Below are 72,089 nucleotides of genomic sequence, written 5' to 3'. Positions count from 1 at the left end.
GTAGGAGAATACTGAGTATCGACGGGAGGGGGTATGATTACCGCGGATGTTCCAAGACATTAGGTTAGTGTGTGCCATGAGTCAGTTCTATGAGCGCACGCGCCGGGGGGAGGGAGCTCCAAGGGGGGCTCTGGGGACCCCAACGCGGGCATGAAGAACAAAGTGCTGCATTAAAAAACATGTGAACGGTTATTAACAATATAACAGGAAGGGCGAGTCCCCAGTGGAACGTACGTCCAAACAGTGTCAAAAACCACCTCACCATAGTGAGATTATCTCAGCGTGGTCGCTGCTTGGGTTCGTGCGGCGCCAACAATCTCAGTTCGCTGCACCCCTAACACTTATCGCCTGAGGTCTCGGGAGGTGCCCCCATGCACTGAACACCCCCATCTACTCTGCAGTGGCATGTGTCTCTCCTAAAGAAGCCCCCTACGCTAGGTAGCTGGCAGCTTGCACCGGTCTCAGTCCAGTGGTCGCACCCCGCTGCCTCACAGCCCAACAAGCATTTGCGGCCATATGAGCACACTCTAGGGGAGGCATTCATATCTCAGCAGCTACTCTTCCTCTCACACAGCAACAGTAGGAGGCAAGACAGTGTCACCAATAGTCAGGAAGCTCGCAGCAAGTTCCCTTCATCCCAAGGACCCCAGGAGATATCACATGAGTAGGTCCGCCGTCTGTGACGTCACTACTGGCATGGCCGCATCATCAGAGAGCACCGTTGAAGGTGAGGATGGGTCGCTGTTGCCTGAGTCACTCCGTGTCTGTGAGTTCCGCCTGCTCTCGCCATGTATCGCTCCCAGGTTCATGACAGCTTTAAGGGCCTCCTGCCGCTCGAGGCGCTTTTCTTCCAGACTGGAAGCCGCTGGGCTGATGTTCGGGCCACGGCAGGCATAACGGTTTCTACGCCGTCTCAACTTCTGCACCTGCCGTTCTGCGTGCTCAGGTCGCGTGCCCTTCCACTGCCCAGTTTCCTCCAGCCAGTCCTAAACGTCGGATGGCGCATCAAAGAAACGGGCCCCATCCTTGGTGATCACTCTGGGTCGGGAGGGGAACAGCAAAGAGTACGGAAGACCTATCTCCCGCAACTGCTTCTTCACAGCCAGATAGGTGTTTCATCTTGTCTGCACTGTCACCTTGTAGTCTGGGAAGAACATCACGTGACTGCTCCCGACTGTGAGTTTGTCCAGCTTCCTCGTTTCTCTCAGCACCATGTCCCGGTCCCGATAATTAAGCAGATTAAAGAGGAACGGGTGAGGTCTGGCTCCCAGGTGAGGCTTCTGCGACGGCACCCTGTGCGCTCGCTCCACCACAAAGTGCGGAGACAACACCTCCGTGGGCAGAAGGTCCCTCAGCCATGACTCGGTGAAACCCTCCGGATCTTTCCCTTCTTCGCCTTCCGGCAGCCCGACCACGCGGATATTGTTGCGGAGGGAGCGGCCTTCCGCATCTTCCATATGATCCTCCAGTACGTGTACTCTGTCGAGGATGTCCTGAAGTGCCGAGGTATGTTGCTGTACCACCGGCTGCAGTCCCTGAAGTGCTTGGCGTTGGTCCGTGACTGTGTCCACCAGTTTACGATGGTCTGCGCGGAGTAAGGTGAAATCCGACGTTACCTTATCAATTTGGTTCTCAAGGGATGTCTTTGTCAGCTCCAGTGTGGTGCCAATGCGCTCCACCGCCACCAGTACGGAGTCCATCTTGGCTGCACGGGCCTCTGCCAGACCCAGACCGCCACCCTGTGAGCCATGCGGCTGACTTGGTCCATCCTCAGCCTGCTGCCTCTGCTGGGTTCTATCTCTGAGCTTACCCATTACAAGTTGCTGCGCAGACGGCATCCACTCACACCGGCAGCTGCCCAGTCCATTGATCCAGGTCCCCACAGAGGGTTCCACGAGGTAAGCACTTCCCTAGTCCAATGCCAGTAGGCGCTGCCCAAGGAGTCTCCGAGTCAAACCCAGCCGACCCCCCAGGTAAGGTGCAGGCACCCCGGAGCCCACACTAGCCAGTCTTGCGGGGGCCCCCGCTCCAGGAAATCTGTGCCAAGAAGTCGCTGTTACCTCCCTTCCACAGCTACCAGAACCCCAGTGAGCAGGGCCTCAGCCGCAAGGCCCAGAGGATATCACACAAGTCTCGGAGTCCAGGATTTTCCCCCGAGGCACGCCACCCCGCATGGGCCAGAGAGGCGATTGTCCCGACAGCCGTACCAAACAAGGGAGGACCAGCAACTCCCAAGCAGAGGGCAACTCCGTCAGTTAGTGGCGCCCATTGCCCGGTCTCAGCAGCCGCAGCCCAGGGGCAGCAGAGGTAGTCGCTAAGTCGGACCCGGGTAGCACCCAATGCGATTATCTGCTCTAGCACTTCTGCCCAGGCTAGGGGGCAATCTCCAGCTTGGTGCGGCCACAGTAGCCGTCCAGTCTCGGTCCCTGCCAGCCGATGCCAGTCCCACATATGCCACAGCAGCAATCTACCAAGTCCCCCAGCTCACCGCAGTGGCTCACCAATACAGACCCAGGTGGCCCCCGCTCAATCGCAGACGGACAGGCACCAGCAGCAAAGCATCAGCAGTCTCCACCTCGCAGTTAGGGCAGGCAGTACATTCCACCGTTGCTAGCATCCTCGCCACATGACCCACAGGCGAGTCAAGATGGCGCCCACAGCTCCACTAAGATGGCGCCGGCAGTTCGGAATGGCGGCCTGAGAGAGTGCTAAACCCAGGTGGGGATATCTTCCTGAGCATTGTGAGACACAAGCAGCCAGCCTCACACAATCGCCATCAAGGTCAGGCCTCCTCGCAGTGTGGGTGCACCCAAGCCTCTGCGCACTTCAAGCCCCAGGGAAACCAGTGTCGTTCTCCGCAGCAGTTTTGACCCCAGACAGGAATAGTTCGATTCTCAGGGGTAGCCCTGCCCCACCCGACAGTCACGGTCCTCAGGAGGCCCTCCCAGGCCGCCGACGCCGGTCCCCCACCTCACCGCCAAGACAGAGGCCGCGCTGGTTGCAGGACGCACCTTCGCGGGGCAGCCGCTCTCCCGGGCTCCGTGGTCGTGTAACTCCTGCACCCGGGCCGCCCAGATCCTTGCCCAAACTCCTCACTGCTGTGAGGCTTCTCTCGCCATGCCCCGGGTCTTTCGCTCCCTCGGTGCCAGGGCCCTGCCGGGTGCTGCCACAGTCTCGCCGGCGTGGGTGCACCCTAATGGAGTTGTCACCGGCCCGGCCCGGCGGCAGTAGCAGATCACCAGGCGGCACCAGTCCGGAGTCCATAGTGAGCTCCGGCGTCTCCGCCCACCGCTGCCTGTCAGGACAGCTCCGCATTCAGCCGCTCCAAGCAGCCACTCCTTCCACGGCACCTGGCAATTCCAGCACCTCTGCAAGCGCTGCGGCTCCCGGGCAGCCCGATGTCGCTTTCAGCGGTCCGGCGCCTCTTCCCGCCGATGTATCGGCCGCCTGTCACTGCACACGGCCCTCCACCACAGGTCGATGCGCCGCTATGTACCGGCCCAGGTGATTGTCGGCCGCCTCAAAAGGTCTCCCCCACGTCCCTACACAATCACCGTGTGGCACAGGCTCTGGGGGCACCTCCGGTAGTGCTATCTCAAAGCGGAGCTCTATGCTATTGCATCCACCATGCTAGTTACTAATAGCGATGTTAGTACTATCGATGACACTAATATCGTTTTTTTTTTTATTTTATATCTACATTATTATGTACTTATTATGTATTTAATTTTTATTTATGTAATTTAAGTAACTTTTGTATTTTAGTACTCTAGCGGGTTCTGGGTTTATAGGGGAATAGGGTGGGAAGTAACTTAATTATGGTAAATGAATTAACAATTATTAGGAATTATAAATTAATTTTAATTAATTGGTAATTATTTTTAATAATAGGCAATTAATTTTAATTAATTATTTAATTGATATTTTGTTCTGTAGCGGGTTATGGGTTTATAGGGTAATAGGGTGGTAAGTAATTTAATTATACTAAATTAATTATTAATTTTTAGGAAATATACATTTATTTTAATTAATTGATATTTAATTTTTATTAATTGTTAATTAATTTGAATTAATTGATTAATTGATAATTATGTTCTTAAGTGGGTTATGGGTTTATAGGGGGATAGGGTGGGAAGTAATTTAAATGTAATTAAGTAATATTTTATTTTAATTAATTGTTTTGGTAATTATATTATTGTTAATTAATTATTAATTTGTAATTTATTGTTATTAATTGGGATTTATTATTAACTTATTTTTACTTAATTATTTATTGCTAATCATGTTAATAGTTATGTATTGTTATTTGTAAATAGTTTATATTTCTTTAATAATTAATTTTTGTATTATTTTAAATTATTAATTTATTTATAAGTATGTTATTTTTACCTTCTACGCTATCCAATACTTTCCCTATTGTTGCACTCTCTGGAGTTGGAATAGTAATTTTTACCCCTACGCTATCCAACACTTTCCCTACTGTTGCACTCTCTGGAGTGGGAATTGTGATTTTTACCCTTACGCTATCCAACACATTCCCTACTGTTGCACTCTCTGGAGTGCGAATAGTAATTTTTACTCTTACGCTATCCAACACTTTCCCTACTGTTGCACTCTCTGGAGTGGGAATAGTAATTTTTACTCCTACGCTATCCAACACTTTCCCTACGGTTGCACTCTCTGGAGTGGGAATAGTAATTTTTACCCCTAAGCTATCCAACACTTTCCCTACTGATGCACGCTCTGGAATGGGAATAGTAATTTTTACCTCTACGCTATCCAACACTTTCCCTACTGTTGCACTCTTTGGAGTGGGAATAGTAATTTTTACCCCTACGCTGTCCAACACTTTCCCTACTGTTGCTCTCTCTGGAGTGAGAATAGTAAGTTTTACCCCTACGCAGTCCAACATTTCCTTACTGTTGCACTCTCTGGAGTGCGAATAGTAATTTTTATCCCTTTGCTGTCCAAAACTTTCCCTACTATTGCACTCGCTGGAGTGGGAATAGTAATTTTTACCCCCACGCTGTCCAACACTTCCCCTACTGTTGCACTCTCTGGAGTGGGAATAGTAATTTTTACCCCTACGCTATCCAACACTTTCCCTAATGTTGCATTCTCAGAAGTGGGAATAGTAATTTTTACCCCTATGCTATCCAACACTTTCCCTACTGTTGCACTCTCTGGAGTGGGAATAGTAATGTTTACCCCCACGCTGTCCAACACTTTCCCTACTGTTGCACTCCCTGGAGTGGGAATAGTAATTTTTACCCCTACGCTATCCAAAACCTTTCCTACTGCTGCACTCTCTGGAGTAGGAATAGTAATTTTTACCCCTACGCTATCCAACACTTTCCCTAATGTTGCATTCTCAGGAGTGGGAATAGTAATTTTTACCCCTACGCTATCCAACACTTTCCCTACTGTTGCACTCTCTGGAGTGGGAATAGTAATGTTTACCCCTACGCTGTCCAACACTTTCCCTACTGTTGCACTCTCTGGAGTGGGAATAGTAATTTTTACCCCTACGCTATCCAAAACCTTTCCTACTGCTGCACTCTCTGGAGTAGGAATAGTAATTTTTACCCCTACGCTATCCAACACTTTCCCTAATGTTGCATTCTCAGGAGTGGGAATAGTAATTTTTACCCCTATGCTATCCAACACTTTCCCTACTGTTGCACTCTCTGGAGTGGGAATAGTAATGTTTACCCCTACGCTGTCCAACACTTTCCCTACTGTTGCACTCTCTGGAGTGGGAATAGTAATTTTTACCCCTACGCTATTCAAAACTTTTCCTACTGTTGAACTCTCTGGAGGGGGAATAGTAATTTTTAGCCCTACGCTATCCAACACTTTCCCTACTGTTGCATTCTCTGGAGTGGGAATAGTAATTTTTACCCGTACGCTATCCAACACTTTCCCTACTGTTGCACTCTCTGGAGTGGGAATAGTAAGTTTTTACTCCGACGCTGTCCAACACTTTCCCTACTGTTGCACTCTCTGGAGTGGGAATAGTAATTTTTACCCCTACTCTTTCCAACACTTTCCCTACTGTTGCACTCTCTGGAGTTGGAATAGTCATTTTTACCCCTATGCTATCCAACGCTTTCCCTACTGTTGCACTCTCTGGAGTGGGAATTGTAATTTTTACCCTTACGCTATCCAGCATATTCCCTACTGTTGCACTCTCTGGAGTAGGAATAGTAATTTTTACTCTTACACTATCCAACACTTTCCCTACTATTGCACTCTCTGGAATGGGAATAGTAATTTTTACTCCTACGCTATCCAACACTTTCCCTACGGTTGCACTCTCTGGAGTGGGAATAGGAATTTGTACCCCTACTCTATCAAACACTTTCCCTACTGTTGCACTCTCAGGAGTGGGAATAGTAATGTTTACCTCTATGCTATACAACACTTTCCCTACTGTTGCACTCTATGGAGTCGAAATAGTAATTTTTACCCCAAGGCTGTCCAACACTTTCCCTACTGTTGCTCTCTCTGGAGTGGGAATAGTAATTTTTACCCCTACTCTATCCAACACTTTCCCTACTGTTGCACTCTCTGTATTGGGAATAGTAATTTTTACTCCTACGCTATCCAACAATTTCCCTACTGTTGTACTCTCTGGAGTGGGAATTGTAATTTTTACCCCTACACTATCCAACACTTTCCCTACTGTTGCATTCTCTGGAGTGGGAATAGTCATTTTTACCCCTACTCTATTCAACACTTTCCATACTGTTGCACTCTCTGGAGTGGGAATAGTAATTTTTACCCCTACTCTTTCCAACACTTTCCCTACTGTTGCACTCTCTGGAGGTGGAATAGTCATTTTTACCCCTATGCTATCCAACGCTTTCCCTACTGTTGCACTCTCTGGAGTGGGAATAGTAATTTTTACCCTCACGCTATTCAACACTTTCCCTGCTGTTGCACTCTCTGGAGTGGGAATAGTAATTTTTACCCCTACGCTATCCAACAGTTTCCCTAATGTTGCATTCTCAGGAGTGGGAATAGTAATTTTTACCCCTACGCTGTCCAACAATTTCCCTACTGTTGCACTCTCTGGAGTGGGAATAGTAATTTTTACTCCTAAGCTATCCAACACTTTCCCTACTGTTGCATTCTCTGGAGTGGGAATAGTAATTTTTACCCCTACGCTATCCAACACTTTCCCTACTGTTGCACTCTCTGGAGTGGGAATAGTAAGCTTTTACTCCCATGCTGTCCAACACTTTCCCTACTGTTGCACTCTCTGGAGTGGGAATAGTAATTTTTACCCCTACTCTTTCCAACACTTTCCCTACTGTTGCACTCTCTGGAGTTGGAATAGTCATTTTTACCCCTATGCTATCCAACGCTTTCCCTACTGTTGCACTCTCTGGAGTGGGAGTAGTAATTTTTACCCGTACGCTATCCAACACTTTCCCTACTGTTGCACTCTCTGGAGTGGGAATAGTAATTTTTACCCCTACGCTATCCAACATTTACTTACTTTTTTAATTTGTTTTACATTGTTATTAATTTTTATTTGTATGAATATTTTATGTGTATACATTTAATTGTTATTTATAATATTTTTGTTTATTTATAAGTCATTAAAATTATTTTTAAAAGTTAGTATCAAGGAAGTATATACTATGTATTATATTTATATGAATATTTTTTTTAAATTAAATTATGTAATATTAATAATTTGAAACATTATAACATAGTTCATGGTTTTCAATCCCCCGAGGCACACCCGCCCGAAACCTGTCTTGAATGGCACCCCACTTGAGCAGGTGAAATCCTTTGTTTACCTCGGTGTCACTCTAACTGAAGATTTTGACTGGGGTCACCATGTGTCTAGATCCGCCCTGAGACTATCACAGATTACAGGGGGTGTTGGGAAATTTCACAAAACATCACAGTTTAAACCAGTTGCCCCGGTTCTTGAAACCTATAGATCTCAGACCAGGTCAGCAGCTATGTACCGTGCAGAACTTTGGGGACACAAGAACGCACTGAGTCTTCTAAAGGTTGAGGAGGCTTTTATGAGATATATCGACGGCCTACCTCAAAGCACCCCTCTCACACCGTTGTGGCTAGATATGGGCCTTGAGTCCATTAAAGATCTGATAGCCGCACAACCCCTGCTCTACTAAAGAAGGCTCTGGACTGTACCTGAGCTTGTTGATTACAGAGCGGAATTCTCTGCAGTCTGGGGGCAGGTCAAGAACAAAAATATACCCTGGCTATCCCACATCAAGGTTCTCTTCTACCAAATTGGCTAGCCTCAATTGGGGGAGTCCCCGGAGGAGAGCTGCCCAAGGTTACAGAGGTCTGAGCTGTTGGATATTTTGAGAAACCATAGCCTTAACATGCTACACTGCTCGACAACTCTGGGTAGGCTATCAACTGAATTTTTGCAGGTGAAAATTGCACCCAAGAGGGAGGAATTTCTAGATCTAGTGCAGCCTCTTCTTGCGAGAAAACTATATACCCAATTGAGACATGGCTGCTTACCCATTAGGGTGCTGACCTCTAAATGGACTATCTCAAATGAGGGAACCTGCCCAGCCTGCAATAATAGCACAGAAGATATTGTGCATGTCCTGTTCTTCTGCCCGGCGTATAGCAAAATATGGAAGTGCTGGTTGTCTCCACTGTGCAGAAACTTGGGACTCAAACAATGCGCACAGGCTTGTAGAGTTTTAACGTATGATACCTCCCCCCTATTGTTTTTTTCAGTTTCCCGCTTCCTATATGGTATGTGGCGCAGAAGGACCACCTTTCTGACAAGGATCAAACTGGGGTAATTCTCCTTTTTTTGATAACTTGCTGTTTAATAACTTTTTAACTGCTTGTATTTATGGATTTTATTATTGTGCTTGTATGTATTTTATCTGCACTTTTATGGTCACGGACCGAAATAAAGTTGTCAAATGAATATAATATATTTTTAACTATGTTTAATACATATTTTTTTAATTTAAAAAAAAGATATTTTTTTATTAACGATATTTTTGACATGGATATTTTTTTTAATATATTTTTGTACTTACCTTGTTAGAGATAGTATGTCGATATTTTTGTAATCAATATTTTGTCAGAGATTCACCAAAGTGTTCCACGACCTTAACAGGAGTGTGAAGTGCCATATAAGTGCTGAAACACAACAATTTGCTGTCAAATAAATCTAGCCTACAGTAACATACTTGCCTTAAATAAAATATTGTAGTCTTTTTTTTTAATTTTATTAAAGAAAAAGGCATGATAGATACATAGCAAATTTGCGGTCAGGTCGGCACATAGTGGAGAATTGCAGCATTGGCCCATATACGTGTGACAATAATCAGACAACCCATTTGTTTAAGCAACAACAAGATCTTCTGTGACATTGTCTCTAGTGCACAGATCCCCCCTCTATAGGTGTTCCACAGGCCGCAGACATGTGTCCACTTGTTCGGGCATCCCCTGGCATCGTAGATAGATTTCTCAGTTACCATGCACCAGTCCATGTCATAGGACCAGTCCACGATTGTCGGCGAATTTGGAGCCCTCCAAAGCTGTACGATGTTCCATTTTTCAATCATGAACCCAAGTGTTACCCAAATTCACTCCCTAGGTCTGTCGGGTTCCAGATGTTTAACAACGCCAACTTGATGTTGCAGTGAAACCCCTGCCCCTGTCTCTCTTCCATGCAGCCCACCACCCATTCCCAGTACCCCTGGATGACTGCACATTCCCAGATAACATGTATGAAAGTGCATCTTGCCCACAATTTCTCGCACAGCAATCATCCTGGATATATCCCATATGAACCAACACAGGCCCCGACAGATAGGATCTATGAAGCAGCTTAAGTTGAACCAGTCTGAGCTGGGAGTAGATGGCCAGGTCATGCGGAGAGGCCACCACCGCCTGCCACTCCTCGTCGTCCAAACCAGTGACATCATGGTCCCATCTAACCCTCAGGCTGATCAGGGGGTCAACCATATTGTTAATAAGCTTCTTATAGATAAGGGAGATGGCCTTTTCCGACAGTTCACCATCAAGTATTCTGTCCTCAAGCGGGGAGGAATAAGGGAGGTCAGAGCCTCTGGGAAGAGCCACGAGCAAAACATGTCAAATTTGAAGATACCAAAAGTATTCAGCCTTGGCAAGTTCTTACTCCCGTTGCAACCAGGCGAAGGGCACCACATTCCCAGAGGTCGCCAATCCGTGATATGCCAATGGTGTCAAATTTGTCAAAACCTTTAGACTGGATCAACCTGCCGAGTTGTTCACTGTGCCATAGTGACATAGCTTGCGTGAGCCTACCCTCCCACCCCAGACTCCTGTTGGCCGCCTTCCAGATAGCCACTGCATGCCCCGTTGGGCCGCTAGGGACAGGTCGTAAGGGCCGAGCATAGAGTGCACCCTCTAAGCCGCCCGCCGGGAGGAGCCATTGGTCAATCTGATAAGCGGAGTCATTAGGCTACTGATATGTACCCTGATTGATAGCCCGTAAGTGGGCCGTCCAGTAATATTTCTTAACATCAGGGAGTTCTAGGCCCACATCGAACCAGCAGAGTGTAAGTTTATGGGTGGCAATACTTGGTGGTCTGCCCTCCCACAGGAGATCCTGAAGTACACCATTGAGGTCTTGGAAATAGGCTACAGGGATTGAGAGAGGACCATTTTGCAGTGTGATAAAAAAATGTACAGGGACATCATTTTGAATAGGGCAGCACGCCCCCGGAGCGTCAGCAGGATCATCTTCCAATGCAAAATGTCAGCCCTAAAGCTTGCCAGTGGCGGTAAAACATTATTTTCATAGCACCGGGAGAGGTCCCTTGAAACCCAGATGCCCAGATATTTGAAGCCAGCAGCCACTTCCGTCAGCTGACAGCCCTGGGGAAGCCTGGGCCGGTCACCAGAAAGGACATAGAGCACCGACTTGGGCCAATTAATGCAATACCCTGAGAACCTGCCAAAGGCACAGATTATAATCAAGACTACATTGAGGGAGACCGCAGGGGAGGCTAGGTAGAGCTGGATATCAGGCGTGGGAGGACCTTGAGTAAACGGGTGGTGAGGAGCTTTGCTAGGACTTTAGTTTTGCAGTTGAGCAATGAGATGGGTCTGTACGATGAGCATTTATGAGCGGGTTTGCCTGCTTTGGGAATGACGACTACGTTTGCGAGCCTCTGGTCCTCAGACAGAATGCCCCTGTCCTTACTGTCCTGAAACATGGCTACAAGGTAAGGCGTACACTTGTTCGCCGTGATCTTAAAAGTTCTATTGGTATACCTTAGGACCCGATGCCCTCCCACCCCGCAAGTCATGGATGGCCTTCTCAACCTCCTCCACAGTAATTACAAGGTCCAAGTCCGTGCGCTCCTCCTCAGTGAGGAGTGGCATTGAGATATCGCAGAGAAGCGAAGCGGCATCGTCTTCAGAGTGTGCATACGAGATGCATAAATGTACTGGTAATATTGGTCAAATGCATCCGTTATGTCCTGGGGCGTGGTGGGAAGGGATGGGATGTCAGTCTTCAGTTCCACCACCACTCACTGGACCCTATCCCTACGGTCCAACCAAGCCAGCAATTTGCCCGCCTTGTCACACACAACATATATCCTACTGAGTGTGGCCCGATGGTGCGCTTTAGCAGCATCCGAGGCCAGATCGGAAAACTCTGATTTTTACACGGAGCTTCTTGCGTACCTCTACTGAGTTGTTTGACTGCACCTTACCTTCCAGGTCGAGGATCTCCCTCTCACGGCAAGCCATAGCGGTCCCACTTTCTTTTCTTCGCCCCTCAATATGGGCCAGGACTACCGCCCAAATTACAACCCTGTAGGTCTTCCAAAGTAGAGTCGATGTGTGAACCAATCCATTGTTTTCCTGAAAATAGAGATCTGTCTCGGACAGAATTTTATCTCTAGCAGAAAGACCCGTAAGATACCAGGAGTTGATCGGGGCCACTCGGCCCACTGTTGGCTCCCCAACTTCCAGAAGACAGAAGATGGGCAAATGGTCAGAGATTCCCCGGGCAAGATGTTGAATATCTGTGACCATATATAACTGACGGGCAAGCGTCAATACATAATCGATCTGGGACATGCTACAATGCGGCCCCAACAGAAACATGTATTGGAGATCGGTAGGGTGTAAGCCAGCCACACATCAACAAGGCATTGCTGCTAGGAAGCTATGGATCCGCTTACGGGAGGGCCCAGATCTCTCTGAGGCCATTTGTCAAGTGAGTCAGAAACAATAGAATTAAAATCGCCCGCAATCAATAATCTGCCGTCCGGGAAGCCCAAGGTCAATAAAGTTAAACCCGATAGAGCCACCCAATTATCCCATGAGGACTGGGTATGATTAATAACAGAAATACAGAAGCGTCCCCCAATTTTCCTCCCTTAATAGTAGGAAATCTTCTCAAGCGTCTTAATTCCTTAGATTCAGCAAAGACCGGCGTTAATATCCACCTGGCTCCTACTTGGAAATAGGTCTGTGAATACAGTAGTATTGTTGTTGCATTTTTTTAACTGACCACAATAAATAATGGTACAATACAATAATTCCCTGCATTGACTAACGTTGGATCAATGTTTGTGACTCATTGGAAGTTGAAAAATAAGTATAAAATAATTCCTAGGGGGACGCTTCTGTATTTCTGTTATCAAAGTCAATAAAGGCTTGGGAGTGAAGGCCAGGAGGCATATAAACTGAAACAAGGTTGAGCGTGCACCCCTCCCACATCCCTGAGATGGCTACAAATCTGCCCAGAGCCTCGTTATGGACCGAGGCCACAGTCAGGGGGAACGATTTGCGGACCAGGATGCCCTCCCCCCGAGAGCCAGAGCTGAAGGCCGAGTGGGCCACCAAAAGGAAACCCCAGCGAGAAAGGGCTTTGCACGCATTGCCTAACAAGTCGGTCTCGTGCAGTAACACCACATCCGGGGAATGGTGCTTCAAAAACGGGAGAACCACACCCCTTTTAATTATGTCGCCCAACCCGTTGACATTCCATGTCAGTAACTTAAGCTTCTGTCTAGTCGCCGTACCCATTGATCCTCACTAAAGGAAGACATAAGACCGGAGAGAACCACCAGGAGCAACCCTCGTAGGGAGAGCACCCCGAAGGCCACACATCAGTCATGGAATTATTCCTTAAAGACGAAAACCCTGTCACCGCCCACGCGTGAGACCAGTCGATCATGTCATGCCTGTAAAACAAAGAAAGAACAACATACAATAAAACATGTCCCCCACCCCAAAAACCAGCTCCAAAACCCCCCACCCTGCCTCCCTGCTTGGCGGTGTCAAAACCTCCCACCCCCCCAAACTAGTGCCTATCGCCCACCCTCACCAAACTTGTGGGTGTGTGTGTCAACCGAGCACCCATCCTGACAACTAGCAACTGGTACACATACTGCAACAAAGTGAGATTAATTAGGAGCAGCTGGCAAACCCCCCAGAGAACTATATGAGACACTATAAAGGGCCCAAGGATCTGTGAGAAGTCACATGAAGTCCGCTGCGGCAAAGTCCCCAAAGTGGCCCCGCCCCAGCCTAAATCACGGCCCACATCACAAAAATGGGGAGGGGGAAAGGGCAATGTTATGTTAAGTCTCCTGATAAAGGAGAACCCCCACCATGTCTATGGAGCCATATACAGACCAGTCACTCTAGTCCTCCGGCCGCAGCATTGTGATCCTCAGGTGGGGCACCTCTGCCGGAAGGGATCAAGCCTCCTCCATTATCGCTCTCCGAACACGATCACACTTCAGGCCAGCCATACGCCAGCCATTGAGCAAGTCCCAGACCTTCTCAGCGGTCGTGAAAAACCAAGCCCTCCCCTCCGATTCCACCCTCAGCTTGGCAGGGAAGAGCATGGCATATTTCAGTTCTTTCTCACGTAGCGCCTTCTTCACATCAAAAAAGCTGCGCCATTGACGTTGCACCTTGAGGGTGAAATCGGGGAAGAAAGTGATGCGGCTGTTCTGGAAGGCCACAGGAGCCGCTGACCGGGCACATTGCAAGATAGCGTTGCGGTCCCAGAAGTTGAAAATCCTGGCCAGCAACGTCTGAGGGGAAGGCCGCCCGGCACTCGATGAGCCCTCCATATTGCCCTACAAATCAGATGTTTCCTCGATCAGAAAAATCGTCTTCACATCTTTAAGCCTTGTGTTCATCGAACGCATGTCTGCCCTTGTGAGGGACAACTCAGAGGACACAGCACCAATGAGTGAATCCAATGACGTATGCACCGTCGTAATGGCCTCCATAATGTCCTGCAGCATCAACTCCAGCGTTTTACCACCGGCCAGTGGTTTCACAGGTAGGTCAGGTCCCTCCTTCTGTCTCGTGCCAGGGCCACCTTCTGCTGTAAATTTAGTCAACTTGGCCTGCACCGCCGCCTTTGAGCTGCGTCCCCCGCCATCTTCGAAAAGTATAGAAATGAGGGGTGGAGGATTGAATGTAGGCTGTGCACAATCAAGAACACCAAATGAGCTGCAGCCAGCCAGGTCCGGTGAGACAATGTGGATCAGTGGCACCAGGACAGACAGCCACTGTCCACACCCTCAGGCACCCCTTGTGAGGTATCGTGCCCCGCTGCGTCCCAAAGTGAATCTCATTCCAGGGCTCGGGCCCAAAAGGTCCATGCGGCCCCCGATTAGGCGGAGGCCCAGCACCCTCAGCAGGACCCAGAGACCCGAGCAGGCTGCAGCACAGTGTGGCCCTACCCCGATCACACTGGGGTAATCAGGACAGTTTCAGGTGTATCCGGCGGTCGCAGCAAACCAGTGCACCGGTGTCAGTCAGAGCAATACCCTAGCCGAGGCACAGGCAGTGCAGCACTGGGGAGGCGGTAGAGGGGGGCAGCACCAGAAAAGAAATCCCCCCACACCAGGGGGGCGCCAGGCCTCAAACTGTCCAGGTTTTGGCTGCCCCTACCCCGAAACAGCATGGATGGCACTCAGGCACAACCCCCAGCGTGGCAGGTGACCAGAGAGCCACCACTCAACAGGACTGCCAATGGAGGCAGGTGTAGTCCCCAGCAACCGGCGACGAACAGGCAGTCCTGCCGGTGCAGGAAAGACGCGCATCCGCAGCTGAGGTCCAGCGCCACTTCTGAATATGCCGGGGCACACAAATCTCCAAGCCCCAGCCGCTAGGATCGTCCGCCAGTCGTCGGAGCCCCACAGGAGTGCCAGGGCCAGGCCGCAAGTCGTCGAGCTATGCGGGCCAAGTCTGCTGAAGGGCAGCACCTCCCCCAGCGATCAGCGCCAGCTCAACGAATCCGGGACAGAGGGCCACCGGAGTCACAGTATCAGATCCCCATCACTGCACCAGCTGCCGGATTGATTAATTATGGATATTTACAAAGAACGGGCTCGCTCAGACGAAGCCACCTCAAGAAGCAGCCATTTCCCCCAACAGTTGGCCACGCCCCCCAAAATATTGAAATTGGCTTGCATTTATATAAAATATTAGCAAATCAATTGTTCACATTGATGGTTAAATATTAGTGAGAGTCTTTATTGTGCACACTTGGTGCTGCAGGAAAACCTGGGGAGGCACTAAGGCGACTCAGAGAGCCACATTCATGTGCAGATTCAGAGCTGCTTGAATGCAGATTGAAGTACAGCAGCAGAACAAGCCCAGAGAAAGAGTTATAGGAGAGACCATGGGGAGCCAGGCGCAAACAAGAGGTAAAGGAGTGACCATGGGGAGCCAGGCACAGATGGGAGGTAAAGGAATGACCACGGGGAGCCAGTTGGAGGCTGGAGGTAAAGGAGGGACACTGGGGAGCCAGGCGTAGACAGGAGGTAAAGGAGTGATCATGGGGAGCCAGACGCAGCCAAGAGGTAAAGGAGTGACCATGGGGAGCCAGGCGCAGATGGGAGGTAAAGGAGTGACCCCAGGGAGCCAGGCGCAGACAGGAGGTAAAGGAGTGATCCTGGGGAGCCAGAAGTAGACAGGAGTTAAAAGGATGATAATGAGGATCCAGGTGCACATGGGAAGTAAAGGGTGTGGAGGGCTGTAAGTGACCCAGAGGCTGTACAGCCGGAAGAACGAATCAAGAGTCACAGAGCTGGGAAAGAGAACACAGACCACCAAGGCAGGAGGGGTTGTTTAAGAGCAGCAAATAGCTGAACAGACACAGGTAATGGCGAGGGAAAGGATGAGCATAGAAAGGGAATGAATTAACAGCACATAGCGTTGCCTATTCCAATACAGCTACTGGTACGAGACAGAGCAAAGGATTAGAGGTGGTAAGAAGTTACACTAACAGAGGCCGCGAGTAACCATAGACAGCCTGGGCAAAGACAAAGGAGGATCATGGGGGCAAGAAGATAAGCCACCCTACCATGCACCATGAGGCAGAGTCACGAGTTGCACAGAGTATAAACATTAGAGTGCGCATGTAGAGAGGACAGATCATGTAGTGTACAACACCCTTATCACTGCTCAGGCTCCACGGAGAAGGCATGGCCATTGCTTTCAGTAAAATCCTGCATAACAGCGCCCAGGACCAGCGTGGAGCTTCTCAGAGACTCACTGAAGCCTTTGTATGACTAAGACCCTGTGCTGCGGGGGACGTGAGGGTGCGCTGTTACCGCAAAAAATGTATGTTTGGCATTCCTTCCGGACACCAGATAAATGCCAGAAATAGGTTCTCAGTATTCTTTAACGATATTATTTAAATGTCATGATAAACATGACTGCGTACACATTTAAAAAATATATATATCATTATGGCACTGTGTTTAATAAACACTGACATTCTGTTAATTGAAAGAATATACAGCAATATCTCAACCGGATTCAATTATAAATAGATACACTTGTATGTACAAGACATTACAGAAAGAGAACAGAAAAAGGGAGTCTATGAATCAATCTTTAAATGTGTCAAAGACATCATATATTTTAGAAGACTGGATAATACACAACAGTTGTCACAGCACTGTTAGGCAAAAATGCATAAGTAACCCTAGAGGACTTAGTGCACATTGTGCTCGTTACTGGATGTGACGGCGCAAGTGACACAGTGAAAAACACAGCGATAGGCACAAGGTGAAATGTAATAAACACTATATACAAAATGGTTGGTTCAATACAATGTTTTATTTTGGAGCACTGCTAGCAACGGCTAAAGAATTCACTAATAATGAAAATTAGAAAAAAGAAGGAAAAAAATGGGCATGGCATGCAGCACATAATATAATTAAATGAAAATGCTTTGGTAATGTAAATATGGTGATGGCGTGCTGCCGCCTTTAAATTGAAAGCGCACAAGCTACTTTTTTATTGTAAATACAGGGAGGGCGCGCTGCCGCCATTTAATTTAAAGTATGGCATGGGGGCTCTCTAACAAAACAAACAAAACAAGCCCATGGTGCTAAAAAACAAGGATGCACTGCAGCTGCCACCCTGCGCATAGCTTCTTGCTCCCGAGGCAAAACACCGTGGGAGTGAACTATTCAAAAGATGTGGGACATGCACCCACCTTTAGACATTTGTGTGCTTTCATTATAGAAAGGCACACGCAAAAGCCAATCCAATGTGTGGGAGGAGTAGATACAAGAAGCCTCACAGAGCAGCACATGGGTGCTGCTAGGCTCGACCTGAAAACGTGTCTCACAGACAGCCGTTGGAAGGTCCCATTGCGTTGACGTGCCGAGAACATCATCCCTGCGCAGGAGGAAGCTCAACTTCATGTTCGCTGGACCAGCCCGCTTTAGGATAACTGACAATTGGAGGACAATGCTCTTTGACGACCCGGAAGAATTAAGAAGATACCTACAAGGACCACCAACAGAGGAGATGGAAACAAAAGGCGCCGGAGCACCAAAGAGAAGTGCATCACCGGATGAAGCGGGGAAACTGGAATAAAAGACACATGCAAGCTACTACCTCACAAAAATCTACCTCAAAGGCGCGTCCGATGCACTCCCGATTAAGGAACTCTAAATCTATGATCTATGCAAAGGGGAGACCAGGGCGCACCACACCGATCTACCTCAGAGACAACAAGCACCCCAACATTCTACCTCAGAGACAACGAACACTCCTTTTAACAAAAAGCGAACTACGCACATCACCACACCTCGAACACCTAAGCGACGAGCCACTCAAGCTGGATAAAGTTGAATGTCTGAGTACGTCACCTCAGGGACTATGCGGAGCAAAGGAACTTTGTCGTCGCACACCCACTCAGCAAGTAAGGGGGGGAGGGGGGAGGGGAGGGAGGGGTCACGGGGGAAGGAGGGTGGTGTGAGGAACACGTACATGGCTTGCTTCAGTTTCTCTATCTATCTCTATCTTTCTATCTCTTATCTTTTCCCATCCGATGGAACTCTAAGCACAGAAGAAGGAGTAGGCAGCTTACGACATGCAGGGACAGACGGAGATGCAGCAGGGCAAACTACAATGCCACAAACAAGATAGAACCAGAGAGGCCGCCAGTTAAACACCACACAGAATGACACCCAATCAACACAATCACATCACAGCTGACATCAAGGTAGTGTCACTGAACGTCAAGGGGCTCAACCACCCAGTGAAGAGAAGAAAAATCCTAGACCACCTGGCGAAACTCAAAGGCGACATATATGTACTACAAGAAACTAGACTTGAAGTGGAAGACACAAGCCGCCTAAAGGCTAGCTGGATAAGCGAAGTCATAGGATCACCTGCACCAAATAAAAAGAACGGTGTCATAACAATAGTAAGCAAGAAATCAAAGCTAGTACTAAAAAACTTGCAAGCAGACACAGAGGGTAGAATCCTATTGACCAGTCTAGTAAGAGGAGACTAACCCATACATGTAGCTAACATCTACGGTCCTAATAATGATGACAAGTCCTTCTGGGACAAGGTTGGAGAGCAGCTAGACACCATACCACTGGGAGAACTCCTCATGGTAGCTGGTGACATGATTCAGGTATTAGACCCAGCCATAGACAGACACCCGCAGAGACTGAGCCAGACATCACATAGAGGGAACATTCTGAGGAACCGCTGCACAAAACTCAGACTCAAAGACCCATGGCGACTTCAGAACCCGGACGGCAGGAAGTACACTTTCTACTCAACCCCACACAATTCCTACAGCAGAATAGGCTATATCCTAATATCAGACACACACACTCGCCTCATCAACCAAACAGAAATAGGGACTTGAGCCATCTCAGATCACTCACACATCAGCCTAGTGCTGACAGGCAAACACAATGAAAGGCAAACCCGTAGATGGAGATTGCACGATGACCTGCTCAAAAACGTAACAGCCAAGGCAGAAATAGAGACGGCAATAAAAGAATACCTAGCAATTAACGACAACCCGGAAATAGACAGGAACACCCTGTGGGATGCCCTAAAGGCCACGATTAGAGGCGTAATACACAACATTAAGGCCAGGCTAAATAGAGAGCGGAACAAAAAGATTTCAGACCTAGAGAAGGAGATAAGAAACCTAGAAATGGAACACATAGCCAACCTAGAAGACAGGAACACACTAACAACACTAACAAAAAAGAAATACGAATTAAACAGAATTCTTAGCGAGAGGGCAGGAACCTGGATAAACAAGTACAAAGCCATAAACCTATGCACCGCCAATAGAGCAGGGAAGGCACTAGCGTCCTACCTCAAGGGAAAACAGAAACAGCACTCAATAGCAGCAGCCGGGGATAGCAATAACAAATCCCAAACAGCTAACAAGGAAATACTCAACGCATTTAGAGACTTCTATGAGCAACTCTACAAAAGAGACACCACCCTAGGCGGCGACGGGGGCAAGGAACTCCTAGACCGCATCACTACGCCGGCACTAACTGTCACCCATCACAGGCGAGGAGATAGAAAGGGCTGTAGCCAGCTCCAAAGACAACAAAGCCCCTGGTCCGGACGGTTTCACAGCTAGGTTCTACAAACAATTCCTATTGATACTCAAACCGACGCTAACAAACGTACTCACAAACTGCGTCAACAACGGTATCATGACACCAACAATGGCAGAAGCAAACATTATAGTCATACCCAAGGAAGGCAAAGATACACAGCATCCCAAAAATTACAGACCAATCTCACTCATAAACGTAGATTGCAAGATCTATGCGAAAATCCTAGCAAACAGACTAAACGCGTACTTGCCTACACTCATAGACTGCTCGCAGGTAGGCTACCTTAAGAAAAGAATGTCCCATGACAACACTAGACTGCTCTGTCATATAATAAACCACACCAGCAAAAGTAACAATGCTGCTTTAATGATAGCCTTGGGTGCAGAAAAGGCATTTGACAGAGTTTCCTGGCCATTCCTAGACCAGTGCATGCAGAAATTCGGATTGAGACCCAACTACAGGAAGATGGTCCTGGCCCTATACAACGAGCCCAGAGCACGCGTAGTAGTTAACGGGGGTACATCCGAAATACTCTGCTTAGAACGCGGCACAAGACAGGGATGCCCACTATCAACGGCCTTCTTTCTCCTAGCGATAGAGCCACTGCTCAATATGATAAGGACAAACACCAACATTGCGGGGATATCAATAGAAGGGGAAACTTTGAAACTAGCTGCCTACGCGGATGATGTTCTAATAATAACTGAAAACCCGGAGAAGTCAACAAAAGCCCTTATGGACACCATAGAGCAGTATGTACATGTGTCATGATACAAGCTAAACAGGGAAAAATCAGAATGCAAACCCCTAAATATCCACACAACGAAGACAGTACTAGGCGCATCAGGACTGACGTGGCAAAAAAAGTCCATTAAGTACCTGGGCCTCCTTTTCGAGAGAGACCTCAGGTCCACCTTAGACCAGAACGAACAAGCAATAATACGGAAAATCAAGGAAAGGATAGAGGGGTGGTCACCCGAATTCACCACATGGTGGGGGAGGGTGGAGACGGCCAAGATGATGCTCACACCGATAGTAAACTACCTGCTTAACATGCTCCCACTGATCAACACAGCGGACTTCCATAAAAAACTGGACAAACTATTCAATACCTTCCTATGAAAGGGGAAGAAACCCAGACTCAGCTTACAAAAGCTTAGACTACCCAAAGAACTGGGAGGCCTCAACATAACAAACTTTAAAACATTCCAAACCGCATGCAAAGCGAAACAGGGACTGCACTGGCTCACCCCTAAACAAGACTACACCCCAGCTTGGCTTTTGCTAGAGAAAAGACTATTAAAAGGCATGGAGCCCATCGCCCTACTCACTGCAGCCAAACACCCAGCAATCAGGAACAACCCCATACTAAGAAACACTAGGAAGGCCCTCCTTAAGGTAGACAAACTACTAGAGACGAGCGTGAAGAAGTCCCAGCTGGAGTCCATATGGCACAACCCCAGAATCAAATACAAAGACAGAACACTGGACATGCACTCTTGGTACACACATGGCATCTCCACAGTAAGCCATCTACAACAGCAGGGCTCACAAACCACATTCGACACACTCAAAGAACAACACAAACTTGACAATATCGAACTATACAACTTTCTGAAGATCAAAGTGGCAATCAGCAAGGCAGACCTCAGCAAACACACACCCTCAATCCTGCACTACGCGATCAACCTAAACAAACTGGGACACCAGGTAGCTCACCTCTATAAGGCCCTCATCCCGAAGTCCACCAAACTTAACAACAAGGTCATGGGATGATGGGAAACACTCAGAGGTAGGGAGCTTAGCGAAGAAGAAAAAACCAACCTCTGGACATCAACGTCAAGAAAGAAAGTAACGACTACCCTAGACCAAACCAAATTCTGGCTGATACACAAAGCATACTGGACCCCGGCCCGCCTAGCCTCCATGGGAATCTGAGAAAGCGATTCCTGCTGGAACTGTAACAAGCAAACAGGTGATCTAGCGCACCTCCTATTCCACTGCACCAATGTCAAGAAGTTCTGGAAAACAATAGGCACACTGATAAACGACATAACAGGCACCTCATTTCGACTTGAGTTCCAAAGCCTGGCCACAGGGTTTATGGACCCCTCAATCAAAACCAAAGAGGACAGGGACCTGATAGACCTACTACTGACGGCAGCAGTCAAGACAGTACTGAACAATTGGAAGGACACAGCAAAAGCCACAGTCAAGGCATGGTTCAACTGGGTCACAATCCTAAGGGGGGCAGACACCATAACAGCCAAACATACACCGCTGACACACAAGAAGTGCAAAATGTGGCTTTCGCTAGACAACTACATGTCCTCACACAAGCCGCCATAGCAGTAGCAACAAGCAACGCAACCAAAGGAACCATATGTGCCCCAACTCTGTCACAGAATACCAACAAGACAGGGCACCTGAACAGCACATCTCCTACTCCCCCCACCCTGTGCTTCTCTACTCTCTCTCTCTCTCTCATTCTTAGCCAGTGCGGGAGCTGGGAGCCGACAACCGTGTGAGAGACAATCGAACATTGATCGGGGGGACGGCCATAACTGAAAAGCCGAAGTCAGAACTATTAAATGCCAAAATGAGGGACCTATATTACTTTGAACCCCCCCACCTCTCCTCCCCGGGCATTTTCTTTTTCTCTCTTTTCCCTCCTGTCTGTTACTCAAGTTACTCGCCATGTATATGTCTCACACCATGTAAATATAATTTTCAATAAAAATTACTGAAATCAAAAGAAAACTGTGCATCACTAACCTGGAAGGTTGTAAACATTTTGAAACAAAGAGTACTTAATTCTAAATATTGTACAACATCGCTGTATTTCCACCACGAACCAGAAACAATCCAAGCCATCTGTAATAACTTTCAATACTCCTCAGGCTTTTACCTTCCACATATAAATTTGGGAGAAGTTATGTGCCACAATTTTGTCCAGAGACTGTTGTAAACATGGGCCATTCTACATTAAATGTAAACTAATATTTATCAAAAACTATAAGAATATTAAAAATGACATTTGATCTTTTCCCTGCCTCCACTGATATGAGCTAATGAGGCTTGAGGAGGGGGGTCATGTGGCACCCTCCCTTTAAAAATAAATACTGCATGGGGGATGGAGTTCCCAGGACCTACTGAGGATTGGGGATGGGGCCATGCAGCTCCCTTCCCCTTTAAAAATAAATACAGCCCCCAGGAATGGGGTGACTACCGTTAATGATACTCGGGGGAAAAGGGGGCACATGGCCTCCCTCCCCTTTAAGAACACAATATGTTCCTGGCAGTAAAATAAATGTGTTCCTGGTGGAGGGGGTGCCCAGAGTCTAATAAGGACGCGTAGCCCACCTCCTCTTTAATGAAAAGCCACAGCCCTGTGGATGGAGTCCCAGTGGTGGCAGGCCAGATACTGTAGTCAACCCCTGCACATTAAAAAACCCTAGCAACTCAATGAAAAAACCAAAGGTTAAAGTAACGTTATAGTTAGGCATGATAAAAAGATCTGTTATTGTTAAAAAAAAACTTATAAATTCACTGAAAAATCACAAAGGTTAAAGTAACATAATAGATAGGTTAATGTGTCAGTGAAAACATTAAAGTTTTAAACCAAACACATACACAAACACAGCACACATATATATTACGTTGTGGTTGGTTAGGACTGTGTTTCCATAGGATATTCATTTTTTAGTTTGCTTATATCTTTGGCACCATTTGCTGAATCCTCACAAAACTTCCCAAAAAGAACATTGTTTCACCTCTGCTCCTTCCTGGAAAGTGGGTGCTGAGAAAAAGAGGGAGTTTCAAAACATGTTTTCTCTTTTTATTTTTCCTTCTTAACTTAGGATTCACACCAAAATTATTGGAAAGCTAGATCTTGGTCCAGAAAAAAAAGTGTGAATAAATTCAGTAGTGTATCAATAATTAACGCTCAAATAGTTTGTATATTTCAAACCACAGAGGATAAGTGGTTGGTCTGCAATAGATTCGCAGATCTGCATGTTCAATCATGCGTTTTTATTGTCTGCCTCAACCTGAATGGTGGGTGCCATCTTATGACTCGGGGATTCAGACCAGAGTCCTAATTAAATACAAGACCAAGCCTTGCTGACAACCCCCACATTGCACATGACTGGAGGCCGTGCATGGCAGGGGGTTGCTTTTTCAATGGGGTATTGACACATTATTATAGACCTTTTACACAATACAAGTTCCTCATCAGACAAGTTCCTCATCAGTCTCGTGTAGCGCAATCGTGGCCAGGAAGCATCTGCCTCTGATTGCATTATTTACACTGCCTCATGCTTCCATGCCCAGATGGTGTTGTCACGGAGCACAGCCGTTGGTCGTGACATGCTGAGTTACTAACAGTGGACAGGATGTGGCTAAGTCTCTGGCACAGGTACACAGGCAGCTTCTCGGAATTGGCTCAACCACAAGGAGCGAGGAGGGTTGAGCAAGTTCCAACAGGGACATGGAAAGCAATCCTTCACCAGGTTGCCAAGAGCATGACAACACAAAATGGAGTCTTAGCGGCCATTTTAAGCACAGTTCAACACCTATTACATCAATCATGACATGATCTACAATGTCACTGCTAACAGTATGGCAACATCTGGAATTTTATCATTGATGAAAACATTGTGCAAATTGAGCAGAGACACCACAGAAATGAATGAATGGAATTACACCAAATTTAGCAGAAAGCTAGATATCGGTCTAGAACGTGGGTTTTTTGTGATTTAGTGTAAATCTGTTCAGTTGTTGAGAAACTAAGGCTCAACATGTATGTATATTTCACACTGCAAGTCCACTGCGGAGTTTCAACATATCCTGCCATGTTGTGATTTGTTGACCGCGCCTACCCACAGTGTTTCCATGGATCCACAACTTCGACCGCACATTCTGATTGGCTGGATGCAACTGAAGGAAATGTTGTGGCCACCATATTGCAGCTAGGGAATTTGGTCCCTGAGTCTTTCAAAACAAAATTAAATAGAATATATAGGGTAGGGGTGTCGAGGTACCCTAACCCCCTCATCCTTGTTTTAACCCCTTCGATGCTGATGACGAGCTCAGCTCGTCATCAGCCACGGGTGACGTGTGCGGATGACGAGCTGAGCTCGTCATGTAACGCGGTTATTAGAAAACAGCCACACAGCACAAAAATAACCGCAGCAGCGATGCAATTAACTGACATTTTCATCTAACTATAACCTTGAACCTTTGTTTTTTTTCCAGTAACTCCCTATAACTATATCTATATGTAGATATGTATTGCGATTTTACACCATGAGTCTATTCAAATAAACGTACAGTGTGAAATCGCAGTGGAGTGCCGTGTTTATTGGATTTAATGGATTGTTATTCAATATACATATATTGAAATAATTGAATGATTTTGAAATTATTTCCTTTGATGGTGTTATATTAAGTCCTTTCCACCATTATTTACCAACGGAGTGTGTTACAGGACAGTACCTGAGCGGCCTTGTGTGGTGCTAAATTTACCCCAAGACTGGACTGGAGTACAGCAACTATTGTAGTGTCACCTTTAGGGCAGTAGTAACTAGAAGTGAAGTCTGTAAATAGAAACATTACAACTGTTTTGTGGGTGTTTTTTGTTGTGTTATTATGCCATTCTCAATACTCCTTCTTACCCATCCCTAAACCTCTTCTTAGCCCTCCCTAAACTCTCTAAATTAGTAGGTAATATTTACCATTTCATCATCAATCCCTGTAGTCCCTCCGACATTTACTACCAAGTTATCATCATCATCATCATTATCAATTTTGAAAGTCAGAGACTGTCATAAAATTATACAAATATAACCAACAATTAAAATGCACGCAACTATGAATTAATACATTTATGATAAAACACAGCTCACTTTAAAAAAGCCCCCATTCTAAGAAGCACCCTCGTTAGGTCACTTTTGTAAAAAGCATAGGGCAACTATGCATTGCTTAAATTTATATGTATCCTTAACAACAGTAACAACAAATTTGATCTAGAAAACGTTACTTAATAATGTAAAATGCAATAGAAATTGTCACCATCACTGGTACATATTTTCCTCTAAATTACCAAAATACTCCAAAGGAAAACTAAGATGGTAACATAGCATATACAAGCTCTAAATCTCGATAGCAGAGCCCTCTCCCAATTATTAGTTACAGAAGTCAAATAGGGCTCCAAACTGGCATACATTTTAGAACAGCACATTGCCGAACTAGGAGCTGATATAGTCCTGTTGAAAGCAGGTTCTGACTATCAAAAAGGAGAATAGTGAAGATTGTCAATCAGAAACAGTCTAAGTTTAATTAAACAATAATGGCCCGGAATAAAAGCCACATCTATTACAGTATCATGCTGGAATTCAACTTGCAATTGATACATGTCATGCTTTATATTGTACAGTGGGTGCAATAAAGAGAAGCTCACCCCCTTCTGGGTAGGAAAAACTGGTACAGTGGACGATAAATTACTATCTCTGGGTGGGTAACTCTGCTCCGCCAGCGGAGTTTTCAGAGATTCTCCTACTCTGTGCTCTGTTGCGAACACGAGGTAGGCAAATTTCCGCCTCTGTGGTGGAACGAAGTAAGTCGCTCCCTCCCCCCTCCTAACTTATTTAAAAGCTAAGTGCCTTCTTTTTTCATTTTTAAATAATTTTGGAGGGGGAGGGAGCAGAGCGGAGCAAAACAGAGCTCCACAGAGATTTTACAAACTCCAGGGGGCCAAAGCGAGTGGCTTCTATGCGACTTCACATGCCTCTTGTGTGTAAAAATGGTCTGAGACCGATCAGAGCAGCAGATGAGGAGAAAGAAGCTCCTGGACACAGGAACTGCATGGGATTGCACTCTTGAAAGTGAAGGTTGCAAAGGCTTCAATCCAGCATCACAGCTAATTTTCGACGGTAGATATAGGGGGAGGGCACACCTGCCCAGCGCCAGGGTCCCTTGAGTGAGCTGTCCCTCATAGTGGGTCAGGGCGGGAAAACGGTAGGCAGTACTCCAGTACTCCAGCTTCGCCCACCCTTATAAATGACATCTTAGATGCCTGATCCCAACCTGATGGAAGAGCCCATAAATACCAACTGGAGGTTACATTCTGAGGGGGTCCAGGTGGCCCACTGTGACCTGTGTGTGTAACCTAGGTTGACACATACTACTAGGCATTGTTTGGGCTTTACCTGAGTAATGCAACTGGCCAGGTGCTCTGATAATATGTCCTTGGGCCAAATGCAGGCCGTATGTGATTTACTGCTGCAATATTCCAAGTGTGTCTGATGCTTTTCCCTATTTTATTTAATGCGATTTTCTATAACACAAACTTTACCCGAAGGTGTAAGAGCTCTTAACATAAGAACCAGTTGCGATACATAAGGACTTAGGATTACATGCGTTATATAAAAGATACAAACAGGAAAAAAAGTTGCAAAAGTATACATTGTAAAGTCACACAAGGAAGAGATACGAACAGAAAAAAATTACAAATGTACAAGTAGTAAAGTCACTCAAGGAGGAGATACAAATGGATAAACTCTAAGCATCACATAGGAATGGTAGAGAGTTCAAGCGTCTACTACATATACTAGTGATTAGAGCTATCTCTATATACATAAATATACAAATAGTAGATTGGGAGGGAGTAGGGAGGGTTGGAGGGATACAAGGGTATGGAGAAAAGGCAAAGCAGAAAAGGGAAGAAGCATTTGAGGATCATCAAGGGGGAAACGAGGGAAAAGGGTAAAGAACGAGGGAACAGACAAGATGGCAGGCCAAGGTCAAGAGAAAAAACGGCAGAGAGCAGCAGCAAAATGGCGGCCAGGCCAAAAGAAGTGAGTATGACCCAAAGTGCCAGAGGAAGTCCAGGGGGGGGGGGGTGCAAAATTAAAAAATCAAAGTCTGGAAGGGAGAGGAGGCATGTGGGCTCGGGTCCACTGGAGCAACGCCGAAAGACCATCCTCTCGCGCATACCTGGGGAAGGTTCACTGGGGTCCCCTACGTCGATAATGGGGCAAGGCAAAATCCAGGAATATAGACTGCATGGGGAGGCAGCGGGTGGCACGTCAGCAAAAACGTCTCGCTGCCACGGGAGTAGAAGAGAACACGCCACAAAGCAATTAAGTATGGGCGAATTTTACGGATCTGCGATCCACAAATTCACGCAAAATCAGCAGAAAAATCTGTGAGTTCGCGGGAAAATCCTTGAACTCGTGGATTTTTAGAGTAGAGTACTTTCTGGCTAATCAGTAAGTGCTACCTCGTTGGGTAAATGTATAGTGCTTTTCCTAACACTACAGCTGCGTAAAGTGGCAGAAGAGTTGTCTCCAGTGACCATGTGTGTGTTACTATGCCAACGCGCCGAAGGGTGCAGGGGTCCCTTGAGCGAGCTGTCCATCATAGTGGGTAATTGGCGGGAAGACGTTGACACCGCGAGTGTGTGGGCAGGCCAAACGGGCGGGCCTTCTATTCGAGTTCACATGCCTCTTGTGAGTATAAAAGGTCAGAAACCGATCATAGCAGCAAATGAGGAGAAAGAAGCTCCTAGTCACAGGAACTGCACGGGGATTGCAGTCGTGAAAGTCAAGGATGCAAAGGCCTCTATCCAGCATCACAGCTAATTTTTGACGGGAGATATGGGGAGAAAGCACACCTGGCCAGCGCCGGGGTCCCTTGAGTGAGCTGTCCATCATAGTGGGTCAAGGCGGGAAAACGGTGCACACCACTAGTGTGTGGGCGGGGCCGAAGAGCGGGGCTTCTATGCAACTTCACATGCCTCTTGTGTGTAAAAAAGGTCAGAGACCAATCAGAGCAGCAGATGAGGAGAAAGAAGCTCCTAGTCACAGGAACTGCACGGGGATTGCAGTCGTGAAAGTCAAGGATGCAGAGGCCTCTATCCAACATCACAGCTAATTTTTGACGGTAGATATGGGGAGAAAGCACACCTGCCCTGCCTTGACAAAGCTCACAATTGTTTTTGGGCTGATGAATGCGTACTGACCTTGAGCTTCAACTCGGGCACCTGCTGTAAGTGCTTCCTGTTGAGGTTTAATTTTTGTGACAGGAGCATTGTGCCAGAATGAACCCTGCCCTTCATATTTATCCAAGAAGACGCCACCGTTTTGTGCGATACCTCTACTCACCTAAAGTACTTTCTACTGGCTAATCAGTAAGTGCTACCTCGTTGGGTAAATGTATAGTGCTTTTCCTACACTACAGCTGCGTAAAGTGCCAGAAGAGTTGTCTCCAGTGACCATGTGAGTGTTACTATGCCATCGCGCCGAAGGATGCAGGGGTCCCTTGGGTGAGCAGTCCATCATAGTGGGTAAATGGCGGGAAGACGGTGACACCACGAGTGTGTGTGTGGGGCCAAAAAGGGCAGGTCTTTTATGCGAGTTCACATGCCTCATGTGAGTATAAAAGGTCAGAGACTGATCATAGCAGCAAATGAGGAGAAAGAAGCTCCTAGTCACATTAACTTCACGGGGATTGCGCTTGTGAGAGTGAAGAATGCAAAGGCCTCTATCGTGCATCACATCTAATTTTCGACGGTAGATATGGGGCGAAAGCACACCTGCCCAGCCTCAACAAAGCACATGATTGTTTTTGGGCTGATGAATGCATTACTGAATTTGAGCTTCAACTCGGGCACCTGCTTAGTTATAACTATTCTCTGACCCTGCCTCGGGCACCCGGCTGTTTAGGGTTAGGACAGGGTCAGAGAATAGTTGCAAGTAAGCAACTTAAACTCTTGCAGCTTGCCGGCTCCATTTGTAACTATTCTCTGACCCTGCCTCGGGCACCCGGACCACCTGCTAATAGGCAGTGCCCCTCATCCACCTCCATCATCTCTAATTGGTGCCCAAGTCGACTCTCTCCCAGCACTCGTGTATGGCCACTACCGACCTGCATAGATAACCCCCCAACACATCCTATTCTGCCACCCGAGCTCCCCCAGGTCTCTGCCCCTCAGACAACACCACGCTTCGAGCCGCAACGAGCCCTACAGCTGCCTGCTTAGATCCCTCCACCCCTGCACCTCGCCGCCCAGGGTCAACCCCCCACTAGCGCCTTGCCTGAACCCCACCGTCCCGCGCAAGCAGACGAAGTACACCAGCAGCTCCCCCTATCCTTCGAAGCCCCCTTGTGTCGTTGATAGCTGATATTGCGGGGAGTGACTAACAAACCTTCATTTCTCCTCCGCCGTAGCGACGCTTAGCGCTTGCTATTCCACCCACTCTTTTAACATTTGCTGTGGCATGTACTTGCATTGCCCACTCTGCGCGTGTCCGTTCCTCTAATTGTTCATTTGAATCGTCGCCGAGCAGCACCTATGCTGATCTAGAGGACAATCCCCCCCTCTCATTGTGCCACACCCTCCACACTCTCGGACCCTAGAAACGCCCATCCGCTCGCTGCCCCGTGCCTCTCCTCCACCCGCTCTCTCCTTTATCCACTTCCTGCAGCCCACCCAAGACCCACACCCCCAATCCCACCTCACCTCCCACTCTGTAGCTGCCTCTCTTCTCACAGGAAGCGCTAGGGGTGGTCAGAGGGCAGCTGTGTTATGCTGATCAGCTAAAGGGTGACTGAAACTGCAACAAATGTTTTATTTTAGCATTTAAGTAGCGCAGGCAACTGTTGCTTTGTGGTGTGATGGACTCCTAAAAGCACACCCCTTGTTATCAGTTGCTCCAATGCTAACAGTGCCAATCTTTCCCTTAGTATACTACACTGTTCCAAAAACATTTGACAGACAAGTTATCGCCTACCAAGGAGTAAAGCTACATGTGTGGAGATCTTCCCACAGAAAATACAGGAGAAGTAAAAGTGGATATTTCCACCTGTAGATTTGGGAATTGTAGTACATTAAAAATGAAAAAACAATGATGAAGAGGAAAGAGAGGAGGCGTGAGGCATGCAAATGGAGGAGAAAAAGGGCATGAATGTCTAACATAGATTGCATAGGAATGTGGTGTGAAGGGAAGATCAAGAGTGTTTAAGACACCCTGAAGACCACTACTTCGTCCACAGATCACAGTAATATTTAATTCACAGTCTCACAATTTCAACATTGAAACGGTTTCCATAATATACATAGCAAAATTGATGTTACTCATTTATGTTATAGAGATAAGAACCATTGAAAAAGTCAATTGTCCAGGGTGAATGTCATTTAATGTGTTACATATCTGAATGCATTGACAGAAAGCACAGAGAAGCAGCAAAATATCTGTCTGGTGGAACACTGTGGGAAGCACAGATTTTTAGTTTACATGTTTAAGTCACGCCCTTAACTACATATCCCACACCTCATTCAGAGACCCCACCCCCAGTTTTTTCATCCTAGTTAAAGCTGTGGATAAGGATACCAATTTTGAAGCTACTCCTGCTTTACTAGTCAAGTATTGAAGTAACTTTAGCAGTATCTCCTAGAGGCCAGTGCAGAAAGCATGCAACATGTTCGGGCCTGCCAACAGCTTTGTTTCCTTAACTCGTCTCATATATGCTGAAACCAAAGTACATTTCTCCATTAACAGAAACTTTTTGAAGTCCATCTTCTGCAGGAAACGTTTCACAAAATCACTTTTAATGCCCTTTTAGCTCAAGCCTAGAGGCTGGGTGCATATGCAGCTAGCTTTGTGAGGTATGCTGTATTGGAGTATGCAATGGAGCGCCGCCCACTCTCCGCCCATATTTATCATTGGCTTGTGTCATTCTCCTTCGTAAATGCTGGCTTCTGATTCTTAAATAGCCTTGTTAGTCCCTCCTTGGTTCCGTCTTGTCTGCATTTGTTACCTCCCATAACGACTGGACCTTTTACTTGGCTTGTTGCACGGTTTGTGTTCTAAGTGGGTGAGCACTATTTTGTTCCTTGGCTAATGGTGACAATGATGGCTGCTTTTTAGGTTTCGCCTGCGAAGAGATGCGCTCTGCGCATCTTTTCGGCGCAGGCGAAATCCTGTTGAGATCTGTAGTGTGGCTTGGTTCGGCCCTCGTCCTTGATTGGCTGGCTCCGTAAACGGAGCCTTGCCATTGGACGAGGGGCCTGTCCGTCAATGCCGGACCAGACACGGGGGCGTTCCCGACATTCTTTGGCTTTTGCCGACGTCACGCGACGCCGGGAACGCCCCCGTGTCTGGTCCGGCCGTCCGTGTTTGCTGCCGCCCCCCTCGTCCTCTCCCGCCCGCCTCGTCCTCTCCCGCCCCCCTCGTCCTCTCCCGCCCGCCTCGTCCTCTCCGAGGTGTCTTCAGCCGGCCGGCCGGCCAATCCTAGCGCGGCCGGCCGGAAGTGCCCGCCCCCCCGCCGCCCAGGGGAAGAAGGAAGACGGCGGCCCACAGGAAGTATGGCGGCCCACGCGGGGCTCCCGTGGCCTGCCTGGAGGGAGCCCCGGAAGAAGCGGAGGACGTTGCCGGGCAAGTGTTGCCGAGTAGGACAGCTGCAGCCCCGCGCCTCCGCCCACGGTGAGTGCTGTGTTGCTCGGGTGTTGCGTGGCTCCGCACGCAGGGTGCACACGCCTGGAAAAAATCAGGATTCGCAGATGATACAACAGTGCACCAACCTATTTCGCTGGCTTTTTAATTGAATGTTGATTTTAAAGTCAAGAAAGGACCGCATGCAGGCGTATGCGCAGGCTCACAGCTGCTGTCTCGCTGGGGATGTTGAATCTAAAGAGGTGAAACCAAAATCCTCCCACAGTCGCCTGGACCGTCCTGGGCGCTGGGAAAATGAAACCAACTGCGGTTCCTCTCCACCCTGGGTCCCGTGCCTCTGCACGTGCTTCAAGATTGATAACGACACCCTGACATGAAATGCAGAATAAGGCACTTAAGTAAGTCGGTTGACTTGCATAGGCAGCACGCTCCCCCTGAACATTGTTTCAGCAGCACTGCTGGTACAGAGCAGCCTCTTCAATGGCTGGAGCTCTGGTCTCCCGAGCAGCAGGCCGCAGGCCTCTAGTGAGAGTGAACTCTGAGTACCCCACCCCCACCCCCGCCCTCAGGCCCAGTGCGGGGCAGCAAGCCCCTAAGGTAAACTATAAACCTGCCCCTCAGGGGCAGCAGGCCCTGTGACACCCTGCGCAGCAGCTGCCTGTCCCTAGCGACCTGCGGCTCTGGAGAAAGAAGCATGTCCCCAGGGACCCCCCCCCCCCTCCTCCTTGCCCCACCCTAGTCACGAAGCTGCCTGCCCCGGTGACCTGGAGGGGCTCGGTGTCTGCAGCGTGTGTCTGGTGTCTGCAGCATCAGCCCCCTCGTGGCGGTGAACGGTGCTCTCCAGAGGCAGGAGCAGCGGGCTAGTGACGGGGACCTCACCGAAGCCCCTATCCCGCCACTGCCTGCCCCCTGGAGGAGCAGCAGGCCTCTAGCTTGAGAGAACGCTGCCAACCCCTCTCCAACTACAGCCGTGCCGAAGCAGCTGTCCCCTAGCGACAGGGACCTCTGCCACCCTACCCTCGCCACCATCAGCATGCCCACTAGTGACAGGGACCTCTGCCACCCTACCCTCGCCACCATCACCACCTCGTGCAAGAGCACCATGCCCCCTAGTGACAGGAACCTCTGCCACCCTACCCTCGCCACCATCACCACCCCGTGCAGGATCAGCATGCCCCCTAGTGACAGGGACCTCTGCCAACCAACCCTCGCCACCATCAGCATGCCCCCTAGTGACAGGGACCTCTGCCAACCAACCCTCGCCACCATCAGCATGCCCACTAGTGACAGGGACCTCTGCCACCCTACCCTCGCCACCCCGTGCAGGAGCAGCATGCCCCCTAGTGACAGGAACCTCTGCCACCTTACCCTCGCCACCATCACCACCCCGTGCAGGAGCAGCATGCCCCCTAGTGACAGGGACCTCTGCCAACCAACCCTCGCCACCATCAGCATGCCCCCTAGTGACAGGGACCTCTGCCAACCAACCCTCGCCACCATCAGCATGCCCACTAGTGACAGGGACCTCTGCCACCCTACCCTCGCCACCATCACCACCCCGTGCAGGAGCAGCATGCCCCCTAGTGACAGGAACCTCTGCCAACCTACCCTCGCCACCACCCCCCCCCCCCTTGCAGGAGCAGCTGCCCCCTAGCGACAGGGACCTCTGCCACCCTACCCTCGCCACCATCACCACCCCGTTCAGGAGCAACATGCCCCCTAGTGACAGGAACCTGTGCCAACCTACCCTCGCCACCACCACCCTAATTTTCTACGACATGTCAGTGCAGAGTACGACAGGAGCTGTGGGTTCTTAGAAATTGGTTTGAATTGAGAAAAATAGGCACATAGGTGATGGTAAGTTCTATCACGAAGTAAGTTTGAATTGTGATGTACAGGTATGAGTAATGTCAATTTTTCACTTTTTTGCACTTTCTGCTACAGGGTGACGTTTCCCTAGTGCTGAAAGTAGTTCTTACTGTTAGCCAGTTGTGGTAATTTGTGACTTGGGAATGATGAAAATCACCTGTTGTCTACTGAGATTCAAACTTGTGTACGACAGATTGATGCATCAGAGGCTTAAATCCACTGAACTGTACTATTTGTCTAAAAGAGGAACAATTAGCTGGGTTATTTATCTGTATGTAGCGCGTTATCCTTTTTCTGTACTCTTCCTGGAATAGTTAAACCTGTTTTACAAAAAATGAAAGATTTAATACATTTTTTTCTTCCAGACACTATAGGGAATAGTCTTTTTCTTTATGTTGCTGTTTAAAGGCATAATTTTGTAGTCGCGTAGATGGATTTTTATATGAAAGTTCAGTCGAATAATTAAATTCCTCTGTTTCAATACACAAAATACGTGTCTCTAGAAATCCAAATTTGTAATCATTTTGAGTGGCACTTTGCCGGAGATTTATCCCCTGTAGCCTCGAATTCTGAATCTGAATAGTTGTCAATTTACCTCCTTCTCCTGTTTCTCCTACCTTCGCATTGGGTTCCCTCAACTTGCAACTTTTACTATCCCCTCACCCCTTCCTGTAAAATCTTCGGTAGTGGTGGTTAGTTGGTCTCCTTCATTTCATGCCGTCAGCCTGAATTTTCTGTGTATTGTGGTAATATGGATACCTTTTCTGCTGCTCAGAGCTTTGTGCTAGTTCCTTCAACAATTTCTTCCCAACTCCTGTCAACTTCCAGCGGGGGGTTGTATCACCCAACCAGTATTTTGGTTTTTGCTGTGCTTTCTGTTCTTGCATCCAGCTATATAAACCAACAGCTGACATGTGGGCCCCTGTTGCCTGCTTGTGCCTCCGTGTGCCCCTGTTGCCTGCTTGTGCCTCCGTGTGCCCCTGTCGCCTGCTTGTGCCTCAGTTTTCGTGCCCCTGTTGCCTGCTTGTGCGCCCCTGTTGCCTGCTTGTGCCTCCGTGTGCCCCTGTTGCCTGCTTGTGCCTCCGTGTGCCCTTGTTGCCTGCTTGTGCCCCTGTTGCCTGCTTGTGCCTCCGTGTGCCCCTGTTGCCTGCTTGTGCCTCCGTGTGCCCCTGTTGCCTGCTTGTGCCTCAGTGTGCCCCTGTTGCCTGCTTGTGCGTCCGTGTGCCCCTGTTGCCTGCTTGTGCCTCAGTGTGCCCCTGTTGCCTGCTTGTGCCATGTGGGTGTGTGTGGAGGGCTCTGTGTGGCTGTGTGTGTGGGGAGCTTTGTGTGGCTGTGTGTGTGGGGAGCTTTGTGTGGCTGTGTGTGTGGGGAGCTTTGTGCGGCTGTGTGTGTGGGGAGCTTTGTGCGGCTGTGTGTGTGGGGAGCTTTGTGTGGCTGTGTGTGTGGGGGGGGCTCTGTGTGTGTCATTTGCGAGAGATAAAGCTAGTGGCATTGTAAATGACAATGCCATTTATTTATGTTAAAAAATACATAAATAAAAATAATGTCAAGAGCAATGCCAATAGCTCTAACTTTAACAAAGGCGAAACCATTGCATTGTAAATGCTTGTTGTATTTGCAGCTCGCACACAAAGGACAATGGCACACGCTTTTCTTACGGAGAGCTAACCAGCTCTAATTTTAAAAGTGGCAGCCCCCAGAGCACTCACGGTACAATGGTGATACTTTTTAAAAAATTACTTTTAAGAAGAATGCAGCGACCGCTTCAGGGACAATGTGCCTTCTATCACCTTTCATATTTTTTTTTATAAACTTGCATGCTGAGTGCGGTGCCTGCTTTAGGAACACCATGCTCTGTTTCTTTTTGTTTTTTTAAAACTTTAATATTGAGCGTGGTGCTTGCTTCAAAGACTATCTCTGTTTCTTTTTTAATTTAATTTTTATTTGTGAGTGAGGTGCCTGCTGCACAGACACTGCGCAGTGCAATTCAATAGGTCTTGCTTTTGCCGATGTTTGGTGGTGTAAATGACAACGCCTTTTAATATTATAAAAGGCATTGCCATTTACATTGCCAATAGCTCAAATTCTCGCAATTGCGAAGCCTATTGTATTGTAAATGCTTGTTTTATCTCTCAGCTGGATTTTTGCAGCTACATCTATACTAAAATACTGCAAAATTATCTCTCCAAGTTCCAAAGTAGCTAGAGCAATATCAACCAACTCAGTTTTGCCTTAAAATCACAAGACCACTTCCTCCCTACCTTGAAGTATTCACAAGATGGATAGTAATTCACAAAAAAACTAAAATGAGTAAGTACATACATCCATTTAAATACATCTACGTTTAATAATTTGAATACCCCCAAAAATGTAAGGAACTTGTGAAAGTATCTACCAAAATGCTATTTCTTTATTCTTTGATCCATCCCTGTTTGCATCTCTGCTTTAACCTGCATCTCCCTACATGTCTATATCCTATTTTGCATAAGTTCAGTCCACTGGATATTGCTTTGTTGCCTAGCTTTATTTCTTACCACAGTTTAGGTCTGTTTTTCTTTAGTTACCTGCAACCCTTCTCTTTGCCTGTCTAAGTTTAAAGGTACCCCCAACAAGTGCTCCTCCCTCCCTTTCGATTCCTTTTAACCCTTCTGTCCAGGATGACCTCATTCTTTTCAAAGGCATGCCGCATGTTCCCATATATATTTACACATCAAAATGTGGCACAATGGGCTGGTTGCCACCTGGCTGGTTTTATTCTGGCAGGACGTTATTTTTTTCTTCCATGGTGGTACAACATTTAGGAAAATCACCTGAAGCCGGTATTTACCCTCTTATCAGCACGTACTTTAAAAGTAAATGTAAGAAGAAAACACTTTAAAATGTGCTCTATGGCTGCCTTAATAATGCCTGACAGATAGTTAAAGTAAAGAAGGACATAAAGGCCGTGTTAAAAGTGAATACAGGCAAATTCATATAAAGTTCTATTTAGGTATCATGTCCTGGCCTTTGCAGAGTCTTCAACCGTGAACAGAAGGTAGCTGTGGCAACCCTAGCTGGCCCCTCCCAACGCCACGCTGAAATGACCCTTGTACAGAATGTGTGGATCCCTGCTTTGCTTATGATAAAGAGCTTTTTGAAGAAAAGCAGTTGTTTGATCCCAGCAGGGGAGACATAACTTAGTTGCCAGAACCTCTTGTAGTGTTGCAAGATAAAGGGGCAGGGATGAGACTAGCCGTTCAATAGCCCCTGTTAGTCCTTGAGCTTTTCAAAGGTTCTTTGTCCTGAAACAAGATGCCATATCCTCGATTTAGCCAGTAAAGGTGCTGCTCTTCATTTAGAGCAATGTGGCAAACATGTAATAGGAACAGAAAAGCTTTTTCCAAAGGCCTTTCACATGTGGCGATTTTTAGTTTTACTGTGGCCTAAAAATGTACTCAATTTTTGAGTTGAGGAAATGTTGCCCTTTTCTAATGTGATATAGTTTTGAGCCATCAAACATTTTATCTATAAGATGTTTTTACGAGTTTTGCAAGCACCAGAAAAGAAGTCCATTCACAGCATAGAGATAAAGATAAAATGAGAAAGTGTTAATTTCACCCTTGAAGAAGCGATTCCAAAACCATAAGGGGTTAAATCTTTCTGAGTCTGCACTAAGGAACTCTAAGGTATAAAAACATGGACCTACGTCCTTGCAAGCCTTCCAATCGAAACTGTAAAATCAAGGCATAAGATAGTCGCTTGTAATCCATACATCGGGCTAACAAGTGAAGTAGAAAAACTAAGAAGGGGTTTAAAAAGAACAGCTAGGAAATTATACAAAAATGCCAGCACATATGTCTCATGGGAAACATTCAGGGAACAGAGAAAACTCTTCAAAAAGAAGCTTTGGGAAAACAAAAGAGCAAGTGCGGACACTTTTTGACTAAACTTAATATACAATGCGAGACAACACCCTGCAAGTACATTTTGGCTATCAATAAATACGCTGAATCGGCCTAAGTACATTCTAACATCAAACATTAAGGAACTGGACTGGGACGCTTACACAGCTCAGAAATTTATGATACAGTACCACACTCATGAGCAGGCCCTGACTAACCAGGTCCTTTCAAGCCCTCGGCAAAAACAAGGCGCCGGGGTTCCATGCACCACTGTTAACGCTATGCGCGACAATTCAAAGTGCCTAATTGCTGACAGCCCAAACTACTCTCCATACACAGGTGACACAATAAAAAACCTAATAAACAAAAGCAAAAAGGACGGTGCTCCTGGACCCAATGGTGTCCCTCAAGCCGTTTTTAAACACGACCCAGCTTTTTGGAGCTCCCAGCTAGAAACTCTTTTGCTGAAGTTGAACTGTTAAACAAAACTCCAGACTGCTGGCAAGGTTCAATTTTTCCACCAATTTATGAAGAGGGTGACAGATGAAATCCATCGAATTATAGACTGATTGCATTGCTTGATGTCGAAGCAAAATACTAAGCCTCCTTGATCCTGGAAGATTTGGTTGCCTGGTCCAAAGACCTAAATCTGATCCTCACAAACCAGACGGGATTTAGAAAAGAGATTGGGACAATCTCAAATATCCTTTCTATCACCCTATTAGCAGAGAAATGCAAAATAAGCAAACTGAGCTTACATCTCTGCTTCATTGAGCTTTTGATAGCGTGGATCGTAAATTATTATGAACGAAATTAAGGTCATCGAACATTCCAGAAAGAATTTTAAAAGGTCTACTGCTATTTTAAACGTATACATGGGTTCGAGTAAAACTCGGTGATGGATCAACAGTCTCAAGAAAATGGAACATAAATAAGGGCCAGAAGCAGGGTTGTGTGCTTGCCCCCCATTTATTTAATTTGTTTGTAGTGGATTTATCTGATAAACTTGGTATAATCAACTCTCATTCCCCGCATTTGGGACCATTACCCCTTTCGCACCTCGCCTATGCCAACAACATAGATCTAATCAGTTTGATTAAAATCGGACTCACAAGGCTAATAACAGCCATCATATAATTTCTAACAATAAATAAGCTAGAAACCAAAGTAGCAAAAACCAAAACAATGCTTATTAGCAACTGGCCAGCCCTTCCGCACAACATCTGTCGTAAAGGCAAAGACTTGGAGAACGTCGTAAGCTATAAATATTTGTGATTCTACCTCAAAAACAAATTAAGCCAGCAAGAACAGAAAAATTCCATGGTTCAATGGGCAACTGCATAAACTTTGCCGTCCAACGTCAAGGTGGGCGTGTGCGGAGGCCGGCCAGGGGCCGTCCGTTCCACGCACTGAGGAAATATAAATTTTATGGTCAAGTAATGTTCCCTAACGTGTACCCCACCGTCTCCATGTACCAGCTTAAAGTGCATGTAACTTCCCTCCTGTGCCAGCTATGAAGACGCAAATACATTTGCGTCCAACGTTAACATGTCCTCTTTCAGATCCACCCTGAATGGGTTGAATATTCCGTTTCTAAGTATGCTATGCCAACGTCTTTTTGTGGTGTACTTTACACGTTTTTCAGCTCTGGCGAAGTAGGCCCTGAATTCCGCCATCGAGCCTTTTTCCTGCTTTCTGACTCCGAAAGCCTCAGCCCAGGCTGTCTCTGTACCCGTGACCTCTGCCTTACTCCCTGTGCGGCTCACGGCGCTTAGCTCAGCCTGCTGCCTGCCAAGACTGTATTCAACCTTCGAATTATCTGTTCCGCTCCTCGAAAATGCATTCCTGCCTACTAGTTTAAGTAAACATTCCCCCAGCTGCAGAGCAAAGGGCCCGGCCTCACTGTCTCCGTGCAAGTAATTCATAGCCTCTGTTACCATGGTAGGTTCTGCTTTGTGCCACCCACTTGTGACACCTACCTGTGACGTTTCTAGCACACACCTCTATGTTCACGCCTAGTTCACGCCTTCTAATTACGTATCACTACCACGTGTGTGTTTTATCTTGTTTCTCTCAGCTGTTACGCCTACTGTATTGGTTTCTATAATGTGACTTAAGTATATAAGCTATGTATTGTCAATAAAATATTGCTCTATCCCTTCCTACACCCCAGTGGTGGTAGGAACATGATATCCGGTCTGACCATTCCTTTTTAAGGAATAAAAACCCCTAAGAACTCTAACACCACGGACTCTGCCTCTTTCTTTCCGATTGAGTTATTATTGATTAAGTACTTACCTGCATAGAAATTAGGACGGTAAATCAAATATTTACCACATTATTCTGGCGCCCGAATAGGGACCCCCACCCCACGCGCCGGTTGGTGCGTTGCAAGCTCTGTCCCCTGCCATCAGTTAGACGGAACTACCCGTACTGGCAGGATTTCCTGTATCTCCCTCTGGCCCACGGAGGTGACGAAGACTGCGATCAGCACCCAGACGAGGCGGTGAGGAGTGCGGAGGATCCCGACCAGAGCCTAGCCGAAAGAAGCAAGGTCCGAGGTGTCAAGAGGCCCACCAGTTTCCGAAGTATCCACGTGTCGAGTCGAGTCGAGTCCGGTCCAGTCCAGTCGAGTTTTCCGAGGCCTTCTGTTTCCGTGCTTCCCGGTGAGTACCATTACTGGGACGTATCTAGACGGGTGCATTATTCTGTATCCGGTAAAGACGGGTTTGGGTACACAAATTCGGTCTGCACTGTTTTAGACAGTGTATCTGTACTGTTTAGCAGTATATCAGTTATTCTAGTTCTTGCACTGTTCTTAGCAGTGTATCTGTGCTGTTTAGCAGTACATCCAGTATAGGGGGGTAGTCATATATGTCTCAAATGTCTTTCATGTGATTAATGTCGTGGTATGAGTGACTGTTTTTAATGTGCATTGTTGTGTTCTTGTGTAACTAGCGGTGTTCAGAATTAAGTAGCAAGGATTGAGCATTCAGTACTAAGTAAACAAGATGCCGTTTTTCAATAAGTTAAAGCAGATAGGAACTAGGAAAGGGATACTTGAGGAAGAAATTCCTATCCCCCCTAGGGGCACTCCTGGAAATTTCATGTATCAGAAACATGGCTTAGATGCCATATTGTATCTAGATTTATGGGCCGATTATACTAAGCATCTAGACGAGAGGCACAGATGGCCTGTTACCGGAACATGGGATGCCGAGTGCATCCTAAAGGTAGAAGAAGCACTATGGAAAAAGAAAGCCAGACAATCTCAGAAAGACGCCATAGAATTTTGGCGTAAAGAATCACATAAAGGTGCTGAAAAAGCACTCCGTAGAGAAGACAGACATAGAGAAGAATCAGATAAAGCCCGAGAAAACGAATTAGTTACTGAAGGGATCCGAGTAAAATCAGAACAAGTAGACCGCGCACGAAACAATCTTGTAAATGGCATGTACTTAGTGGCCGAGGGTTCGCCTGAAGCCACTTCAGAAATACCGAAAGATCTGCCACCACCATTGGTCCCAACTAAAGTAACTCACAGGACTACTAAAGACATATTTCTGAATTCCTATCTAGATGATGTAGCACCCGCTTACTCCAATTCACGCGCCCCGCCTACCGACGGTGACGGGGACGGAGGTGGCAACCCGCCTCCAGACCATATCCCGCCATTACCGCAACAAAGTTCCCCCATCCGACAGCCTGTCGTTCCTCCTCCAGCTCCACCACTTCTCACACCTAAGGTTAAGATACCAAATCCGTTTTTACCTGATCCTACTAAGAGACAAGTTCAAGTACATATACAGACTCCACAGAGGGATATTGCCCAAGCCTCTGCCTCAGGAGGTGCGACCGGGGGTCACCAGACCCCGCCAGCAACACACAGATTACACCTTAGGGACATGCAGAACCACCTTACGCGCCAATCACCCCGTCTTGACATACTGCAATACGTCGATGATCTGTTGATCACCGCACGAAGTGAGCCCGAATGTGAACAAGCATCACTGACAGTTTTACATTTTCTGGCCGACAAGGGACACAAGGTGTCTCCTTCGAAGCTACAATTCTGTGTTCAGCAAGTTGTGTACTTGGGTCACTTGCTGTCCAAAGTGGGGAGACAGCTCACTCCTGATCGCATCCAGTTAATTGTAAATATGCCACAACCCCAGACACAAAAGGAAGTGCGAGCCTTTATAGGCCTCACCTCGTACTGCAGACAATGGATTCCTCAGTATGCATTTCTAGCTAAACCACTCATCCAGTTGACAACACAGGAGGCAGCGACTTCGACTGTCCTTCCTTGGACTCAGGAACATACACAGGCCTTTGAGGAATTAAAGAGAGCTTTATGCCAAGCACCAGTTTTAGAGACACCATGTTACAGCAAACCTTTTACACTTTTTGTTACAGAACGTGATGGTACAGCGTTGTCTGTCCTCACTCAAGACCAAGCAGGTTCACATAAGCCTTGCGCTTATTTTTCAAGTACATTGGATTCAGTAGCCCAGGCACTCCCTGCGTGCTTAAAGTCAGTAGCAGCAACAGCACTAGCAATCAGACAGAGCGACTCAATTGTTTTAGGACATCAATTAACAGTACAAGTTCCACATTCTGTAGAGGTTCTTTTAAACAGAACTCAGACTCAACACTTGACTATAGCACGACTGACAGGTTATGAATTAACGCTATTCCAGCCACACATAGAAATCAGACGCTGCAGCATTCTAAACCCCGCAACATTGTTACCTTCGATTAAGACAGATCCAGCCCCGCATGATTGCATAGAGATCATTAATGCAGTAACAAAGCCCCGACGAGACTTAACCGATGTTCCATTGACAAATCCAGACCTGACACTTTATGTGGATGGTTCATGTATGAGAACAAGTACAGGAGAATTAGTGGCCGCGTATGCAGTGACCACTGAAACCGAAGTAAAAGAAACATATCGTATTGACACACTGTCTGCTCAAGCAGCAGAGCTCATCGCTCTGACCCGAGCCTGTATACTAGCCAAGAACAGAAATGTTAACATATACACTGATTCCCGTTATGCGTTCGGAGTCGTACACGACTTCGGAATGTTATGGCAAGAACGAGGTTTCTTGACCCACTTGTGGGACACCCCCGCGCCGCAGGTGACCCACTTGTGGGACACCCCCGCGCCGCACGGCCACCAGCTGCTGCGTGTGCCCCCAGTGCCTGCCTCTGCCTCAGCGCCGGCCTCGCTGCCGCCTTGAGCGATCCCCGTTGGTTTTGACCCGTTTTTGCCCAACATTTGTGCTTGTTTCTTTGTGTGCCGTCAGATCGTCAGCTTATCTGTTTTCCCCCGTTTTGACCTGAATTTTGCCCGACATTTGTGCTTGTTTCTTTGTGTATCGTCAGCTTAACTGTTTTCCCCCGTTTTTGACCTGTATTTTTGCCTGTATTTTTCTGTGCCGTTTCCTCTTAGTGTGCTGACCCCCATTGTGCATTGTGCCTGTCTCCTTCCTGTTTGCCCGCCTACCTCGCCGCCCTCCGCTCACCCTCCCCGCTCCCGCTTCCCGCCACCGCCATTAGCCCCGCCCCTTTCTCTTCTGTTCCCTCCCCGCTCCCGCCTCCCAGCTGCTCCGCCCACCCGCGCACTTCGCCTTAAATGGCGACCGTGCGAACGCGCAGCGGTCACGCGCAGCGGGCGCGCCGATTGTGCGCCGAAGGCGCGCCAAAGGTAAGCCCGTCTACGCCCGTCCGCGCCTGGACCGCGCCCAGTGCCAGGACCCCTGGCCCCCGAAGAGCCCGACCAACCCGCCTGACGTACTCCGCCGCCACCCTCACCGCACTCAACACCGGCCGACTCCCAGAATGCCACCAAGCCACACCACGACGCACCCACGGACCTTTCAGCTGCCACGCCTGCAAGTTCTCCTGCATCCGGACCAGACTCGCACCAGCACCCGCCAAGTTGAACACCAGCAGCACCAACCTCAAGTGCATCCTGCTCAACACCCGCTCCGTCCACAGACACGCCATCGAACTCTGGAACCTTCTAGACGCCACAGCCCCTGACGTTGCCTTCCTCACGGAGACCTGGATGAACGCCTCTTCAGCTCCCGACATCGCCATCGCTATCCCAGAGGGCTACAAGATCGTCCGGAGGCACCGAAATGCCAACCAGATGGGAGGAGGCATCGCCATCATCCACAGGAACACCATCCGTCTCACGACCAGCACCGACAACACCCTGACCAGCGCCGAACACCTGCATTTCCAGATCCACACCAACCCGAACACCACCCTCAGAGGCACCCTGATCTACCGACCCCCCGGACCACGCACACAATTCAGCGAGGACATCGCCGACTTCGTCAGCCCGCATGCCCTCCCCTCCGCCGACTACATCCTCCTGGGAGACCTCAACTTCCATCTGGAGAACAACAACAACCACAACACCAGCACCCTGCTCGACAACCTCGCCAACCTGGGACTGAAGCAACTGGTGTCCACCCCCACCCACCTCGCCGGACACACACTCGACGCAGTCTTCTCCTCCAGCACAGACATCGACTTCAGCCACGCCACAGAGCTTCAATGGACGGACCACAGCTGCGTCCACTTCACCTTCAAGAGAACGACGACCCACCACCACCAACAACAGGCCGCCCGCAGAAGCTGGAACAAGATCACAGCAGACCAGCTCGCCACCTCCCTGAGCCAGCACCCTCCTGCCAGCTCAGCGGACCCCAGCCAGGCCGCCGACAACCTCACAAAGTGGATCAGCAACTGCGCGGACGTACTCGCCCCTCTGAGGACCCCGCCTAGCAGACCCGGCAGCAAGAAGGCTCCATGGTTCACCGACGAACTCAAGAGCTCCAAGAAGAACTGCCGAGCCCTCGAGAAAGTCTGGAGAAGGGAACCGACACCGGACAACAGGACCTCCTTCAAGCTGGCCACCCGGAAACACCACCAGCTGATCCGCGCCGCCAAGAAAACAGCATTCAAGGACAGGTTGGACAACAACGCACACAACTGCAAGGAACTCTTCAACATCGTGAAAGAGCTTTCCAACCCCAGCGCAGGAAACAACGACATCACCCCTTCGCAAGACCTCTGCAACTCCCTGGCTTCATATTTCCACAACAAGATCGCGGACATACATAACAGCTTCAACAACCAGCCAACGCACACCATGACCGAACAACCACCCCCCACCACCACCCTCCACGCCTGGACCCCGATCAGCACCGAAGACACCATCCGCACGATGAACTCCATCCACTCCGGATCACCGACCGACCCCTGCCCTCACCACGTCTTCAACAAGGCCGACGCTGTCATCGCACCCCACCTGCGAGACATCATCAACACATCCTTCGACACCACCATCTTCCCTGAGAGCTGGAAACACGCCGAACTCAGCGCTCTACTCAAGAAACCAACAGCGGACCCCACCGACCTCAAGAACTACCGCCCCATCTCACTCCTCCCGTTTCCAGCCAAAGTCATCGAGAAGACCGTCAACAAGCAGATGGCCGCCTTCCTCGAGACGAACGGATCCCTCGACCCCTCACAGTCCGGCTTCCGAGCCAATCACAGCACCGAAACCGCCCTCATCGCTGCCACCGATGACATCCGAGCCCTGATGGACAATGGAGAAACAGTGGCCCTCATCCTCCTAGACCTCTCCGCGGCATTCGACACGGTCTGCCACCGCACCCTAGTACGGGGCCTCAGCAACATCGGAATCCCGGACAAGGCGCTGGAATGGATCATCTCCTTCCTCGACGGAAGAACACAGAGAGTCCGCCTACCACCGTACAAGTCAGAGGCCTCCGAAGTCATCTGTGGCGTCCCTCAAGGATCATCTCTGAGCCCCACCCTCTTCAACGTCTACATGAGCCCCCTCGCGGCCATCGTACGCAAACACAACCTCAGCATAATCTCCTACGCCGACGACACCCAGCTGATCCTCTCCCTGACCAACGACCCCACCGCCGCCAGAGCCAACCTGCACGAAGGGATGAAAGAGGTAGCCGAGTGGATGACGACCAGCCGCCTGAAACTGAACTCGGACAAGACGGAGGTCCTCATCCTGGGCCCCTCACCCTCCGCCTGGGACGACTCCTGGTGGCCTTCCGCCCTGGGCACCGCACCCAAACCGACAGACCATGCACGCAACCTGGGCTTCATCCTGGACTCCTCCCTCTCCATGACCAGGCAAGTCAACAACGTCTCCTCGGCGTGCTTCAACATCCTGCGCATGCTACGGAAGATCTTCTGGTGGATCCCCACCGAGACCAGGAAGATCGTCACCCAGGCCCTCGTCACCAGCCGACTGGACTACGGCAACGCCCTCTACGCCGGGACCACCGCCAAGCTCCAGAAGAGACTCCAGCGGATCCAGAACGCCTCAGCCAGACTCATCCTCGACATCCCACGAACCAGTCACATCTCCGGACATCTGAGAGACCTTCACTGGCTCCCCGTCAACAAAAGAATCACCTTCCGCCTCCTCACCCACGCACACAAAGCCCTACACGACCAAGGCCCGAGCTACCTCAACAGCCGAGTCAACTTCTACGCTCCCAAACGCCACCTCCGATCAGCCAACCACGCCCTCGCCGCCGTCCCCCGCATCCGAAGAGCGACTACAGGAGGAAGGTCCTTCTCCTACCTGGCTGCCAAGACCTGGAACTCCCTCCCTCCCGACCTGCGCCTGACCCAAGACCACCTCTCCTTCAGGAAGAAGCTGAAGACCTGGCTGTTCGAGCAGTAGCGGCACCCCTCCCCCCCCCCCCCCAGCGCCTTGAGACCCTACGGGTATGTAGCGCGCTTTACAAGTGTCATTGATTGATTGATTGACCTCTCACGGTACCAAGATCCAACACGGTCCCCTCATTCAAGCACTGTTAGAAGCAATACATCTGCCTTCAGGCATATCCGCCATGAAGTGTAAAGCACATACTAAAGTTACGGATTCTGTTTCCCAGGGTAACGACCTGGCAGACCAGACAGCAAAACATACAGCATTGACTCACACTCAGACAACTGACGTGACAAAGACAATAGTACCGACACATTGTATGACAGTCAGGGATCCCACACTAGATGTAATCGATATTCAGACACATGCTACTACAGATGAAATAAAGAAATGGACTGAACTAGGAGGGATCCAGACAGATCAAGGTTGGATGACGAAGGGAAAATCTACATGGTTTCTCCCCGACTCTATGGTTCAAGTCATAATCAATACAGCACATAGTCCAGCACAACTAGGAGAGAAAGCGATGTTAGACAGTTTACAGAATCTCTGGTACAACAAACACTTACGAGCAGCAGCAAAACAGAAAGTGCGTACTTGCATGATCTGTTGTCAGTTCAATCCAGGTAAAAGCGTCCCTGTAGAGCAAGGTGGATTTCATCCTCCCGATCACCCTTTTGAAGTCCTCCAGATGGATTATATCCAGATGGACCGTTGTCGAGGATTCAAATATGTCCTCGTAATTGTTTGTGCACTTTCCCGGTGGACCGAAGCATATCCAGTCCCAGATTACACTGCTCCGACCACTGCCAGGCAGCTGGTTCGAGAATTCTTCCCACGGTACGGCTTGCCTCGTGTCGTGTACTCAGATAACGGACAGCCATTCTCATCCGAACTCATGAAACAGGTTTCCCTGCTGCTAGGATATCAGTGGAAATTCCAATGTGTCCGACATCCCGAAGCCGCTGGCCTTGTAGAAAGGCATAACCAGACACTAAAGACCCGCCTTGCTAAAATATGTAAAGAGAAAGGGGTCGACTGGATAGTCGCCCTGCCAGTTGCACTGTTCTACATGAGAATGGTCGCCCATTCGAGATCAGGACTATCCCCGTATGAAGTGGTCTTTGGCAGACCACCGAATATGTGGGGGACGCCCATACCTAAGAAAATTACAGATGTTGATTGTAATATGCTGACAGATTACCTTGCCTCCTTGATGTCTGCACTCCAATCATGTCGTTCACAGGTTGCCGCAGCCTTTCCCGACAACACTGATGTAAAGCCGCATGATGTCCGTCCCGGAGACCTAGTGCTAATTAGGAACTTCGACAGGAAAACCGAAGACCGTCCTCCTTACAACACGGACCGCTATCAAGGTGGAAGGCCGAAAGGGGTGGATCCATACGAGTCATATAAAAAAATGCAATGAACTGATGCCAGAAACAGACTCGTCCACCCCCTCAAAGGACTGCCTCGATACTAAAGACTTTAAAGTTACCAAACAAGAGAAAACTCCCCAAGAGGAGTACCGCATGAAACTTCGATCTAGCAAGTCAGACAGTTTAATTGTTTAAGTCCTCCCCTAGGTGAATCGGTTAAATAGTTTCTGACATGTATCCCCTAGATCGAGATAGAGAGAGAGAGAGACAACTCAAGAAACGTACATATTGTAAATCACTGCGCAGTCACTGTATAGTGACGTTATTGATTATGTTTTTCCTAAGTCTTCTGATTATTGTTGCGAGTATATTGCTTTCCATATACTACCCTATCTTCAAACGTGAACAATCTGCTTACAATGTTACTGCCGAACATTCTTTTAGTGAATTACCTCCCCACGAACTTTCTTACAGACTCGCGCTGCGCAACAACACATTCATTAGTATGTTACATCACTCTCATCAGACTAACAATGCTACAAACTGCTGGATATGTGGCCGACTCCCTCCCTATCAGAAATACAAGGGAGTTCTGCCCCTTTTTCCGTACCCGTTCACTCACAATGGCTCCTGTGGTGCATGGTTTAGAATAATCAATTCCTTAGATCCTGATGTCGCTGTTTTTAAAGGGAGCTGGGTTTGGGGAAACTTGAACTTAGTTCTGCTTAATGCCTGTTACCCTGACAAGAAGGGACTTCCCATTAGAATAGGAACTGATCTAGAAAATGAAGTATATGGATTAGGTAATTATACAATTAACCTTATGATTCTTACTGTTGAATCCGAAGCTGCACCAGTTCTCCCTGCTATGTCAGTATTACCAGTCACTGGCGATTTATGTGTCAGTAAGAAGGGTTCAGTACACTTAGGTCATAGTAAATGTACTACTGTGGTCGAATTCAGTGATCAAGGCAAATCTTCCTTTAGAGCTACCCGTCATTCCTACTTTGTTTGTGGCCATACCGCATACATACGCCTACCTCCAGATTGGGATGGTACCTGTTACATTGCATTCCTTCTGCCACCTGTTTTTCTAGCCCCTCCTGATTATCACAGAAATACAAATCTAGTAAAGAATAGACTCCGAAGAGATCTCCCGATTGTCGACTATACTGAAACGGCATGGGAGCAATACACAGATTTCAATAAAGGATTCTTTTTCTTCACAGGTCCCGTCCAAAATAGTAAACTAATACGCAGATTGACTAGAACACTTGAAGCAGTAGTGAATGAAACTGCCTCCGCCCTAGGTAACTTAACAGAGGAGCAGTCCGCCATGCGGGTTGTTGTTCTTCAGAATCGTCTTGTTATTGACGTCATCTTGGCAGATAGAGGCGGAGCTTGTAAGGTCATCGGGTCAAGTTGCTGTGTTTTCATTCCAGAAAACGCGCCAACGGTATACCAAGCTATCACACGTCTTCATAAAATTGCAAGTCAGATACATCAGAATCCAGGCACCTGGACTTGGTCCGGTTGGTTCTGGACAACGTTAACCGCTTGGGGATGGAAGATCCTATCCTTCCTAGGCATTGCCCTTGTCATAGTATTCAGTTGCTGCCTGTGCCTACAGTGTGGGCCAGCGATTTGTGGACTGTGTGCCACATCGTGCATTGAACATTCCAGTTTTCTCTCAAAACGTGAAAGGAAGAAAGAAGAACAAATGATGTTACAAGAACAGACTGATCGATTCATGAGGATCGATATATCATGAAGGGTCCGTAGGGAACAAGGAGGGAATGAGGAAATATAAATTTTATGGTCAAGTAATGTTCCCTAACGTGTACCCCACCGTCTCCATGTACCAGCTTAAAGTGCATGTAACTTCCCTCCTGTGCCAGCTATGAAGACGCAAATACATTTGCGTCCAACGTTAACATGTCCTCTTTCAGATCCACCCTGAATGGGTTGAATATTCCGTTTCTAAGTATGCTATGCCAACGTCTTTTTGTGGTGTACTTTACACGTTTTTCAGCTCTGGCGAAGTAGGCCCTGAATTCCGCCATCGAGCCTTTTTCCTGCTTTCTGACTCCGAAAGCCTCAGCCCAGGCTGTCTCTGTACCCGTGACCTCTGCCTTACTCCCTGTGCGGCTCACGGCGCTTAGCTCAGCCTGCTGCCTGCCAAGACTGTATTCAACCTTCGAATTATCTGTTCCGCTCCTCGAAAATGCATTCCTGCCTACTAGTTTAAGTAAGCATTCCCCCAGCTGCAGAGCAAAGGGCCCGGCCTCACTGTCTCCGTGCAAGTAATTCATAGCCTCTGTTACCATGGTAGGCCCATGCCCCTCGCATTCTCATGCAGACACTTAGGCGCTTATACACGCACTCACAGTCAGTATAGAATAGCTTCTGCCCCAGAGACCTTTTCCTTCTAGATAATATGGTTCCCAAACATCAGATATCAGATATGATAGAAGTACGAGTTGATCTGACATGCCAGACTTCTGTCTCTTTCCGCCAGTGTAAATGTCAAGTCCCCTGCACCCTCCAGTTTCACGTCAATCACACGTCATGCAGCTGCGCGCGCATCCAGGCCTCAGATTTCTGCTGACATTACAAGATTCTGCTTTGTGCCACCCACTTGTGACACCTACCTGTGACGTTTCTAGCACACACCTCTATGTTCACGCCTAGTTCACGCCTTCTAATTACGTATCACTACCACGTGTGTGTTTTATCTTGTTTCTCTCAGCTGTTACGCCTACTGTATTGGTTTCTATAATGTGACTTAAGTATATAAGCTATGTATTGTCAATAAAATATTGCTCTATCCCTTCCTACACCCCAGTGGTGGTAGGAACATGATATCCGGTCTGACCATTCCTTTTTAAGGAATAAAAACCCCTAAGAACTCTAACACCACGGACTCTGCCTCTTTCTTTCCGATTGAGTTATTATTGATTAAGTACTTACCTGCATAGAAATTAGGACGGTAAATCAAATATTTACCACAGCACACGTGGGATTCGTCCTCACAGTGGGGGAATTTTCACCACATTGAAGCGAATAAGACACTGTCAGGAAAGCTAGGGGGCCCCTCATTGAAACCACTAATCTTGGCAAAATTATTACCAACTCTAATTTATGCCACCATAGCCTTCTAAGGAAAAGATTCAACTTTACTCAATAACTTAACAACCTGCATCTTCTGAAGGGTTTTTCAACCCCTTCAAATGGCATCCCCTGCACAATTGCGATTGGAATTTGGTTTAATGAATGAGTCAGTTGGCAGGCTAAACTCAACAAATAAAGTGTGGTACTGCATAGAGCAAAACTCAGTGGGGCTCTGTGGTTAGAGCTAGGGAAAGGTCCCAACGCACCACATAAGCGCTATTTGCACAATGCTCTTAAATCTATTTGCACCTTAGATCTGTGTAACAAAAATCTATCTTATGTAACATTTAAGTCCACACTTAATACAGTTGCAAAAACTGCATTCGCTTTTGCTGGACAAAAGTATTCTGCACCAGAGATCCAACGCCTGGACTGTCCTTAATAACTACAAGGTTCTTAAACCAGCAACTTACTTAGATCTAATATTTCTGGTCCACCTAAAAAACAGCTAATGGCTTTGCATTTTGGTAAATATCCTTCACTGGCAGATGCCACAAAGTGGAAAAATACGTAAATAAGAAGGTGTTGTATTTGTGGAAGTCCTACAGAAGACCTTATCCACTTATTATGCATTTGTAAGAAACTTCACCCAGCACAAGTTACCTTACTAAGAAAAGCTTTTTTTTGACGGAGGAATAAGAACGTTTCAAGCAGCTATAATTAAAGGGCTTGATCCATCTGACCCTCAGATGAACTGTAAATGTGTTAAGTTCCTGCACATACACGATCAGGCAGCAAAGTCAATACAGCAATAAGAGGGCACATTCATAGAAGGCTGAATGTTAGTAACAACTGATCCTTTGGATTATCTATTCTGAGGGTGACATCACAAGGAGGGAGCAAGTGGTCTGGACCGCCTCGCCGTAGAGACTACTACTCTTATTCACATTAGCTTACTGCTGGTACCGAAGTGACTAACTTCTGTCATCTGTTAATTGCTGGTTCATTTTTGCATTCAATGTGGAAAAATGTAGAGTATAGGGATTACTTCACCGAATTTTAGAGTGTATTTATTGTTAACAGTTAATTTTAAATCTGTGATATACTTCTTGGTGTATTTGACTGTTGAATGATTTTCAAACTTGTTTGATTTTTGTTATGGTTTTAAATAACTAAACAACACAATTTACATTACATACATAAATGTTCATACCAGCACATCAAACATCAGAGAAACAGCAGAAGCAGAAAGCATAATGGAATGCAGCAGGACATTGATTTGTCAGAAAATACGAAATAAAAGGTGAATGTGCTGATAGGAAAGAACATTTTATGTGGAAGTGTAAAAGACTGTCAGAACGAGTCCCGGATGATTGAGGTGAGAAGAAAGGTCAGCAGGGTCAAAGTATGTGCAATCAATGATGGTGACCTCCCCCGCCAATCGACACTACTACATCAAATCAATATTATTGAAAAAGCTACTACATTGATGAAAGTAGCGATTTTACAGGAACTTTTATTTTTTTTAAGGGGTAATGGATAATGTAATATTATTTCTTGAAATTAAAAAAAATACATATGAAAACATATTATAAATATACTTAAAAAGGTATTAAGGGTTAGTAGAAGCTATTTGAATAATTACATTTAATGTAAATTTAAGGGTTTTGGTGAGGGCAACCTATTTCATTTCATTTACATTAATTATGGGTTAACGCCAGAGGTAATTACTGAAAAAAATAATTAAAATGACTTAAGGATTACGTTTAGCTCAGCATTAGAATTAAGTTAAGGGTACTTATTCAATTTCATTTACATTTTGGACTACTTAATTTAAAATTAATTTATCATTAATAAGGGTGTCAATCAATGATAATATCAAATTAAATGTAGTCTAGATTATCTAAGTGTTTGGTTGCTATTAGTGTTAGGCTGAGGTTTCTTTTTCTAAGACCAAATAAATAAATGTTGTTTTTTTAGGCTTAGGCTAAGAATAATTATTTAAATTAATGTAATATAAATTATTAAGGGTTTGGGTCACTATTGGTATAAAAGTTATGTGAAAGTAAGCAATTGCTAAGTAAAAAATTAGAGTTGGGATTAGGTCAATGAAATGATATAAATGCATATACATTTCTTAAAGCCATTTTAATTTTTAAAAAGTCTGAGGCATATGCAGGTTTAAAGCAGGGAGGTCAGAGTAATTATAAATTGCATTTACAAATTGTCTCATTGATCGTGTAGGTTTTGAGGTATTGGCATTGAAGTTCTAGAACTCAGATTTAGTGGACTGCTACGTGATAACACAACCAACAATTATGTTGACAGAAGCAGCACTCCCATTATTTTAACTGCCATTGGAGCCTAATAAGGGGTTGCTAGGCAGTGAGTAGAAGTCTCAGATGTGCTGTGACAGTCCCAGTTTGTGGAGATCTGTCCCAGCCTCCCTACATTTATCAATAGCCTAAGTTCATGACCCATTTTGGAAGAAAGGTTTCTAACCTTGAAAGGAGGAAAATGTCTTTGAGTTCAATCTTTGGATGTTCTAGCCACCCACCCTGCCTGGTACAAACCATTTGCCTCTAGGTTGTAGCGGTACAAAGGTCAGCCCTTTCAATCTACTCCCAAGATAAACCCAGACTTGTGGTAGACATACCCATATTTCACAGGGGACTGAAGCCTCACCTCTTCTGTTCATCTTGCGCTTGCCACACAACGTAGCATAATTGATGTTGTGTTATCTTTCTGACTGTCTTTTCCTACCATACTGCTGGTAAAGGCATAAATCCAGTGTTGGCTACTCCTGATGCACTTTGGGATCCTCATTGAGCCCCTACTATTCTGTTAAAGAATGATGGCAATCTCTGCTTGGCAAGGTTATTATATTGATCAGTGGCATGGACACAGGTGATTATAGGCAAACCACCTTGTCTTTTTTACCTAGCCAATATCTGTGATTTGCCACCCCACAAAGCGTGGCTCAATAGCAGCTGTAGTACTGTACAGTAACCCCTAAAATCAATAATTAAATACATACCTAAATTAAATTCGTTTTATTAACTTGAGGACACAAGGGTTACATTTATCATTCTGAAACTTGATGCAATGAAACTGTGAAAGTGGTCATCAAAAAGCTCTTAGTTAATATCTTTGCCCCTCATTTTGTATCTTTCCGGAAAGTACCTACTATTAAAGCTGCTGCTTCAAGTTCGCCATATTGGAGGGGTGTGAAGAACACACTGCACCCCAATAAAGGTTGTCTTTCACTACCCAAGCATGGTGAGGAGTGGGGTGGCATTCTCCTTGATTGCATTCTGGCAAATTATTATCTTGCTTCCACAATGCTCTTGCATGGCAGTGTGCATTTTTTAAACCACTGGGTATTGCCTTATTAACCTATATTATTTGTATGCCATCTTCTCAGTTTTGTGACTATTTTTCGAATTTTTCCTTTTGGAGTTTAATGCATTTTCAGATGTCATCCTATTTGTCCGATAACTACTGCACTCCTTTCCTTGTTTTGCTACATATTTATTTCAGAAGGTGGCTTGGCAGACAGTTGTTTGATCGCAGCAGGGAAGAAATCGGCCTGAAAGCCAAGCTTAATTGCCACAATATCGTGTGGCTGTTGCAAGATAAAGGGACAGGTGTAGTTTCAGTCTTCGACTATCGTTTGTTATGCTCTGAGTAGCCACAGGTCCTGTGTCTTGAAATTAGGTGACTTTTTCTTGGTTTGATCAGCAAAATTGTTTGCCATGTGACCAGGCCAGGTCCCTAACCGGCCCGAGTTGTGACAAGTGCATTACACTGTTATATTCTTATATTTTGTGTTATCTCTTTAAGAAGTGTAATTATGGTCGCAAGCCATTGCATGCGACATGTTTTCATTTAATGGTGCTCTACATTCCGCATGCTGGTGGAACTGTTATGTTGTACTGCTGGAGGTCAGTTGACGCTGGACTCTGATGCAGAGAGATGTTTACCGTGCTGCCAATAAAGAATCATCATAATTTTACTACAATTGGCTGATTATTCAACATAGTATGGCGACGAGGGAAATCACCACTAAGCAGCACGGGATTTAGTGGTGTTGAACCCATTTATTTTTTGTATTCAATCTTCATGGAAACTTCTTTGGTATGTACTCTTTAATCCTTCTAATGTACCTTGATTGTACCTGCGGCAGTTAAAAAAATTTCATAGTGCTCTGATTGCACCTGCGGCTGTATTCTCCGTGTATTTTAATAAGCTTTGTTCACTATTTATGGCGTTTTACACAATTCTCAAACCAGACATTTTTTCTATGGCAGAAATGGATTCTTTTTAATTAGCGCGATATTTGTATGAGATTTTTCTGTCAGTCTGGCGATTATTTCATTTTCATTCCTTTTCTTAAGACATATATACGATATTCCGTATTTTAAAAACAAATACTGTTGTTCCATTTCGAATGCCTCTCCTCGGAACTGTCTTTGCGCTGTGATTCGGATGACGCATAGCACGTTACCTAAGTCATGCGTATGGCAGCCATTTTTTGATGTTATTCCCCAAATTGCCATGGTAACGCGACGTAGCAGTTTTCTCCGATTTTGAGGAGTCACTTTATTCGTTTTGGACACAAATTCTACTCAACGCTTGGAAGTAAGTGTTTAATCGTTTAAACGAATTTTGGAAAATGCAGGAATTATAAAAAAAACGGAAGAATAATTACATTGTTCTATTTTATTTTCAAATAGTTTCAAGGTACTATTTTATTATTTATAGTGTTATACAACACAGTTTTCTAGTTAAAATGCAGTTTGATCCTCCTGCGAAGTTTTTGCAAGTCAAGGGTGATCCACCCATGCCGTGGACAAGGTGGAAAGAGGAATTCATAACCTACATGAGAGCTATCGATGGTGAAAGAATGGGTTCTGAGAGAAAGAAAAGCATTCTTTTACATTGCCTTGGTTCTGAAGGTGAAGTCATTTTTAGATCATTACCCCAAATAACTTCTCAAAGTGAAGGAGGAGGAGATTCCATGAATGTTTACACTGAAGCTTTAGCAAGACTTGAAAAAAGATTTAAACCAAATGTTAGTATTGCTCTCAATCGTTTCAAAATTTATACCAGGAAACAAAGGGAAGATGAATCCTTTGATGATTTTTTAACATCTTTAAGGTCTTTAACTTTACATTGCAATTTTGGAATGATGACGGATGAGATGATACGAGATCAGATTATTGTACATGTCAAATGTAAAAAAATACAAGACAAGCTTTGGGTTATGGGTGATCCTAATTTAACAGAGACAATTGCAATAGCCAAAGCCCAAGAACAATCTGATTTATGGATGAACACCATTAGGAATAACATGGAGAAGAAAGTTTCTGAAGAAGAAATCTGTTTTGTCAAAAGTAAACAAGATAACAAACAAGTTGCTGTTCAATCTTTATTAAGATACAATTCATATAGACCTAAACAATTTCTTTACACAAAAACCTAATGATTTTGGTAACGTTCAAGGAATTTGTTTTAGATGTGGAAATAGATCTCATTATGCTTCTTTTCCAGGTTGTCCAGCACTAAACAAAGAATGCAATTTCTGTAAAAGAGTTGGTCATTTTAGCAACATGTGTAGAGACAAATGTACTCAAAGTTACAATAAGGGTTCTGTTTCTTTATTATCAGAAGAAAATTTGAATGTTATTAATGACATTGATTTTCAAACAAATAAGGGTTTTGTAGTATCGATTGTTGATGACCAAACAATGTTACATTTTAAATCACCAAATTGCATTTTCAAGGTATATGAAAGTGAGTTGTCTCTTATGGTGGACTCGGGTACGCCATGGACCATCATAACACAAGAATATTTCAGTAACACTTTAGCTAAGTCTGAAATGTTAGATGAAATGAAGGAATCTGATATTGTTGCAAAAAAAAATTCTGGTACAAAAATTGATATTATTGTTTTTTTTCAGGTTGTAATTCAATTTCAAAATAGGAAAGCTGACATAAAACTGTATATTTCTCTCAAAGGTGTTAATGTGTTAGGATGGCTCGAGCAATGGAAATTAGGGATCCAGCTAAATCCACGTGCTAAAAACCCCATTTCTCTTTGTGATGAAAGTTTAATGGGTACTGTTTCGGTAATTGGTCCACCTAATTTTGTAAACATTACCAACGTTGAGAGAGGCTGTAATCTGGTAAAATGTTTTAATTCTGTTTTTAGTGAGAAGCTAGGTAAACTTAAAAACTTTTCACAGAACATTGTTCTCAAAAGAAATCATACACCAGTAGTACAAAAACTTAGAGGTGTTCCCATCAACATCAGGGAAGAACTTGAGGGCATGTTGAAAGATTTACTTGATGAGGAAATCATTGAACCGATAGAATCATCGGAATGGGTTTCTCCCATAGTTTTGGTAAGAAAACCGGATAAAAAATTAAGACTGTGTGTTGATCTAAGAGCATTGAATGCCAACATTGTAATCGATTGTCATCCATTGCTTAAAATTAATGAAATGGTGTCAATGTTAGAGGGGGCAAGAATTTTTTCAACCTTAGATTTAAGATCGGCCTACCATCAAATTGAATTGACAGAAGCATCTAGGAAACTCACAGCATTTATAACACCTCAGGGTTTATTCCAATACATACGCATGCCGTTTGGCCTGGCGTCAGCGGCGTCTGTTTTTCAAAGAACAATGTTTCATATTTTCAGAGATCTGGACATGTTTGTTAAATGTTTTCAGGACATCATTTTAGTTTTTTCAAAGGATGTTAGTGAACATGAGACCCATTTACAGGAAGTATGCAAAAGATTAGATTTAAATGGTTTAACGTTAAAAGCACATAAATGCAAATTGTTCCAAGAGTCATTTGAATATTTGGGACATACACTATCGGATGATGGTGTTATTCCCAAGAAATTGAATGTAGATGCGATTATTAAAGCTCCCGCTCCAACAAATAAAGATCAGCTGCTGTCGTTTGGAGGGATGTGCGAATATTACAGCAAGTTTGTGTTAAATTTTGCCACTAAGATGGAACCTCTAAGAAAATTATTGAGGCAAGGGGAAGAGTTTATATGGTCTAATGCACAGCAACAAGCTTTTGAGACAATTAAAAATGATATCATACATTCACCTACACTTAAACCTTTTTTGCATCAATAAAGAATGTGTAATTACAGTAGATGCAAGTTTGTATGGTTTAGATAGTGTACTGTCACAGAAAGAAGGTAATAATGAATGGATTGTAGCATTCGCATCTAGAACTCTCAATTAGTGTGAGAGAAAGTACGCTGTGATAGAAAGGGAACTTCTTGCTTGTGTCTGGGCAATTGATCATTTTAGGCTGTATGTATGGGGTTCAAAAATTACACTTAGGACAGACCACAAGCCGTTAGTTAATATTTTATCTGTGGGTGGTGGATGGAATTCTACAGCTAGAATAGCCAGACTCTCCTCAAGGTTACAGGAATATAATTTTGTCACCATTTATGTTCCTGGCAAAAAGAATGCTACGGCTGATTGTTTATCACGTCTTCCTTGTGGTCAGGATGTAGTTAGTGTGTTAAATGAAGGGGAATTTGTGGTAACTGTTCCGGATGTTCTACAAGATAAATTTCAGAATATTTCTGAATCACTGTGGGTGGAATGTGTACAGAAAGATACTAAATGGGAAGATCTCAAGAGTTATATCAGTAAGGGATGGCCAAGTAAGGATAAAGTTAGGGCAGAATTGTTACCATTTCCCAATGTGGAAGAGGAATTGGAGTTGGAATCTGGTTTTATATTTAAGTCTGGGAAGTGTGTTCCTCCGGAGGGGATGCAGGATGTCATACTTAAGGTTGCACATAAGACTCATCCTGGCATTTCTTCTATGAAACGGTTGGTTAAGTCGTATTTTTGGTGGTCTGGAGTTGATAGATTTATTGATAGAACAGTCAGAGAATGTCAGGATTGTGCATCTAGTGATAGGATGTTGAAGACTGTTACTCCACCTCTTAAAATGGTAAAATGGCCGTCTGAACCGTGGGAAAAGGTTGCATTCGATATTTCTGGGCCTTTCCACATGCTACCAGAGTCTTCAGAGTACGCTTTGGTTATGATAGATTATCACTCCAAGTGGTCGGAAGTTAAGTTTGTTCCTAAAGCTACCACCGAAGCAGTCATAGGGGTTTTTAAAAGAAATTTTTACTAGAGAAGGCTGTCCTTCGATAATGGTCACTGATAACGGTGTGCAGTTAACGTCTGTAGAAATGTCTGAATTTCTTAAAGAATGCAATGTTGTTCACAGGTTAACTTCTTTATACAAACCACATGAAAATGGGCAGGTGGAGAGATTTAATCGGGTGCTGAAGAATGTTATTGTAGAATCTATCAGATGTAGGAAAAATTGGGTAAGTGCATTAAGAGAGAGGTTGTGGATTTATCGCATTACGCCCCACTCTACTACAGAGGTGAGTCATTTTAAACTATTCAAAGGTCGTAATCTGGCTTCCAATGTTTTACCATGGTGGTTAAAGGAGAAATATAACAATGTATCAGTGTATGATAAGGAGAATGTTACTAATGTTGCTAAACGTGTGGAAGACAAGCAGTTGAAAACAAAGTTATGGTATGATAAGAAATGGAATGCAAAAAAACAAGTTTTTCAGGTGGGAGAATGGGTTATAATTCTTAAACCGGGTTTATTGTCCAAAGGGTCTAATAAATTTAGTGATCATGTTGAAATAAAAAAAAGTGTTTACTAGCAGTGTCATGACTCAAGATGGTAGAATTTGGAATATGGGAAGATTGGCCAAATGTTCCAAACCTTATAATGATCACAGTGGTAGTTCTGACAAGAATCTAATTGTTGACAGGAAAGACTCTGTAGCTTATAGAGTCAAAGATGCAAAACGTATGATCGGTTTACCCAAGAGATATTCCGACTGTGTGTAATGTTGTACATATTTTTTTTTGTTTTTTTGTTTTCTTTTGTAAAAAGGGAGGTGTGTTATATTCTTATATTTTGTGTTATCTCTTTAAGAAGTGTAATTATGGTCGCATGCCATTGCATGCAACATGTTTTCATGTAATGGTGCTCTACATTCCACATGCTGGTGGAACTGTTATGTTGTACTGCTGGAGGTCAGTTGACGCTGGACTCTGATGCAGAGAGATGCTTACCGTGCTGCCAATAAAGAATCATCATAATTTTACTACAATTGGCTGATTATTCAACATACACGCATGAGGCTTTTTTTTTTTAAGGTAACGCAGTTGAAGCCGTTAAGCATTTCACCTGGAAGATTTTTCATGGTTTTTACAAGCTCTGTTTTGAACAAAGAATGAACAAGTAAGCGGCCACTCTAGCGCTGGGAAGCGTCATACCCAGTGCTTTAAATGACAAGTACTGTCCGATTCTGAGTACCTGCACTTCTTCAAGGTGAAAGGGAGAGTACCTGCACTTTTCTGCACAGCTACAGTACATTCAATGGGAGAGTACTGGCACTTCTATGCACAGCTACAGTACATTCAATGGAAGAGGACTGGCACTTCTCGGTAACAAACAGGTATACTCTGGATGATGAGTACCAGCTGCTATATGTCCATTTAACACATTGATAATACTTAAATATCGCTGGGAAGGGCACAAGTCAAGGGTATATAGGGGCCAATTGCACAGAATGGACACCTTCTTCTCAGGAGCAAACAGGAACTCTTGATAATGTGTACCGTACTTCTACATTTCCAATGAACACATTGGTCTTACTTAAATATCTCTGGCCAGGGCACCTGTAGAGTGTACATGCAGGTACATGGTATCTACCCACTCTTTTCATCAGGTGGACGCCGTCTCCCCTCCAAAAATGTTGTACCCTACAGAAATATGCCAAACTCATCCTGGTGGTATTTTTAGACACCGTAAGAAAATTAGCAACACCTGCACATTGTCTACTTTCATTCTGAGCAGCAACATGCAGGCGAGGGGGCTTTGTTATTTGACATTCCAGCAGACCCCAAAACAAAGGGTGAAGTCAAGGGGCCATCAGGCCTACTTTTAATTGAGTATCTGGCTTGGCGCCATCTGGAACCTCACACCTGGCCAGGAATGCAACGGAGGGTAAACAAAATCTGACAGCTTGTTGGCACTTCAGACGTACTTAAGAGAGGCATGCTTTTTAATTTGTTCAATCCCTGTATATGAGAGATATGCATGCCCTGTAAGAATGTCAGATGTGTTGGTCTGCTCTACAATTTTCACATATAACAATTTAAATGGCACTTTTTTGTTTTATTTTTTTATAGCCCTGCTCATCCCAATCCAGGGTGCCAGAGCACTTTACATCACAAGTTCACATTATACATTGACATAAATCATATGTGTGTAAATACATGTACAGAATGTGTTACATAAGACAATGTGAGTTACAAGGTGTAGGGGTCACATGTCCTTCATAGCTCACTGTGCTATATTAGAAGGATTACAATTTATGAACTGCAAGTAACAAAAGGATCTATGTGTTAAAAGCAGTAACCAACTTACCCATTTACATAAAGTACAAATCTGTCATCTGTGTGTCATATGATATGCTTTGCAGGAGACATAGTAACCTATATCCTACTTTCAGTCAAAACTGGGACTAGATCTCTCCATCAGTGAATTTGCATCCAGAGTTATCTTACCATTATTATTCCCTGAGATTTACTGAGCACCCAAATATCTATGCATCAGGTACCTTAACCACATAACCAAATAAGCAGAGGATATGTACTGTCACTGTTCTCTTTGTTGCTACTTTATTTGTTGCAGAGTTAAAAAAAACAAGTGGAGGCCCAGATTTTGAATCGGGGTGTGTCACTGTTTTGGCACTACTCTGGTGCAAAATCTAATTTGTTAAATGGTGTAATGTGCTCAAATGTACTCATGATAGGGGGAGGAGCTACGTCAGCAAGCAAGATGGCTGCTTAGGCTCCCAGCTCCGTCGACCCTCGTAACCCACCGCGATATCCTGCATGTTATTCTGACTTAACGCCTAGTCTCTGTGTGCATGAACTGTCCTGCACTCCGATGGTGAAATCCGGAAACTTTTATCAGCTTGTTTGACGGAGTTACATCGAGTGTAAGTTTGCGGCCTGCTCCAGCGGTGAAGCCGGGGCCTGGAGTACTTTCACAGCCGGGCTGTAGTGCAACAACATCGGCCAGGAGACTCAGGCTGGGCCCGGTCAACCGGAGTGGAGGCTTTGTTTCAGCCCGGATTTGGTGGCGGTCGTCTTCATTGCTCAGTATCGACGGAGGAGTGAGTCTGCATGCTACTGGCTGCGGGTGGGGGCCCCGGTCCCACGGCCCCGGTTTGCTCCCGCCGGGGTTCGGTGGTTCGGGGTCACTGGCCTGCGGTCTTAACTGGGTTGACTGTGGTTGCGAACAAAGACTGGTTACCCTTCACATTTGCACGTTCGAGATCCTGTCTGTCACCCCCGTGGGTGCCGGAATCACCCGGGGAGGTGATAGTGATTGATACCGAGCACGAGATTATGGATCGAACGGTACATGAGCCATCCCCGTGGTTAATACTGGCAGAACTTTGGGCATTCCGCTCACATGTGGATACTTTGCTGAGCAGGTTGGACTTGCGCCTATCTGAAGAGGCTGGCAGTGTCTCACGGTACCCTCTAATTTCTCTACATTGCTGTCATAAGGTTATCTTTTACGGATACGGGGTGGCTGTTTTAGGCGGGGGGATCTAAAGGGGCTCGGAGCCCACATGGATATGCCCTCCTCCGCTCTTCTTTCTCCTACCTTTGGGGTTTTAGTTGTTAGGGACGACAGGCACGCTGCTAGTGGGGTTAGGCAGTAGCCATTTGCAGGGGTGCAGGGTGGGGGACTGAAGTTTTTTTTTTTTATTTTGCCTTTTTTATTTTCTATGGCCTTTTTTCTTTCTTTCTCTTTCTTCTTTTAGGGTCAGTATAACTACGAATCATTCGGATTCTTATCATTTGCTTGTACTTCGTGCTTTCGCTTTTATGATATCTTGATTCGTGGGCAGGCAGGCTGCGAGTATAGGCGCAACACGGGAATGTATATTGCGTGGTTTTTTGTACCGACCTATATGCTCTGGCGCCAAATCTCCACTTTAGTGGTCATTACATGTATATCCAGTTTTTACCCTGCCCCCGCTTCTCCTGTTCGATTGTATGGCACCTGATCCTCTCTTATATAATATAAAAATGAAACCTCTGTCTTATCCTGAACTCCGACTATGCATTCCAAATACAAGCTTCACTCTGAATCGCTGCCGGACCTTTGGGTTGTCGGCTGAAGAGCTGTGTCGTATTGTGCTATCAACACATTTTAATTTGTCTAGCGGCCGGTCCCCGCGGTTGTAGGCCCATGCTTGTATTTCTACTGAATGCTAAAATAAAGGTTTTCCCCAAAAAAATGTACTGCTAAACATATGTGGGAGGTCTTAAAATCTGAAGTAACCTCCTGTGAGATCATGGGTTGTGATGCCTTTCCTGTGATGCCACGTGTGATGTCACGCTCTGTGATGTCATGCTTTGTGATATCACACGCCATGATTTCACTTGCATACTGCCTAACTTGGTTAGTCCCCCCACTTCTGTTTTTAGGTCTCGCCTGAGCCAGCATGCATGCGCTGCTCAGCAAGACTTTAAGTAAGGGCTTTTCAACTCTAAACACACGCTTGTGTGTGTGTGCTTTTTTTTTTCACCCGCTATTGGCCTTTGCATGCGTCTTTCTTAAAAAGACAGCACGCAATTGGCCCAAGGTGGGTGCATGTCCCACCTTCTGTCTACTGTGGCCTAGGGTGCTCAGGAGCGTGCAGTAGCGCCATTTGTTTCCAATTATCACAATTGAAAACAGATGGCGTTCAGTGCTGGTCGCGCTGGTTTTCCCTTGTAGTGCACACGCACGTACACACCACTCGTGAGTAGTTTTCTAGTGCTTGTTTACTACTAGAATTCACATGCGGCAGCTCTGGCCTGCACGGGCTCAAGGTTGCCATGCTGCAGAGCTCCGTCGGAGGGGCCTGGTTCAGGCATGGTCACAGGGTGTGTGCCCGATGCGGGTGAAGAGCAAAGCGCTCGCCATGCCCCATCTACCCCGGAGGTAGTGACCCACCATGGGGTGCATCCGGGAGCTGGCACACAACTGAGCTCCAGGGAAGAAGGAGCACTGTTTGCTGGGGGAGGGGCTGTAGAAGGACGGGATCCTACAATTGCCTTCGGCAGATCCTGCCACTGCCTGCGGCAGGCAGCGCCAGTTAGTGTTCCTGAGCTCCCGGGGCTTCTGCGTGGCTCCACAGCCCCCTGAGCCATGAGTCTGACAGAAGGTAGCAGCGTACATCCTCTGCAGGAGCCGGAGCCGGCCGCTCTGCAGACCGGGCGCTGGTACTTGGAAGTTGCTCCAAGTGGACTCCGGACCCTAGGTGTGACTGGGACTGCTCGCCCTCTTCCTGCTTTCTGGCTCAGAGATCTCCTCACCAGGCGGGGACCAACAGCTCTGGCCAACATTATTCTCATTTTGTACCAATTACATGACATGAGTACCAGGTAATTGTCCGGAACATGTGTGATTCAAACAATATTGGGCTCCGTACGCATTTGGGTGCCCATGCGCACGCTGCTCTCAAATGTGATGGAGATGTCAGTTTGTGCTGGTAGTGTCACCTGTTCACATCTCATAGTAAGATACCCCGCCTACTGAGTAGTTGAAATAGAAGGTATGAACTTCGCTGGCTGTTGCGTTTTTTCCTGGAAAAAGCTTAGTAAAGTCATGTCAGAGAAGGGGCCAGTGGGTTGTTATGGCTGGCAGAGTAGGTTGTGGAGGGGTCATTTGTGGTAGTGTGGGTGGCGCCGTTAATAAGCAGACAGCACCCGCGGCGACAAATGTCCTACCTGAGCTTTGAATAACAGAGGTTACTGTTAACAAATTTACTGTATTTCATTTCCTGATCTTGGGGTGGTTGGAAGCGGGAGTCGGACTCATTACCCGTGAGGCAACAATGCTTTTAAACACATAATGGTTTGAAGAACTACTTGCACAATTTTTTGACCACATCACATTTCAGAGTTGATGTTCCATGGAACATTAGATATTAGGTAGAATACCCGGAGAATACAAAAGACATTAAATAAATAATGAAATTCATTGGCAGGAGCTACAAACGGAGATGAGAACCTTCTCCTAGAACAGAAAATGGCATTAAGACATTTTTAAAGCAGAAACAAACTACCACAATAGGTCATAGGGTCTGGCCCCACAAGGTTTAAAAAATTTGCAATAAGGATAAGAAGGGACACGGTTTATATTAGTCCATAATCCTCTATTTTTTCTCACTAATACACTGATGCATCGCTACATCAATATCTCTACCTCGAGATAATTGCTATAAAAAATTCAATATACATTTAAATTAAATTAAGTTTTTTTCATTAATTAACCCTATCCATAACACTTAATTTATATACAGCAGATCAAATAAAAAGGTATCCTTTTTTATATTCCTAAATGAATTCACAATAAGTCAAATCCAATTCAATTATTTATGCTAACTTTTAATTAAATAAAATGTAGTGAAATTAAAATTAGTTACCCTAACCATAAATAACTTTTATTTAAATTAAATAAAAAACAATTAACTATTTTCCTTTATTTAAATGAAAAATCCCAACAACTAAATTAAGGAATGCAGTTGATTAATTTCTTTATTTAATATTGATTCAATTTAAAATAAAAAAAAAGTTGCTGTTTCCATAGATATTTTAATTCATCACCACCTATTCTCATCCGAGACTGCTTTCCAGATCCTGGGTAAATTGCATTTCTAGCTCCCCTCCCTGCCACGGGGTTCTGACAGCTCCTCATCGGATGGCCGTGTGAAGCTTACCACGTGAACCACGAGGTGGCACTGGGTGAGCGGGCAAGTCTGCAGTAATGAGCATGGCACACTTGTATGGCATGGCATCATTGGGATCATTGCTTTCATTTCCCTGCGCGCCCGAGCATTTTCAAACCTCTGCATATTGCTTTATTATTTACTCTGCTTCGTATCTTTCTCTCTGTTATTCATCCCTTTACTGTTTTCGTTTCCGAGTTCAGGGGCAGATTTACAAGCCCCTTGCGCCGCAGTTGTGTCACTTTTGTGACGCAGCGGCGGCGCGAATCCTGCTCCATGGTGCGGGGGTACTTACAACGTGACGCATCTGGGAGATGCGTCACGTTGTAATGCCCTGCGCCACATGTAGGCGTTCCTGTGGAGGGGGGGCGTTCCGGCACAGGAACGCGTCCTAAAAGTGGCTGAGTGAAATCTACAAGATTTCACTCAGTCACTTTTAGGCCCATGCTGCGTCAAAACCCTGCGCCTGCCTGAAGCAGGCGTAAGGATTGACGCAGCATTAACTAGATAGGGTCCCCAGAGCATTGCTGGAGCTGCGTTGCGCTTGCGACGCAACTCCAGCAATGCGTCACTTTTACGGCACAGATGCGTCACGCATCTGTGTCATTTTTGCACCATGGCGTGCCGCATTATAATGCGGCGCATCCATGATGGCGGAGTTGTGGCGCACAATAACTGGCTCATGCCTGCTGATTTGCAGGGATGCACCAGTTATTGTAAATATGCCCCTTAAAGTTTCTACTCACAATAATTTCTGCCCCACCCTCCCTGTGAGCGGCTGCACTCGTTTCAGAGGGAGACAGCTTGCTCTGCTACACATTTACACTTTTAAAGCGAGGAATGCCTGTGTACAGTGCAGGGGCGGCGCCTCCCCAGTTCAACATTGAAAATGCCTTTTAAAGGATGCCAAAAGCCCTGCTTTGCAAGTGTCAAGGGAGGTGATTTTTAAGGGGCGTCAAAAGCCCTGCGGCCAGGCAGACCGTTTGATCCCAGCAGGTAAATCATTCCTCACAAGCTTCATCTTGCAGAGTTTTGCGATAAGGGGGCAGATGTGGGGCCAGCCTTTCAAAATCCTTAGTTGTTCCTGAGCAGTTTATACTGATATTTGCTTAGCTGGGTAACCAAAGATGCTTCACTGCACCAGGAGTCCTGTAAGGAACATACCGTGAGTGCTGAGCAGCTGCCTCCAGAGATCACAGCTGTAGCACTAATAGTCTGTTAGGTCAATCATGGGCAGCGCGTGCCCTGCTCTGTGAGGCATGCTTTATTCAAGTATAGACTTGAAGTACCGCCCCTCTCCGCCCATATTTGTCATTGGCTTGCCTCATTGTCCGTCGTAAATGCTGGCTTCTGATTCATTAATAGGCTGGTTAGTCCCTCCTTAGTGCTGCCTTGTCTTCATTTGTAACCTCCTATGAAGACTGGTTACTTCTGTTGTTACATGGTATGTCTTATTTAGTCTGTAAATACTATTTTCTTTTAACGAGTTTTTCCTACTGAAGGCACTACATGCGTGCTTTCACTTTCCAAGCAGCCCGGGACAAAGGCAGCCGCTTCTATGAAATGAAATAAGTATTGCATTTGAGCTATTGGCATTGCACATAACAATGCCTTTTATTTATGTATCAGAGAAACAGCAGAAGCAAAAAGTATAATGGAATGCAGCAGGACATTGATTTGTCAGATAATACGAAATAAAAGGTGAATGTGTTGATAGGAAAGAAAATTTTACGTGGAAGTGTAAAAGACTGACAGAAGGAGTCCCGGATGATTGAGGCAGAACCTGCCACTGCCCGCTGCTGGCAGCGCCAGTTAGTGTTCCTGAGCTCCCGGGGCTTCTGCGTGGCTCCACAGCCCCCTGAGCCGTGAGTCTGACAGAAGGTAGCGGCGTGCAGCCTCTGCAGGAGCCGGAGCCGGCCGCCCTGCAGACCGGGCGCTGGTACTTGGAAGTTGCTCCAAATGGACTCTGGAGCCTAAGTGTGACTGGGACTGATCGCCCTCATCCTGCTTTCTGGCTCAGAGATCTCCTCACCGGGTGGGGACCAACAGCTCTGGCCAACATTGTTCTCATTTTGTACCAATTACATGACATGAGTACCAGGTAATTGTCCGGAACATGTGTGATTCAAACAATATTGGGCTCCGTACGCATTTGGGTGCCCGTGCGCACGCTGCTCTCAAATGTGATGGAGATGTCAGTCTGTGCTGGTAGTGTCACCTGTTCACATCTCATAGTAAGAGACCCCGCCTACTGAGTAGTTGAAATAGAAGGTATGAACTTCGCTGGCTGTTGCATTTTTTCCTGGAAAAAGCTTAGTAAAGTCATGTCAAGGAAGGGGCCAGTGGGTTGTTATGGCTGGCAGAGTAGTGTGTGGAGGGGTCATTTGTGGTAGTGTGGGTGGCGTCGTTAATAAGCAGACAGCACCCGCGGCGACAAATGTCCTACCTGAGCTTTGAATAACAGAGGTTACTGTTAACAAATTTACTGTATTTCATTTCCTGATCTTGAGGTGGTTGGAAGTGGGAGTCGGACTCATTACCCGTGAGGCAACAATGTTTTTAAACACATAACGGTTTGAAGAACTACTTGCACAATTTTTTGACCACATCACATTTCAGAGTTGATGTTCCATGAAACATTATATATTAGGTAGAATACCCGGAGAATACAAAAGACATAAAATAAGTAATGAAATGCATTGGCAGGAGCTGCAAACGGAGATGAGAACCTTCTCCTAGAACAGAAAATGGCATTAAGATATTTTTAAAGCAGAAACAAACTGCCACAATAGGTCATAGGGTCTGGCCCGACAAGGTTTAAAAAATTTGCAATAAGGATAAGAAGGGACACGGTTTATATCAATCCATAATCCTCTATTTTTTTCACACTAATACACTGATGCATCGCTACATCAATATCTCTACCTCTAGATAATTACAATAAAAAATTCAATATACATTTAAATTAAATTAAGTTTTTTTAATTAATTAACCCTATCCTTAACACTTAATTTATATACAGCAGATCGAATAAAAAGGTATCCTTTTTTATATTCCTAAATGAATTCACAATAAGTCAAATCCAATTCAATTATTTATGCTAACTTTTAATTAAATAACATTTAGTGAAATTAAAATAAGTAACCCTAACCATAAATAACTTTTATTTAAATTAAATAAAAAACAATTAACTATTTTCCTTTATTTAAATGAAAAATCCCAACAACTAAATTAAGGGATGCAGTTGATTAATTTCTTTATTTAATATTTATTCAATTTAAAATAAAAAAATAGTTGCTGTTTCCATAGATATTTTAAATCATCACCACCTATTCTCATCCGAGACTGGTTTCCAGATCCTGGGTAAATTGCATTTCTAGCTCCCCACCCTGCCACCGGGTTCTGACAGCTCCTCAGCGGATGGCCGTGTGAAGCTTACCACTTGAACCACGAGGTGGCACTGGGTGAGCTGGCAAGTCTGCAGTAATGAGCATGGCACACTTGTATGGCATGGCATCATTGGGATCATTGCTTTCATTTCCCTGCGCGCCCGAGCATTTTCAAACCTCTGCATATTGCTTTATTATTTACTCTGCTTCGTATCTTTCTCTCTGTTATTCATCCCTTTACTGTTTTCGTTTCCGAGTTCAGGGGCAGATTTACAAGCCCCTTGCGCCTCATTTATGCCGCAGTTGTGTCACTTTTGTGACGCAGCGGCGGCGCGAATCCTGCTCCATGGTGCGGGGGTACTTACAACGTGACGCATCTGGGAGATGCGTCACGTTGTAATGCCCTGCGCCACATGTAGACGTTCCTGTGGAGGGGGGGCGTTCCGGCACAGGAACGCGTCCTAAAAGTGGCTGAGTGAAATCTACAAGATTTCACTCAGTCACTTTTAGGCCCATGCTGCATCAAAACCCTGCGCCTGTCTGAAGCAGGCGTAAGGATTGACGCAGCATTAACTAGATAGGGTCCCCAGAGCATTGCTGGAGCTGCGTTGCGCTTGCGACGCAACTCCAGCAATGCGTCACTTTTACGGCACAGATGCGTCACGCATCTGTGCCATTTTTGCACCATGGCGTGCCGCATTATAATGCGGTGCATCCATGATGGCGGAGTTGTGGCGCACAATAACTGACGCATGCCTGCTGATTTGCAGGGATGCGCCAGTTATTGTAAATATGCCCCTTAAAGTTTCTACTCACAATAATCTCTGCCCCACCCTCCCTGTGAGCGGCTGCACTCATTTCAGAGGGAGACAGCTTGCTCTGCTACACATTAACACTTTTAAAGCGACGAATGCCTGTGTACAGTGGTGGGGGCGGCGCCTCCCCAGTTCAACATTGAAAATGTCTTTTAAAGGACGCCAAAAGCCCTGCTTTGCAAGTGTCAAGGGAGGAGATTTTTAAGGGGCGTCAAAAGTCCTGCGGCCAGGCAGACCGTTTGATCCCAGCAGGGAAATCATTCCTCACAAGCTTCATCTTGCAGAGTTTTGAGATAAGGGGGCAGATGTGGGGCCAGCCTTTCAAAATCCTTCGTTTTTTCTGAGCAGTTTATACTGATATTTGCTTAGCTGGGTAACCAAAGATGCTTCACTGCACCAGGAGTCCTGTAAGGAACATACCATGAGTGCTGAGCAGCTGCCTCCAGAGAACACAGCTGTAGCACTAATAGTTTCTTAGGTCAATCATGGGCAGCGCGTGCCCTGCTCTGCGAGGCATGCTGTATTCAAGTATAGACTTGAAGTACCGCCCCTCTCCGCCCATATTTGTCATTGGCTTGCCTCATTGTCCTTCGTAAATGCTTGCTTCTGATTCATTAATAGGCTGGTTAGTCCCTCCTTAGTGCCGCCTTGTCTTCATCTGTAACCTCCTATGAAGACTGGTTACTTCTGTTGTTACATGGTATGTCTTATTTAGTCTGTGAAAAACTATTTTCTTTTAATGAGTTTTTCCTACTGAAGGCACTACATGCGTACTTTCACTTATCAAGCAGCCCGGGACAATGGCAGCCGCTTCTATGAAATGAAATAAGTATTGCATTTACAAGAGTTTGAGCTATTGGCATTGCACATAACAATGCCTTTTATTTATGTATTAATTATCAAAACAGATAAATAAAAGGCATTGTCATTTACAATGATAATAGCTTTAATCTCGCAAACGCGAGACCATTTGTATTGCAAAAGCATTGTATGGTAGCCTGGAGCTCACCTACTTCTTGGAAAGAGTCACTTTTAGGTTTGTCACTAGCCTACACCTTTTGATTTTACTTATATCATATACCTACTTATAGGGAATTTCAGCCAGCCATCCACTGGTGTTTTAATATTTAATTCACATTTGTCTTCCGCCTACTACAGCAACAGTACGGGGTAGAGGGTCAGCCCACTTCAGCCATTGGCTAACTTCACTGTGAATGGCAGAATTCTATCCTTTCAGAAGGAGCACATCCACACACAAAGTAGTTTCCAGAAGGCACAGGGACAGTTATGGCAATGTGTACTTTTTTAGACCACAGAAATATTTTAGTTTTTAGACACTACTTTTCTAGATTGATGAGGGCTGGCATCTTGCCCGACAATAAGTTTTTTCAAAAACCATTCCAAAACAAAGCAAGCACTGGCAAAGCCTAAGGCTGGCGGACACCGTCAAACCTATTGATTTTTCCAATGCTTGTTGAATAAACGCAGGACTTTTTGCAGTAATATTTAATTTGAGGTGAGCGAGCCAACAAATTAGCATGGAGACCAGTGCAAGAGCCAAAAAGAAGGTCTGGCTTAGCTCTTGATGCGCATGCACGAACCACGCCCTGAACATGTCTGCTATGTAAATGATTCAGCAAACGTTAT

Source organism: Lissotriton vulgaris, chromosome 1_2 (genome assembly GCF_964263255.1).
Source record: "Lissotriton vulgaris chromosome 1_2, aLisVul1.2, whole genome shotgun sequence".
In the NCBI taxonomy this organism is placed as follows: domain Eukaryota; kingdom Metazoa; phylum Chordata; class Amphibia; order Caudata; family Salamandridae; genus Lissotriton; species Lissotriton vulgaris.
This window is presented reverse-complemented; position numbering follows the sequence as displayed.